The 72,089-nt window shown below is 44.7% G+C and overlaps 3 protein-coding genes across 5 annotated transcripts; 2 read left to right on the plus strand and 1 right to left on the minus strand.

The window, feature by feature from the left end:
* Window positions 1-2,371: 2,371 nt before the first annotated feature.
* LOC142663090 (NACHT, LRR and PYD domains-containing protein 3-like) lies at window positions 2,372-23,731 on the minus strand. The gene is given in 10 exon segments (XM_075841393.1): window positions 2,372-2,511; window positions 2,514-2,545; window positions 6,273-6,452; window positions 11,660-11,830; window positions 12,763-12,933; window positions 16,953-17,120; window positions 18,418-18,525; window positions 18,619-20,305; window positions 22,358-22,399; window positions 23,443-23,731. Coding segments are annotated over 10 exon segments (2,988 nt in total).
* Window positions 23,732-37,918: 14,187 nt separating this feature from the next.
* On the plus strand, window positions 37,919-60,227 carry LOC142663091 (uncharacterized). The gene is made up of 6 exons (XM_075841394.1): window positions 37,919-38,064; window positions 55,137-55,243; window positions 57,177-57,261; window positions 58,855-59,223; window positions 59,458-59,583; window positions 60,158-60,227. The coding sequence occupies exons 1-6, from the start codon at window positions 37,919-37,921 to the stop codon at window positions 60,225-60,227; spliced, it is 903 nt and encodes a 300-aa protein (XP_075697509.1).
* Window positions 60,228-67,011: 6,784 nt separating this feature from the next.
* On the plus strand, window positions 67,012-71,221 carry LOC142663423 (uncharacterized). Of its 3 annotated transcripts, none has more exons than XM_075842049.1 (5): window positions 67,012-67,184; window positions 67,297-67,372; window positions 67,964-68,119; window positions 68,205-68,568; window positions 69,953-71,221. In XM_075842049.1, the coding sequence occupies exons 2-5, from the start codon at window positions 67,298-67,300 to the stop codon at window positions 71,098-71,100; spliced, it is 1,743 nt and encodes a 580-aa protein (XP_075698164.1). In that variant the 5' UTR covers window positions 67,012-67,184; window position 67,297; the 3' UTR covers window positions 71,101-71,221. The 3 variants fall into 3 exon arrangements, with proteins under 3 accessions (XP_075698164.1, XP_075698166.1, XP_075698165.1); XM_075842051.1 differs by having other exon boundaries at window positions 68,205-68,328; XM_075842050.1 differs by having other exon boundaries at window positions 67,017-67,086.
* Window positions 71,222-72,089: the final 868 nt, after the last annotated feature.

A 72,089-nucleotide genomic window follows, 5' to 3' on the forward strand; every position in this document is an offset into this window, starting at 1 on the left:
GCGATACCAGATGTATATAGGGTTTTTTATGTTTTGCAGCGTTTGCGCAATAAAATCACTTATTTAGAAAATAATTTATTTTTTGTGTCACCATATTCTGAGAGCCGTAAGTTTTTTTTTTTTTGTTTTTTTTTTTTCAGTCAAGCTGTGTAAGGGCTTGTTTTTTGCGGGACGGGTTGTAGTTTGTATCGGTACTATTTTGGCGTACATGCGACTTTTTGATCACTTTTTATTGTATATTTTGTGAGGGGTGGTGACCAAAAAATTGTGATTCTGGCATTGTTTTTCGTTTATTTTATTTGCGGTGTTCACCGTGCGGGAAAAATAATATTATAGTGTTATAGTTGGGGTCGTTACGAACGCGGTGATACCAGATATGTGTACTTTTTTTTTTACGTGTTCATTTTTTTTCCTATAATAAAAGACTTATAAACATGAACTGCTTTTTTTCCTATTATATCACTTATAACTTTTATTTTTACACTTTTTTTAAAACATTTTTATTCTTTTTTTTTTTACTTTTTTCACTTGTCCCACTAGACTTGAAGCTCTGATCGCTGCTGGAATACATTACACTACACACGTAGTGTAATGCATTCCAACTGTCAGTGTGACGCGACAGTCACAATAACAGGAAGCCTAAGACGACCACCCTCCGGCTGGTCCTCATAGGCTTCTGTACATGGCAGCCCGGAAGCCATTGTCTGGCGTCCGGTTGCCATGGGTACCATCGCCAGCCCCCGGGATTTCACATGGGGGCTACCGATCGGCGCTAAACACCTTAATTGTGGTGTTCAAAATCGAACGCCGCAATTAAGGGGTTAACTGCCGAAATCAGCGGCGATGGGCCGCTGATCGGCAACGGGGAATGCAGGGCAAACACCCTGCACAGTTAACCGCCGCTGCGGTGTAGCGCCACGCGGCGGTTAACTGTCAAAGCGCTGACGTTATTGCACGTCAAGGTGCGCGAAGTGACTGCTCACATTGACGTGCATTAACGTCAAGGTGCGGGAAGGGGTTAATGTTTCCATAGGGCACCTTCAGCCCAACGATGGCCAATAAAGTGCCCTTTTGGCCTCCGTCGAGTTGGTATACATCATTATACTTTTTTTTTCTTTCTTTAAAGTATGGAATAATGTAGTAGCTTACGCTTTTTCCATCCTAAGGGATTCTGCAAAAAAAGTATACCACACGGTATACGTTTTTATAACATAAGAGCCTATGGGAGATGGAGGCCATTGTATGGTATCCGTCACAGGTATATGTTAAACGTATACGTCAGGGAGCTACTCCAGGCATCAGGTAAAACTCTGCCTAGAGATTCCAACTCTGGGGAAGCTCCTGACGTCACTGTCCATATATGGACAGTGATGTCAGGAGCTTCCCTAAGGCCGGAGTCCCTCGCCAGAGTGCTGCCTGATGCTCTGGCCAAGGACTCTGGCGTTGTAAGCTCCTGACATCAGGAGCTTCCCCAGGCACATTGCTTCAGGTGGTCCGAGGCGACGTTTTCCACTGTATAAAGTGGGATATGTTGCAGCCTTCTGTCGGACGTATACGTCAAAACGTATACCTCTGATGGAAGGAAAAAAACGTGATGTGAAGGGGACTTTACTCATCCCTTTGTGGTGAGTTTGTTTGTCCTGTGTTGTGTTTCGTTTTTGTGCTTCTCCCTGTGTATGTGTGTGTGTTACGCCTGTGACTTAGCAGTAGGTGGCAGTAGAGACAAGACTAGTGAGAAGCTTGATTAGGAAGGAGGAAGTGACGTTAGAAAGGAGGCCACGTGTGTTGCCATGGTAGCCTGTTCCTGGCCAGAGTAAGGTCCGGGTGTATAATAATAACAACTTATAGAGCTTGATGTCCTCTCATAATGCAGGTTACTCCCCTTACGATGGTGGTGTCCGGTATCGTCTTGCCCACTTTGGCACAGAGCTTCTGGAGGAGGACCTGTCTTAGTTCTTCCCCGATATGTAACATTTAGGCTGGGTTTATACCTGCATTTGGCTTTCCATTGTGCCACTCCATCAGAGGAGAAGAACGACGGAAATACCGGAAGCGTCGGTTGCGTTGCTCGACGGGCACCATCGGCGACCGATGGAATCCATTGAATTTAATGGGTTCTGTCGGGTTTTCGTCAGGGTGTCCGTAGTTTTACCAGAAACTTCCATATTTCGAGAGAACCACCAACTTCCCTAGGGTTCACAGGAATTTGAGAGACCTTTTTAGTCCATGATGTTCAACCACGCAAGTCCATTGTGTTAGGACTACTCGTTGTATGGCTTTTTATGTGTTAAATATATCATTGGTGTGACTACATTTTTATTAAACATGGTCACACCTTTTATTTAGGAAAACATATCACATACATACTTGCTTATAACTCAGTGTCATTGTTGAGCTTCACCTCAAATATGGTACGCTGGACCCCAAAATCAATCTGCAGAAACAGAATTTTACCTTTAGTCCTGGGGACAGGTGCACGTAGACTGTGTGTTCACTGTTTCTCATGTTTTTGTATTTGAAGGTCAGTTCAGATCTATAGAAAGAACTAAAAATTGGAAAGACATAATCTACATGGGACACATGATACTGCATGTATGAGGTTAAAAAAAAAAAAGAGTGCTAACTCAAGTTCATGTTAGAAAATGTATCTGACATTGTAGGATCTGGATTACGTCTGACTAGCGACTGCCTGTTTATATATTATCTATATTCTATATGTTTGTGTATGTCCAAGCCTATGTCTAACTAAATGATTTTATAGAAAAATACAACAATCTTTTATTAGAGACAAACAACACAGTTGATCAAGACTATTTCAAAATTACACCCATAAAAACAAAATGTACAAACAGTACATGAAATGACAGTTTTTAATCAGAAGGCAGGGCAACAATGGTGGTACTATGCATACAGATCTCAATAAATAAAGATCTGACTATATAGGTCCTCTTGTCACACTCACTCAGCACCCCCTGCCGAAGCCAGGTGCGAAACGCGCGTTGGGGTGTTGTGGCAGTAAAATATGGCTCATGGTGGGTGAAGTATGTGGTATCATAAGGTCTTTTTTGGTATGTTGATATATAATACTATTGATGCTATTGCGGTTTGACCATGGTCTTAGGATGTGTAATTTTGGCATACATGTAGTGATGCATATATAAATTTGATCTATATCTATTGATCTTTATTTATTGATATATGTGTATGCATAGTACCACCATTGTTGCCCTGCCTTCTGATTAAACACTGTCATTTCATGTACTGTTTGTACATTTTGTTTTTATGGGTGTCATTTTTAAAAAGTCTTGATCAACTGTGTTGTTGTATTTTTCTATTAAATGAATGATGTGGTCTTATTGTAGCATTCAAGGGAAGTTTTTTGGTGTTCATGCTATATATGGGTTCCCATATGCTTACTGATATATATTGATTATATGACCTTTAAATAATAGCTATTCTTTCTCGGTTTAACTTTCTAAATGAACTGGCAAATTAAGTTTAATGTTGATAAAATGTAAGGTTCTGCACTTGGGCGAGCAAACAAATTCTACAATTCTATATTAAATGGTAAAACACTGGGCAAAACTGCCACGGAAAAAGATTGGGTATGTTGGTGGACAGAAAATTTAACTTTAGCAACCAGTGCCAGGCAGCCGCTGCCAAGGCAAATGAAATTGTGGGATGCATCAAAAGAGGCCTAGATGTTCATGATAAGAACATGGCTTTACCTCTCTACAAACCATTAGTCAGACCAGACATGGACAATTTTGGGCAGCTGTGTATAAGAAGGACATGGCTGAACTAGAATGGGTGCAAAGAAGGGCGACAAAGGTAATTGAGGGAATGGGTGGATTTCGGTACCGGCTTAGGGGCGATCTAATTACAATGTACAAATATATAACTGGACAGTACAGAGATCTTTCTAATATTTCTAGGCCTGTAACAAGGACAAGGAGGCGACCTCTACGTCTAGAGGAAAAAAGGATTTACCATCATCCTAGACCGGGATTCTTTACTGTAAGAGCAGTGAGACTATGGAGCTCTCTACCACAGGATGTTGTGGTGGTTGATTCTTTGAGTTCAAAAAGAGCCTCGATGACTTTCTTGAAATATAATATTACAGGTAATGAGTACTAGATTATGGAGAGTGGACGTTGATCCCGGGATTTATTCTGATTGCCAGATTTACAGTCGGAGAGGAATTTTTCCCCTAATGAGGAAATTGGCATCAACCTCATGGATCCTCTGGCTTCCTCCTGGATTAACACGGTAGGATTATAGGTTGGACTTGATGGACCTGTGTCTTTTTCCAACCTTATCAAATATGTAACTATATAACTAATGTACTGTATGACCTGGTTTCTGTACACTTGGCTCGATCAGCCTCAGATCTGACTAGCTGCTAGTGTTCTGACTGACTGTGGATTTCTTGGCCCAACCAAAAGTGCACGTCCACATGGATCGTAAACTTATTGTTATCAACGCACACACAGGACATATCACATTGATAAGGTCTAATAGGTTATTTATAAATTAACCCATAAGAAATAGACTTTAGTAGCAAGTGATTGGCCTCAAAGTCAGCTCAACATGGAGTTGTCTTCTGTTGCATTACTTTGTCGGAGCCTGGGCCAACCATAGAAACATCTGGTTCTTTGTGGGCCAGTCCAGGCCTGACTATCAATATTCTGGGTCCTAAGTGACTCAGTATAAAACTGTTAGAAAGCAGTCATTGGCCTCTGGTCTACGTAGTCTTATTTGAAGAGTCTAGCTCTGTATCTCCATAAAGTCTCTTAGTTTGACCTTGAATGTGGCAAAACAGCCGCCATTTTTTGTGCAACGAATGATCCTAATTGACAACAACCAGCCCCAGAAATCTGTCTGGGACTCTATCTGGTGTGTTGGATGTTTTCTGTTTCTTGTCGTGAACAGTTGTTGAGATCGTACAGTAATCGTATTATTTTGTACGACCTATGATATGTAAAGAACAGGAACCAAGAAATGAAATGGGTGTTAGATCGATGTCAGATGAAACACCCACCGGAAGTGTATCATCGTGGACTTTCTAGATATGTCATGTCCGTGGCTGCGGGCTGTCAGCTCCGTTCCTCCCCTGACAGCCGCAGCCATGAGTCGGCAAGCGCTGGCCCCAGCCTCCTCCTCAGGAGAAGCCAGCGCTCGCGTCTACTCACCAATGCCGGATCCCTTAAAGGGGCAGCGCGTTCACCGGACCTCGTTTCTGACCTTTGACCTGTGAGTACTCTGGACTATAAGAGGGGTCCAGCCCCCTAGTTCTATGCCTGAGCTTTGTTGTTGTATCCCTAGTATGTCTTGCAAATGGCCCCCTAATGTTTCCTGCTCCCAGTGGTTTCCTGTTCCTGAATCTAGTGTCGTGCTTGCTGTAGCCGTGCTGTGCTGTATTCCTCGCCTGACCAGCCTCTCCACACCTGACGTCCACCTGCTGCCAAGTTCCTGCCTAGCCTGCCTCGCTACTGTCCGAGCTGCCACAGGTACCCTATACGAACTATAGACTTTGACCTGCGTCCTGTTGGCCAGCGGCCATACCGCCAAGACGGTACGGCCCAGAGGGTCCACGAACCCTTCGCGACAATATACCAAAAATAATGGGATACAGAAGAACGCGGGTTTGCAACCAGACAAACGTGTTCTCCTGGACGAAGGTCACCTCGTAAAAATGGCAACAAACCTCACGTGTTCATATGCTGGACATGGCCAGGCTGATGTAAAACAATTTTTACATACATTTTTCCTCCCACAAAAAATTTCTATCTTTTTATCGAGAAATCATTACACGTTTGTTACTATTGGCTGTTCCATCAAAGTCGACTACAAATGAGAAATCGGCGATCGTTTGGCCATTGAAATTCAGTAATGTATGGCCAACTTTACTTGTTGACTACTAATTACAGGAGAAAATAAGAACGGAAATGTTGATCAAGGAAAATCAATGCTATTTGTCATCCAAAACCCCCCAAAAAGGTCAAATTTATGTACAAGACCAGTCCACAGGATAGGTGATAAGTATTTTAACGCTGGGGGTCTCTCCGGCAGTCCCGTATGGAGCAGCATCGCACAATCATGACTGGCGCTCCGCTTAAACAGGGAACTCGGGCCCCGTTCTCTTGATCGAAAAGACAAGACCCACAGAGATCAAACACTTATCACCTTTCCTGTGGATAGGTGATAAGTTGTTGTGGTGGAAGAGCCCCTTCAGATGATATCATCTTATTTCGAATGTGTGGACAACCTACTTTTTTTTCTCCGAGACACAGGCTAGGCTGCCAAATATCTCACATAACTCTTGCACTTCAGCCTGTGATTTCCCCTCACAAATGTACATAGACACCTCCATCTTCATCAGAGTTGAGTTTGTGATAATTACAGAGTGGAGATCTTCACAGCAAGACGATTCCAGGTCACAGCTCCATAACCTGCCGAAACATGAAGGATGAACTTTAAAACAATTTTTTTTTTCCTGAACCCAGAAATTTATATTCATCAATCTACACACCATTTATTCTGTATCTCCTATATTCACTATTTTCAGACCTGCCACGGCACACACTCCTGCTCCACTGGGCTCTCAAACCGACCTTGATGAACATCCCCCTGGCTGTTGTACGCCACTACCAGCCTCATCCAGCCCCCGCGGATGTACAATTGCCTTGTTCTCCCAGAATAGCGCGGTGCCACGATGAAGTCGGGCCGAGGGCACCTTGCTGCACTGTGCATGCTTGGGGAGAACAAAGCGCCGGTGCATCCTTGAGAGATGGGGAGGCTGGTAGTGACGTAGAACCAGGACCGACCTTAGGATAGATGGCGCCCCGTGCGAAATGATCTTTCGGCGCCTCACCCCATCATAAAAAAAATGCCCCATAAAAAGAGTATAAAGCCCTGTGAAGGATGGTTTATTTGCTTATATTCTCTGTATGAAATTACATTGTGAATTATCAAGCAGGATGCCGAATTACTAAGATATGTATTATGTGAAAGTGATTATGATGTTTAAATGATTTAGTTTCGTGCAGCAGCCATCTTGTCTGGAGTTCCCATCTTGTCTGGAGTTCCCATCTTGTCTGGAGTTCCCATCTTGTCTGGAGTTCCCATCTTGGTTCTTTTGTAGTGAATAGGAAAGTCATTGTTCCTTTAATACAAGTAATGTTGATTTCGTATGTTTTATCTTTGACCTTGGTTCCCATGCGAAGATGGACAGGGAGTGAGATGGGAGGGTGGCAAGTATGCGTGAGGGAAGGTCTCCCCCCATCTCCACGAGGACATTCTGTCCAAGAGAGATAAGACACTTGTAAACATAATGTGTGAAGAATTATAATGATGTATCTGGGATGTATCTTATGGTCTGCTATTGGCTGAATAAGAATTATTGTCACATTGTCTCTGATTGGTTAACCTCAAGCCTACACCCCTTCTGAATGATAGTATTATACAGGGTGGGCCATTTATATGGATACACCTAAATAAAATGGGAATGGTTGGGGATATTAACTTCCTGTTTTGTGGCACATTAGTATATTGGAGGGGGGAAACTTTTCAAGCTGGGTGTTGACCATGGCGGCCATTTTGAAGTCGGCCATTTTGTATCCAACTTTAGTTTTTTCAATGGGAAGAGGGTCATGTGACACATCAAACTTATCGAGAATTTCACAAGAAAAACAATGGTGTGCTTGGTTTTAACGGTACTTTATTCTTTCATGAGTTATTTACAAGTTTCTGACCACTTATAAAATGTGTTCAAAGTGCTGCCCATTGTGTTGGATTGTCAATGCAACCCTCTTCTCCCACTCTTCACACACTGATAGCAACACCGCAGAAGAAATGCCTCCCGATCTGACCCCCTTAGACTTTTATCTTTGGGGTCATCTGAAGGCAATTGTCTATGCTGTGAAGATACGAGATGTGCAGCAACTGAAACTACGGATACTGGAAGCCTGTGCTAGCATTTCTTCTGCGGTGTTGCTATCAGTGTGTGAAGAGTGGGAGAAGAGGGTCGCATTGACAATCCAACACAATGGGCAGCACTTTGAACACATTTATAGAATAAAGTAACGTTAAAACCAAGCACACCATTGTTTTTCTTGTGAAATTCTCGATAAGTTTGATGTGTCACATGACCCTCTTCCCATTGAAAAAACGAAAGTTGGATACAAAATGGCCGACTTCAAAATGGCCGCCATGGTCAACACCCAGCTTGAAAAGTTTCCCCCCTCCCATATACTAATGTGCCACAAACAGGAAGTTAATATCCCCAACCATTCCCATTTTATTTAGGTGTATCCATATAAATGGCCCACCCTGTAGTTTGAGTTTGGAAATAAACCTCCAGAGGAGTATTTTGAGCAGATCAGCAGCATCTGTGTGTGTTTTCTTCTCCTCTCTCGATATATATCGGTATGAAATATCCTGATTAGGATACTGAATATTGGGGCCTGGCCTGAGAGTCTGTTAGACTCGTCTAAATTTCAGTCTAATATATTTTGAGCCATTGACTTCCACGACCGCCCCTTTAGTGCCCCCATACAGTATAATAATATTTAATATATTACAACCTCTTCAAGGACACCGTATTTTGTCCTCTAATTGTTCCCACAGTATTATGCCCCCTGTAGTACCCCTACACAGTATGTCAGCTCAGTGGCCGACATACGGTATAATGCCCCCCCCCTGGCTGCCACACACAGCCCCCCCTTGTAGATCGTGCCCCCTTGTAGATTGTGCTATAATCCCCCACCACCTCCTTGTAGATCGTTCCATACAGCCACCTCCCCCTTGTAGACCGTGCCACACAGCCCCCTGCTAGGTAGTGACACACAGCCCGCTGGTAGGTAATGCCACACAGCCCGCTGGTAGGTAGTGCCACACAGCCCCCTTGTACATAGCACCCCCTCCTTCCTAAGTCGCCGGGCCCGAGCGCTTCTGAAACAAGCAGGGGAAGGGAGCCAGCGCAGCACCCCCTTCCACCTGTTGGAGTGATGCGCCCAGTGCAATGGCACAGGTCACACACCCCTAAGGCCGGCCCTGCCTAAAACAGCCAGGGGGATGTCAAGTAAGCATAGGGAGGTGGGTTCCGAGATTGGACTGTGTGACATTGCAGGATAGCGGTACCACCCCCATCATTCATTAAAGAGTCATAAGAAAACAGCACGCGCCGTTTTAAAAGTTAATTTTATAGATTTTTCTGCATCTGCAATAACATACATGGTAACGTTTGGAAACATTTTCAGGTCATGTATTACTGCATAGTGGCGGCTTAGGGGGCTAAAATTATCTGACATGTTCCTTTTAAATATACAATGAAATGCAACAATTCCAGCTGCCCTGCAATTTTTGTCCTTATAAATATCTACTAGATAAATACAGCACCAGAACAAAGCTCAAACATCTATACAGTTTCAGAACCAAGCTCAGTACATATATACAGCACCCGAACCAAGCTCAGTACATATATACAACACTAGAACAAAGCTCCGTACATAAATACAGCACCAGAACCCAGCTCCGTACATGAATACAGCAGCAGAACCAAGCTCCGTGCATATATACAGCACCAGAACAAGCTCAGTACATAAATACAGCAGCAAAACCAAGATCAATACATAACTACAGCAGCAGAATCAAGCTCAAACCTCTATACAGTACCAGAACCAAGCTCCGTACATATATACAGCACCCGAACAAAGCTCAATACATAAATACAGCCCAAGAACCAAGCTCAGTACCATATATAGAGCACCAGAACCAAGCTCCGTACATATATACAGCACCAGCATAAATACAGCTCCATACAGAGATCACTTGCAAAGTCAGGTTAACCCCTGCCATATAAATTTGTACAGCCTGAACAATGACCAGCATATGCTTGGAGCTGCTGTTTCACAAATGCTACCACCCATCATCTCGCTTCAGATCATACAGTGACTCACAGGTAACGTATTCTCAGATTAGAGCTGTTCTCCTTCCTTTTCTTCTCCATCTGGTCCAGTCCTTCATGACGACTTCTCCCAGCCACTACTACTCTCTGCAGAGTTTGCCACTCAGATGCCTTCACTTTTCAAAAATATCTGCACCCCCCATATACTAACACAAAGTCCTCATGGTGCCACACACTGCTCCCCTAAATATAATAGCACCATACACTGAGCCCCTCAATAAAGTGACACACACTGTGCCCCTGCTTACAATCATATCACACATTTTGCACCTGGAATACAATCATATCACACACTGTGACTCTGAAAAAAAAAAGTGCAATACCCACAGTGCCCCTTGTACATAATGTCACACACAGTGCCCCCTTTCGATATTTTATAGCTGAAATAAATCAAAGGAAGAAGCGCCTCATGGTGCAGAATACCCAAGACAATGGTGAACAGGAATAAGGTGAAAGAAAAATCCTCACCTGGGATAGTTGTGCGGTGGTATCCAGGCACAACACTGTTTGAAGGCAATTAATTGATAAAGTTGCTGCTGCTGCCCAGCCAATTGGACCAAAAGGCTCCACCACGTAGTATTGTATCAGTATGAGAAAAAAAAAAAAATATTTATATTTGGGAAGTCAAATAGCGCTACTTATACGTATTAGGTCTGATGAAGGCGCCAGTCCGGCGTTGAAACGCGTTACCTCAATAAATACTTTATTATAACCTACCTATTTCCTTACCACCTTCCTGATGAAGTAGCGCTATTTGACTTCCCAAATATACATATATATTTTCATTTTATTTTTTCTCACACTGATAGGCTTTAGATATTGTCACACACAGTACGCCTTGTAGATAGTGCCACACAGTGCCCCATGTAACTATTGACTGGCACACACACACTCTATGCCCCCTGTAGAGGGTGCCACACACAAAGTCCGCTCTGTAGAATGTCACACACAGTGCCCCCTCCTGTAGCTAGTGACACACATACACCCCCACCGTGCCCCTTGTAGATAGTGCCACCTGTAGTTAGTGGCCTTTGTAGAGAGAGTGTCTCTCACACACACACAGTGCCCCCTGTAGAGGGTGTCACACACAAAGAGCTCCCTGTAGAGGGTGTGACACACAGTGCCACCTAAAACAAATAAACATTACATACTCACCTGTCCCTGCTCCCACGCTGTAATCCAGTGATGCAGGCATGGCCTCTTCTGACCAGGCCTGCTTTTTATGAACTGGACACCACGATGCCCGATCCTACGTCCCGATGTACATCTATACGTGGGAGTCAGGAAGAATAGCCGTCAGCTAGGGCAGCTTAACTGTGGGAAGTTTTTCTCTTGTGGACTAAGGTTTCTCCTTCCTAGAACACCAATTCTTGTGGGGCTAATTTCTTTTCTCATCGACTCAGGGCCCCTGTGTGGTCAAGCGGAGCTAGAGGAACCTCCCCTGTCTCTTGTAACGTGCAGATATGCGCTAAATTGAACCTATGTTTGTACAGTTGGAAGAGTGTTGTTCAATGGTGACATCAGTGTGGAAGTAGCTTCTCTCCTACTTGGGATTCAATATATAACAGCCAGGGACATGGGATAGCAAAGACATGGAATCAGAAGAAACAATTACACATTTTATTGTCAACCCGTGAATCTGTCGAATCAGTTCTCTCTTCTCTATTACATCCTTTAGAATATTACACCTACCTCAGCTCCTGCAGGGCACAGCCCGGATGTCGGAGTCCTTCACACAATAGTTTTACGCCAGAGTTCTCAATGTAATTATGTGAGAGATCCAGTTTGGTCAAAGATCGGTTGGTCATAAGAACTGAGCGAAGGTCATCACAGCTGGAGGAGGTAAGTTCACACTCGGACAATCTGTATGAAGAGGACAGAAACTGAACAAGTCATTAGATAGTAATTTATCTCCTGACCTCTGCTTGTAGTGTAGACGTCAAACTTATTCTATATACAATTCAGCTGAAGGCATTGACGTCTAGACCAGTAGTCTAGTCAAGAAGTATTTGGTTGTTTCATGGTGTGAAAAGGTATCCAGCAGTCATCTGAGGCCACTGGGGCTTCTTTAGGTTCCCCCGATGGACCAGACTTTAAGTTGAGTGTTATGAAGGTCATGGTGGGATGTACTAGAAATATAATAAAAAATCTAGACCATTATTAATTCTGGGCACACCAGTCCTTTTGACAGAAGCCACAATTGTAGAAAATTGAAGGCCAAATGCTGGACTGCCTACCTGCAATAACTCGATAGCTGATGGAGAACCTCATGAATATGAAGAGTATTAACAAAAGTTTACATTTGGTAAAAATGAATTACAATTGTCGAGTCAAACTGGGCCTTATCAAAGCCACTGAAAAAACAACTAGATTTTTATTAAAAGTCATCGATGTACCCAAAGTTCAGCAGATCTTTCTCTTTGATATCATACCAATGTTCTCCACATTTATTCACCTCTGGTATATTGAAGTGTTTCCTTGGAGAGCATCCTACTGGTAACCTTCAAACCTTTGATGGACCAAGGTTCCAGATTTCTAGTAAAAAGTATTGTCTCCTATGACCATACACACCGGAACACTAACCCTAACCCATCAACTTATCATCTGGAAACTCAAACGTCCAACCGAACGTCTTCTAGACTGTGTGCATTTCATCAAGCTGTCTTCTTACTGTCATTGTCTACTTCCACAGTCCATGTGAAACCATCTCTGGAGAAGTTCTACATGATGTCAGCATTGAAAGCTTTATTTCAGACCTCTACGGATTATTATTTCAATTATGTTACCCTCCTCACCTCAGTTCCTGCAGGGTACAGCCTGGATTTCGAAGTCCCTCACAAAGAATTTTTACTCCAGAGTCCTTCAGAAAATTACATGACAGGTCCAGTTTTTTTAGAAACTGATTGGCAATAATAGCAGAACTGAGCTGTTCACATGATGATGAAACCAGACGACAACCAGTCAAACTGCAAGGTAATCGGTTCATAGAATGTTTTGTTTTGTTTTGTTATGTTGTTATATCAAAAAAAGTTTAAAAAAATCTATGACTTTGATTTCAGATACACTACATGGACAAAAGTATTGGGACACCTCCACATTTTACCTACAGAAGCTTTTATGATGTTCCATTCTAAATCCACAGACATTAATATGGAGTTGGTCCCACCTTTTGCAGCCAAAAGATCTTCCGCTATTCTAGGAAGGCTTTGCTACAAGATTTTGGGGTGTCTGTGGCAATTTTTGCCCATTCATCCAGAAGAGCATTTGTGAGGTCAGGCACTGATGTGGGGGGAGAAGACCTGGCTCACAATCACCATTCTAGTTCATTCCAAAGGTGTTGGATGGGGTTGAGGTCAGGACTCTGTGCGACCACTCAAACTCACCCAACCATGTCTTTATGGACCTTGTGCACTGGGGTACAGTCATTCTGGAACAGAAAAGACCGAACCCCAAACAGTTCCCACAAAGTTGGAAGCGACAATTGTCTGCAATGTCTCATGTGCTGAAGCATTAAAATTTACCTTCACTGGAACTAAGTGTCCGAACCCTGAAAAACAACCCTTCGCATTACCCCCTCCCCCACCAAACTGTACAGCGGGAACAATGCAGTCAGACGGGTAACATTCTCCTGGCATTCACCAAACCGACTCGTCAATCAGACCCCCAGATAGAGAAGCGTCACCCCACAGAACACGTCACATAGAGAAGCGTCACTCCACAGAACACGTCACATAGAGAAGCGTCACTCCACAGAACACGCCAGATAGAGAAGCGTCACTCCACAGAACACGTCACATAGAGAAGCGTCACTCCACAGAACACGTCACATAGAGAAGCGTCACTCCACAGAACACGCCAGATAGAGAAGCGGCACCGCACAGAACACGTCATATAGAGAAGCGTCACTCCACAGAACACGTCACATAGAGAAGCGTCACCGCACAGAACACAACAGAGAGAAGCATCACTCCACAGAACACGTCATATAGAGAAGCGTCACTCCACAGAACACAACAGAGAGAAGCGTCACTCCACAGAACACGCCATATAGAGAAGCGTCACTCCACAGAACACGTCATATAGAGAAGCGTCACTCCACAGAACACGTCATATAGAGAAGCGTCACTCCACAGAACACGTCGCATAGAGAAGCGTCACTCCACAGAACACGTCGCATAGAGAAGCGTCACTCCACAGAACACGTCGCATAGAGAAGCGTCACTCCACAGAACACGTCGCATAGAGAAGCGTCACTCCACAGAACACGTCGCATAGAGAAGCGTCACTCCACAGAACACGTTATATAGAGAAGTGTCACTCCACGGAACACGTCATATAGAGAAGCGTCACTCCACAGAACACGTCACATAGAGAAGCGTTACTCCACAGAACACGTCACATAGAGAAACGTCACTCCACAGAACACGTCACATAGAGAAGCGTCACTCCACAGAACACGTCATATAGAGAAGCGTCACTCCACGGAACACGTCACATAGAGAAGCGTCACTCCACAGAACACGTCACATAGAGAAGCGTCACTCCACAGAACACGTCACATAGAGAAGCGTCACTCCACAGAACACGTCACATAGAGAAGCGTCACTCCACGGAACACAACAGAGAGAAGCGTCACTCCACAGAACACGCCATATAGAGAAGCGTCACTCCACAGAACACGTCATAGAGAAGCGTCACTCCACAGAACACGTCACATAGAGAAGCGTCACTCCACAGAACACGTCACATAGAGAAGCGTCACTCCACAGAACACGTCACATAGAGAAGCGCCACTCCACAGAACACGTCACATGGAGAAGCGTCACTCCACAGAACACGTCACATAGAGAAGCGTCACTCCACAGAACACATCATATAGAGAAGCGTCACTCCACAGAACACGTCATATAGAGAAGCGTCACTCCACAGAACACGTCACATAGAGAAGCGTCACTGCACAGAACACGTCATATAGAGAAGCGTCACTCCACAGAACACGTCACATAGAGAAGCGTCACTCCACAGAACACGTCACATAGAGAAGCGTCACTCCACGGAACACGCCATATAGAGAAGCGTCACTCCACGGAACACGTCACATAGAGAAGCGTCACTCCACAGAACACGTCACATAGAGAAGCGTCACTCCACAGAACACGTCACATAGAGAAGCGTCACTCCACAGAACACGTCACATAGAGAAGCGTCACTCCACAGAACACGTCACATAGAGAAGCGTCACTCCACAGAACACGTCATATAGAGAAGCGTCACTCCACAGAACACGTCACATAGAGAAGCGTCACTCCACAGAACACGTCACATAGAGAAGCGTCACTCCACAGAACACGTCATATAGAGAAGCGTCACTCCACAGAACACGTCACATAGAGAAGCGTCACTCCACAGAACACGTCACATAGAGAAGCGTCACTCCACAGAACACGTCACATAGAGAAGCGTCACTCCACAGAACACGTCACATAGAGAAGCGTCACTCCACAGAACACGTCACATAGAGAAGCGTCACTCCACAGAACACGTCACATAGAGAAGCGTCACTCCACAGAACACGTCATATAGAGAAGCGTCACTCCACAGAACACGTCATATAGAGAAGCGTCACTCCACAGAACACGTCATATAGAGAAGCGTCACTCCACAGAACACGTCGCATAGAGAAGCGTCACTCCACAGAACACGTCACATAGAGAAGCGTCACTCCACAGAACACGTCACATAGAGAAGCGTCACTCCACAGAACACGTCACATAGAGAAGCGTCACTCCACAGAACACGTCATATAGAGAAGCGTCACTCCACAGAACACGTCACATAGAGAAGCGCCACTCCACAGAACACGTCACATAGAGAAGCGTCACTCTACAGAACACGTCATATAGAGAAGCGTCATATAGAGAAGCGTCACTCCACAGAACACGTCACATAGAGAAGCGTCACTCCACAGAACACGTCATATAGAGAAGCGTCACTCCACAGAACACGTCATATAGAGAAGCGTCACTCCACAGAACACGTCATATAGAGAAGCGTCACTCCACAGAACACGTCGCATAGAGAAGCGTCACTCCACAGAACACGTCACATAGAGAAGCGTCACTCCACAGAACACGTCACATAGAGAAGCGTCACTCCACAGAACACGTCACATAGAGAAGCGTCACTCCACAGAACACGTCACATAGAGAAGCGTCACTCCACAGAACACGTCACATAGAGAAGCGTCACTCCACAGAACACATCATATAGAGAAGCGTCACTCCACAGAACACGTCACATAGAGAAGCGTCACTCCACAGAACACGTCACATAGAGAAGCGTCACTCCACAGAACACGTCACATAGAGAAGCGTCACTCCAGAGAACACGATTCCCCTGCTCCAGAGTCCAGTGGCGGCGGCTTTACACCCCTCCATTAGATGCTTGGCGATGTTCGGCTGGCATGCAACTGCTTAATACCAGAGGAGGTCTGTACTCTGTAGTTATTGAATCAGTGGAGTGTTGGTGACTTTTCTACACTTGCTCCTCAGCACTCGGCCCCCCGCTCTGTAATGTTACGTGGTCTGCACTTCGTGGCTGAGTTGCTGCAGCTCCTTCCACTTTACAATATTATCACCCACAGATGGTGGAATATCTAGGAGGGAAGAAATTTCTGGAACTGACTTGTTACACCGGTGGCGTTCTATTACAGGACCGCGCTGGAATTCAGTGATCTCTTTACAACGACCCGTTCTATCACAGATGTCTGTAAAGTGACTGCAGGGCGAGTGCCGGATGTTATACACCTGGGGGATGGGACTGAAGAAAACGCCTGAATTAAATAATTGAGGTGTGTCCCAATACTTTTGTCCTTATAGTGTATGTGACACCATTTCACGAAGGATTTAATTTAATGTACCTCCTGTGGGCACATGGGACCTTATTGCCGAGTCCCGCAGATTATTACATAATTGATAATATTCACCATAACTCCTGCAGTGTACAGCTCGGATGTCGGAGTCCATCACACAGAGGTCCCAGCCCTGGGGTAAGCAATGTTTTCCATGTTAAATACAATTTAGTCAGAGATCGGCTTCTTACGAGGGATTGGAGATCATTGCATAATGGTGTTGGCAGGAAGCTCTCATTAAACCTAAAAAACATGAAACATATAATAGTAAAAACATTATCAACGTTCACTATTCACTTCAGTATGAACATCATCTGAAATAAAAAAAGAAATATAGAGAAAGGGAAAATTCAGGTAAAAAGAAGCTAAAAATTTACAAAAATATTTTATCGGAAGTGATAAGTGGTTATTGGACCTTGAAGAACTAGGACTTGAATCCAGCACTACAGTCACATGTATGACAAATCCCAGATGATCCTCCAATATGTTAGACAGAATGTGTGATTTGGCGCCATCTCGTCCAGTGTTGTATAAACACTATAGTAACATTTTTGAGACTTGTGGCATTTTAGATTAATAAGCCCAGAATGACAGCAGGGATGGGCATCGTAGACCGAAACAGACAAGCAATTCTGCCGGTTTATTTTTATTTTTTTTACGGTATTCGCTGTGTGGGTTAGATAATGTTGTATTGTAATAGTTCAGACTTTTACGGACGTGGGGATACCAGTTATGTTAATTTTTTGCACATTGCTTTAGGGGGAATTGCATCCCACAATCAGGTCAAGAGGGGCCAACAGGGCTGCCCCCTCTTTCTGGAGGGACTGCCCCCTCTTTCTAATGGCTTAGATGCCGCGGTTGCTTTTGACCGCAGTATCTTTGGGGTTAAATAAGTGGGATGGTAGTCCTCTACGATCCTGCTCGTTGCAGTGAAGTGTCGGCTGTAACGACTAAAAAAAGTAAAAAAAAAGTTAAATACATTTTTCTTTTATGTACAAAAAATATTACAAGTTTTTAAAAAACTTTTCCCATTTTCCCCCTAAAGTATCGTAAAAAAAAATAAATATAACTGGTATCACCACATCTGTAAAAGTCCAAACTATTACAACATAACAGTGAACACTGTAAAAAATAAATTTTTTATAAAATTGCTGTTTTTTGGTCACCACAAGAAATGGAATAAAAAGTATACACACACACACACACACACACACACACACACACACACACACACACACACACACACACACACACACACACATGAACGAGAGTGGAGCAAGACAGATTTTTAATTTAAGTTCATTTTCTACTTGTGCCCTAGGCGTCTGCCTACTCTGCCTACCCCTTGTCCAAGCCCTGGTATAGATGACCACATTGGATGTATACAGGTTTCGTTTTTAAGGGTCAATTTTTTTTTTATTTTTTTTTATATAATAATGTTTCATGTTCTGATGAAGACGAAAAACCTGCCACAATAAAATTACAATTACTCTGAAGACTTTCCAATAATTTGTCATAGTAAAAAACATTTCACTTTTACCTCAGTTCTTGTATTCTACTGTGTGGATGACTCAGATGGACAAGGAAACTTATCTGCTCATCTTTATTGTTTGATTCTTCTTGTTGATGAAATGTGCACCTACTGAAACTAAAATGACGGCAAATGAAATAATGGTACCGACATTATGACCGAGTGTAAATAATAAGGAAACACCACGATTTCATGGGGATAAAAACGTACCAAAGCTTCGAAAACCTAATAAGCAAATTGAAGAATTCCTCCCGTTCCATTAAATTAAATTTATAGCTCAAAAATGTAACTGGAACATCCCAAGAACAGTGAGTTAAGCAGTAGGCCAACTCTTTGCTGTAGATATTGGACAAATACCAAGAATGTTCGAAAACTAAATCTGATGTTCGGGTCATCACTCTTTTTACAAAGTCGTCATCCCGTATCTCGTATAAGCAGTAAATTGCTTCGGTACAAAACCTGGATGGAGTGTCGCCTGTAAGCCACTGTTCCATTGCAGTTGTAACTTGTAGATTGCAGCCTAGGTTGGCTAAAGTTTCTTTTGGCCATTTTACACTCGAGAGACCAAACAAGAATCTTATGGTTAAAGTTAAATACGGATAATGTCTACATTGCTCTAATAAAGACTTCCCCTTACAGATTTCTGGAAGAAAAATATCTTCTTGGGCTTTTTCAACAAAACCATAATACAAAGCCGCAAAAAACTCCTGTACACTCAGATGGATGAAGCTGTAGAAGGTTCGGGTCTCAATTTCCCGGCAAAAGATGTTTTCATTAAGGAATATTGACTCGACTTCGGATATTTCTAGTCGATGTCTTTTAAGATCTTCTTCATCGAATAGGATTTTTTTATTCAGAACTCCTTCGTTGGCCAAAGCACACAGCTTCTTCAGGCATGGCGTTGTAGGCTGGTTCCTGCCGTGATATTTTATTAAACCCTTTAGGTAAAGCAAATAAATAGAGGTGGCGGTGTTATAATCTGTTAACGTCAAGTCTTGTTTTATTTTTGGCTTCATTACGGTACAAACAATCCAACAGATGATAGGAACCGCACACATGGTGTAGATAATCTCATTTTTCTTGACTACATTTAGCGCCTTGGCTGCTTGTCCTTCATTTTGAAAAAATCGGAAAAAATATTCTTGTCGATCTTGACCAGTAAATCCCAGAACTTCGACATAACGGGGCCGCTCTATAAAAGTCTTCAGCTTTTCCAGAGCAAATGGTCTGGTGGTGATAATCAATGATGCCTCCTTGAGAATCTGTTTCGTAAGGAGACTTTTTAGGAGAATATCTTGGTGGGTTTCCTGAAAAGGGTCGTCACAAATCTCAAAATCATCCTCCATAGACCATCTCAACTCATCAAAGCCATCAAAGATAAAAAGCAATTTTCTACAATCAGACAGAATAGACCAAACCAGGTCATGGGGACACCTCAATTTGCAGGTTTTAGATATGAGTCCAGAAATGTTCCTACCACCAGTAAGGAGGTTGAGTTCTCTACATCTCAAATGAAAGACATAATCAAAACGGTCTCCAAATAATTTTCCAGAAGCCCATTCCAGCATCATCTTCTGAGTGGTCATAGTTTTTCCAATCCCAGCAGGTCCTACTAATACCACAGTCTTGGGGATAACCCCATCTTCATCAGGACCAAAGAGATTCTGGATAGTTATCGAAGAATATTTATCAGAAGATCTGGTGTCCATAATTTCCATATGATTCCTGCCTGTAGATATTAAAGCATGTGTTCGGTCTTCTTCCTCCTGGTGACCCTTTATCAGTAGTAGGTTGGTATACCTCTTCTCAAGGTTAACCGTTTCTCCTAGACGAGCATTGTTTTCTTCTATACATTTATATTCATTTCTCACTGACTCCATGTAAAGGTCTCTCCATTCTGTATAAAAAAAATTTGGAACATTTAATTTACATTTTTTCATACAAGTTCAGATGCTAGGTCCCCTTCACGTCACGTTTATTGCGCTACTTTTCATGTATATGCCGGGAAAAGCTCCACGTTGAACGTGGCATAGACTATAATGGTAGACATTAAACAGGCGTGACATAAAGCCCTATGGAGTCCTATGTACACGTTAGCCAGGAACTTTCCCGACGTACATGCGAAAGACAGAAAGTGAACGTGGTGTGAAGGGGCCTGTGAAAGTAAATGTGGGATATGTTCGATAGCCCTGTCAGACTCGGAGCGTTAAAGAAGGCACTTGCAATTCCACAAAAATAATAAAAAAAATATACTCCCCACATTCCTTGGTCTTCCGTAGTGACGCATTCCTGCCGGCAGGTGAGATAACGTAGCTGGCCCATGTGATCGCTACAGGCAATCCCAGGCTGCAGTGGTCACATGGGACAAAACTACGTCATGACGTAGCTTTCCAATATGACCGCCGCAGCCAATGACAGGCTGCGGCAGTCATATGGGACAGCAACATCATGTAGTAAATTTGTTCCATGTGACCACTGCAGCCTGTGATTGGCTGTAGCGATCACATGGGACAGCTGCATCATATCACCTTCCAGAAGGGATGTGATGCTACGGAAGACCAGGGAAAGTGGTGAGTAAGTTATTTTTTTATTTTTATTTTTAAATCTCCTTTTTTCCCCTTATTTTTCTACAATTTGCAAAAGGCAGACCCCAAAACTTTCAGCGAATCCGAAACTTTTGGAAAATTCGGACCGAATTAGATTCGTGCAGAATTGGTTCGTTAATCTTTAGCCCCAGGAAAAATCTGTAAAGTGCCGCTAACTATCATGCATCATCTATTGTACTGGACGCTAGGGCCTGGGTACAACTGTGGTCTCTGCACCCCCTGTAGTTGCACACTAGTTTCATTAGACAGAGACTTCAAAGAGTATTCCTGTTATAAAGTTATCACCTATACATTGGATAGGTGATAACAGCTAGATCGGTTGGCTTCCTACTGGTGGGAATCCGATGATCGCCCAAGAGGCTTTTTGATCCCTTTTTAAGGAAAAAGGGATCAAAAAGCGAGCCCAGAATCTATAGTTTAACCTCCATTGTGGGCTATATGTTTGAAGGTTTTCTGAGAGATGCTATCCTGGATGCTATCTCAAGGAAAATAAACATAGAACTACATATCAGCACGGGTTTATGAGGTATCGGTCCTGTCCAACTTATCTGATCAGCTTCTATGAGGAGGTAAGTTCTAGACTGGACCAGGATGAGACCTTGGATGAGATTTTTAGGAGAATGGGGGCGAGCAGGACTTGGCTCTTTCTGTAACTCCCCTAAACCTCAATGGTGAGGGCCTCTTCCATTAAACTATATGGAGAATGTAGCGGCAAGGAATCGCTGAACAGGGGACAGAGGAGGGACCCACACCAGGGAAATGCCCTGAATGCCAAAGATTGGGTATACTCCTAATGGAGCACACTTAGATTGGGTCACAGCTAGTGGGTCAGTATTGAGCCCTGTTCTTTGTAATATATTTATATAGGACCTTGTAGAGGACTCACGGAGTTAAATGTAAATTTTTGCAGATGTAAAATGCAAGTAAGATCAAGGGATGCATCAAAAGGGGCATTGATTCATATGATGACTATGCGTTTTATTACAAATCAGACCACAGACTAAATATTGTGTGAAGTCATGGGCACCAAGGTACAAAAAGCTCTGATGCCAGTTCAAAGGTGCCGAGTCCCGTCCGTGATCCGTGGAAAGATAGGACATGTTCTAAGATAGGTCGGGTCCGATTTACCCACTGAAGTGAATGGATCCATTAAAACTATCGGGTGCCAATCGAATGCCGTGAGAAAAGGCCCAAGTGGCACCCGGTCGTGTGCAAGAGGCTTAAGGGTGTTTTTTGGGTGTCCTTTTTTTTTTATCCATTATGTAACTATATATTTTAATTGGAAAAAAAAAGTTAAAAATAACATAAATTGCTCTCCACAATATTTTTTCTTATTTACAAACCTTTCCTCACGTCTTCAGGTCTATTTGTTTCCAATAATTTCCCTGAAGAGATAAAAAAACAAAGTCCTTGCCATTAGAACGTCATGTCAACCAGGCATTTCATATAAAATGTACATTTTTGTTCTCGGTAGGTTGTTTGATGGGAGGAAACTGAGGACTTCACTCATGTTTTTTTTATCACGTCCTTATTCTAATCATGTACCTTTATTTCAGTAACGTGACCATGGGATTCAATCAGCAAATATATTGTCATTTTGTTCAATACTCAAACAGTCTCTGACTCTAAGTCCGAATTCAGACAACCGTGGGTCCGTGTGACAGCCATTAAAACAACGGCCGTCACAAGGACGCATGTATTTCAATGGGGCCGTCCACACCGCCATTGTTTTAATGGACCGTGTGAAGGGTCCGTTGGAAACTAGAACATGTTTTCTTTTCTTCCGTTTTCATGGATCTCTCGATAGACTCAAGTCTATGGGGATCCGTGAAAACGGGACCCGCACGGGTGCAACTCGGACGTGAAAAACAGCAGTTTTTCATGTCCGAGTTTGCACTCGTTCGTGTGAATCTGGCAAAAGGCTGTGTTCACACACAGAAATTTGGCACGGTTTGCAGACTGTTGCATCTCCTTTCTTTTGTGTCTACTCCTGTATGTGGCCTACAAAAACTGCAACAAAAACTGCATCAAAACCTTGCAAAGAATCCAAGGTAGGGCCTGGTCACATTGGTGTACAGCTTTCCATTGTGCTGCTCAGAGGTGAACAATAAAAAAAAAATAAGAGTGCCGGTTCCATTGAGTGATGGAGACAACAGTTGCCCGACGGAATCCATTGACTTTAATGGGTACCGTTAGGTTTCCGTCAGGGTTTCTGTGGGTTTTATCGGAAACAATATTGCAACGGGGGCCCCTAACGAAGCCTCCAACGCAGATGCGAACAGGCCCTATAGGAAGGCTATTCTTACGTAGGATCGTGGATTGTGATGAGCTTCTTACCAAAATTTTTGGAGATTTTTTTTAATATATGATATTAACGTATTAACATATTAATGTATTTGAAGAAAATGCTGCTGTTGACAGAACTTACCTTTCCGTGACATCTTAACCAGAAGTTCATCTGCTGGTCCCACAAGACTGATCATTTTAAGGACTTGGACTGTCATATTTAGAGCTCCTTCTTCCCCATAAGTCTTAATCATAAGGTTTTTCGTGACTATAGAATCTGCGTCTTCTAAAAGTCCACGTGAAATGGAGCGTTTATCCCCATACGGCAAATCGGACAATTTGTCTTTGAACTTCTTGAATTCACTTTTTATCAGATCTTCGAGAGAATGTAACAGAAGATCCCCATGTGTCCTGGTCTTCCCGTCCATCATCACGGTGGTCAATTCTAGCCGAAGACCAAAAAAAAAAAAGGCTTTGAAACAAAATTTCGGTACAACATTTATTATGGCAGATTTATTAAGACTGGTATTTCATAGGCCAGTCTTAAAAAAAAAAAGATGGTTGGAGTGGTGGGCGCCAAATGTATTAAAAGGTACACGCCTCTTAATAAATATGGCGCATTTTTGACTGCCTGAGAGTCAGAAAACGAAATCTATGCTTGATTTGAGTTGTTGTAGATTTGCACAAAAATTCCCAATTTTCTGACTTCCACCTAATAAATATATCCATGGGTAAGTCCAAACAGAGCGGCCCTGACCCGGTCGCAACGCGGCCAACAACCGTGCTGGCCCTATGTTTAGTGGCTGTCAAACAGTCTGTTAATGGCCGCGCTTTATTGTGGGTAAAATGTCCCTTTACTTGCAAAATTGTGCGGCCGTTAATTAATACTCCTATATGGCCGCACAATTTTTCCGGCAAATGGCCGTTTTACCCACAATAACGTGACGCCATTAACCGGTTTTCAGACAGCCGCACCGAACATGGTTGTTGTTCGCATCGCAACCAGGTCAGAACCGCTCCGATTGGTCTTACCCTAAATGGAGACCGCACCTGGACTTTTCTGACCGAGCCTACTTTTCAACTTTTGCCAAGTGCGGCATAAAAAGTGACCATTTTTGTGCAATTTTAGCACACGCGGTGATATTACGTAAATTTTTGGCGCAGTTTACGCCAATAACTGGAGCAAGTTCTATGATAAATGAGGGAAATTCCCCTTATTTTTTTACATTTTTTGATTATTTCTAATTTGGTAAAATTCCAAGATTGAGTTAAAGAAGACCTGTCATGTTTTGTTTTTTTAAATCACATTCCCCCCGCCTTTTTCAGTAAAAAAATATGTATTGCACCCCACCCCATGTCCCACTGCAGTCTCTGCTCCATTTGGCGCCTGATATGCTCATTTTGACCTCAAAATTAGAACATTAGGTTCCAAACGGAGCGAGCGCCATAGTAAGACAATAAAACATTTTTTATTGGAGGTGGGGATTATGGGGAGGAATGTGGTTTAAAAACAAAAACCATGACAGGTAGTCTTTAAATCAGAATTCCCTTATAGGGTAAAAAATAAAAAATAAAACCAGACAATCAAAAAAACGACAATCAAAAATTCAGCAAAAATCGGGAAGTTAAAATTAAAAAGGGCAAAAGATTGTTATTGACCACTAGAATATTGCCACATTCTTTCCACTCAGTTGGTTCTTCTTTTGTATAAGAGGAACTTCCGACTTTTGGAGTTTCGGCTTCATTTGGTGTCAATTTTATTCTTTTCTATTAGCCAATTTTTGTAACTTGCTTTCTCTGTCGTGGGTTCACAGGACGAGGCGCACACGTTCACTTTTACTTGCACTGTAATGTTTTCAATGCACGCACAGGACAGATCATCAATAAGGTCGTTCAAGTTATTTGTGAATCGACCCATAAGGGCACGTTCACATGTATCGAAAAATACCAGCCCGATTTCAGGAGAAAACAGCCTCTGAATCCAGGTGTTTTTGGAGCTGATTTTTGGAGAGGTTTTGGTGTTTGCTATTTGAACCATATTTTGATGCGTTTTTTGAGGATATTTTTCTAAGCATTTTTTGTAGTGTCAATGGAAAATCGGCTTCACAAACACCACAAATGTTTGCCTAATTTAAGTGGTTTTTGTAGTGTAATATGAGCCCTTAACCCCCCAAAATACGCCTGAAAATAAGCCATGTGAACATACACTAAGGGCTTATTCAGACGAACGTGGGGAAAACGGCCGTTTTTCACGTCCGTGTTACCCCCGCGCTGGTCCCGTTTTCAATAGACTTGAGTCTATGGAGGGATCCACGAAAACGGAAGAAAGTAAAACATGTTCTATTTTTCAACGGATCCTTCACACGGTCTAGGGAAACAACGGCCGAGTGAACGGCCCCATTGAAATACATGAGTTTGTGTGAATAAGCCCTTAGAAATAGATCCTAGTGGCAAGTGATTGGCTCCAAATGGACTTATCTTCTGCTGGACCTTCGAGGCCCTTCCTGCCGCAGCCATTTTTTTTTTCACATTTTTTCCTCCCCACCTTCCAAGACCCATCTTTTTTTTTTCCATCGACAAAGCTGTATGAGGGCTTGTTTTTTGCGGGACGAGTTGTAGTGTTTAGTGACACCATTTAATGTACCTTATAATGTACTGGGAAACTTTTGAAAAAATAATTTTATGGAACTGAAGAAAAAAACCGCAATTCCTCATAATGACACGTTAACACTATTCTAAGGGTCAATACAATTACAGCGATACAAAATTGAAATAGTTTTTTAAATGTTTTAATACTTTTACAAACTTGCTTTGTGACGCAATATTCTGAGAACCATAACTTTTATTTTTTCATCTTCGGAGCTCCCAGGACTTGGTTTTTTTTGGACATTATTTTAGAGGAATAATGGGAAAAGGTTTTTTTTTCCCCTTTACTTTTCTTTTTCTATATTGTAAAACACTTTATCAACGTGCATTATTACATTATTTTTAAGTCCCATTAGGGGACTTGAACAGGCGATCATTAGATCGCTTGCACAATGCACTGGAAATATGATGTATTGAAGTATTGTGCATTTTGCGTCGTCCTATTATTCTTATAATTATTTCTAGAGGACCAAGATGGTGGGTCCCCTCACTGCCACGAGAACGCATCGGCTCCCCGTAATGGTGTCGTGGTGGGGGCGATGAGGTAACAGAGGGGCACATTTCTGTCTAACCACTTAGATGCAGTCGATATTAACCGTGGCATCTAAACAATTGGTGTTATCCCCGATCCTGGCCGTTGGGGTGAGGTGTCAGCTGTAATATACTAGTATGTATATGAGCACGCTCCATACTCCCCCTAATTCTACTTGGTCTGGGCGATAGGACAAAGAATATTGCCACCATCAAAAAGAGTCCGTTCTCAGACCTGGAAGAGTCTTCAATGGTGGCTCCAGAGTGAAGGGTTTTCGTCTCATGAACCAGATAGTCATCACAACCGACACCTCAAGTCAAGGTTGGAGAGCTCATTATATTAACTTATGAACTCAAACAGTGTCATAATGGAGTACCTTTGGCCCCCAGAGAAAATCATTCCTGTTGCCCACCCTATAGAAATAGTGCAAGAACACTTGTGTAGTAAAATGTGGTCATATTGTTGTACAATATAGAAAAAATAATATGTTCATTAATCAAATAAAAACTTTATAAATACAAAATTAAAGGAACACTCTAGACCAAAGAGAAAAACCATGTTATGCTTAAAGTACAGGGCCTACGGAGATGCAGCATTACACAGGAATCTCTGTTTGGTGTTCTGTAAATCACTTTTGTGTTGAAATATACTTGTCTCTTTTAATATCATATTTTTTAGCATGTTTTTCCATACCGAAGAGGTTGAAAATCCATTTGAGAGCTACAGTCTAAAAGAGGGGTAAATATTAATGTTAAATTATGTGGATGTTTGGCAGATGTATCCGTGACGATGACTTCCACTGGGTGTAGGAGTATTTTGGGTTAATACCTTTTTCATAGTTAACCAGGAAATGTATGCAGTTGGTGGTTGAGAGACAAGGGGGTCGGCAATTGTTATCAGATTTGACTAGGACCATGCTGGGCCTGGGGCCTCCTAAGCTACTATGGTTGTGTTGCCCATGGTGTGTTTCGACCCCGGATCGAGATGGGATCAGTGCCAATTTTGGAAGGTACTTAGTCCATGATGCTAAGGCCTCTTAGAAGCGCAAGCGTAATGCCGTAGTCACGCATCTCTAGTTAAGGGGGTGAGACACTATAAAATGGGTATGATTCATGCCAAATTGGGTGAGCAGCAAGGACACATGTTCTTCTGACCGTATGAATTTAGAGATTGCTACATGTGAACATCCGGGTTTCAGTTAGTAGGGGGGTGTGCAGAGCCAAAATTGCCGGATTGTGCGAAAGCCGTCTAGGGCTAGAGGTAGCCAATAAACCAAGCCAGACGGGAGCCACTGAGGCCTGTGAGTGCCAAATATGCCAAGCGGGGCGAGAGCCGTAGGGGACAGGCCCGAACAAGTACAACGAGCCCTGAACATACAGTTTCGAGGAAAACCAAAATGCCTTTTTAAATTTTGGCCAAAATTCCATCCCAATATCCTTGCTTAAATGGTTTAAATATAAGTTGCCCCATAGAGGGGCAACAAATTAAGATCACCAGCCGTACTATATCATTGTTGAACCAACTGGTTCGCCATGTTACATTTACAAAGTATTTCATTTGTGCGGCAAGATAACTGTACACCGTATTCGGGACTAATAATAATAATAATCTTTATATAGCGCCAACATATTACGCAGCACTTTACAATTTAGAGGGAACATGAAACAATGTCAGACATTACATAGTGACAAAGCTAATTTACAATTCAAACAGTGTTTGTTCTGTACAATGGTCCGGCCATTTTTATACATATGCGGTGGTAACATAAAGCTGAATGAGCCGGTCACCAGCCAGTCTCCGTGTATGACGGACATGAAGAGAAGGAGTGTGAGGGAATCTTATTCTGATGACTAATGGGAGGGCCATGGAAAGGAGTCCGATTAGGGAATGTTATAGGCCAGTCTAAATAGATGTGTTTTCAGGGCACGTTTAAAACTGTGGATATTGGGAATTTATCTGATTGTCTGGGGTAGCGCATTCCAGAGGACGGGTGCAGCACGAGAAAGATCTTGGAGACGGGAGTGGGAGGTTTGGATTATAGAGGATTTTAATCTAAGGTCGTTGGCAGAACGTAGAGACCGAGTAGGGTGGTAGACAGAGATGAGGGAGGAGATGTAAGGAGGTGCAGCACTGTGGAAAGCTTTGTGGGTGAGAGTAATAAGTTTGAATTTTATTCTGAAGGGGATGGGCAACCAGTGTAGTGACTGGCAGAGGGTAGAGGCGTTGGTGTAGTGACTGGCACAGGGTAGAGGCGTTGGTGCAGTGACTGGCACAGATTAGAGGCGTTGGTGTAGCGGTTGGTCATAAATATGAGCCTGGCTGCTGCATTTAGGATAGATTGGAGAGGGGAGAGTTTGATGAGGGGAAGACCGACTAGTAATGAGTTACAGTAGTCAAGACGAGAGTGAATCAGAGCAACAATGAGAGTTTTGGCGGTTTCCTCCGTAAGAAAAGAGCGGATTCTGGAGATGTTTTTGAGGTGAAAATGAAAGGAGCGTGAAAGTGATTGAATGTGAGGAGAAAAGGAAAGATCGGAGTCAAAAATAACCCAGAGACAGCGGGCGTGCTGCTTAGGAGTTATGATAGTGATAGAGACAGCGGGCGTGCTGCTTAGGAGTGATGGTAGAGACAGCGGGCGTGCTGGCCAGGAGTGATGATAGTGCCACACACAGAGATGGAGACATCCGGTTTACGGAGGTTAGTAGATGGTGGGCACACAAGGAGCTCAGTTTTAGAAAGATTCAGTTTCAGATAGAGAGAGGACATGATGTTAGAGACAGTGGACAGACAATCACTGGTGTTCTGTATTAGAGCAGGGGTGATGTCACGGGAAGAGGTATATAATTGGGTGTCATCAGCGTAGAGATGGTACTGGAAGCCAAATCTGCTGATGGTTTGTCCAATAGGAGCTGTGTAGAGAGAAAAGAGCAGCGGACCTAGGACTGATCCCTGAGGAACCCCGATAGCAAGGGGGAGAGGAGAAGTGGAACCAGCAAATGACACACTGAACGAGCGGTCAGAGAGATAGGAGGAAAACCAAGAGAGAGCCGCGTCCTGGAGGCCAATAGAGTGGAGCATGTTAAGTAGGAGTTTGTGGTCTACAGTGTCACAGGCTGCCAAGCGATCCAGAAGAATCAGGAGGGAGGATTTACTGTCCGATTTAGCCGCCAAGAGATCATTTGAGACCTTAGTAAGGGCAGTTTCTGTGGAGTGTAGAGTGCGGAAACCAGATTGTAAGGGGTCAAGAATGGAGTTAGCAGAGAGATAGCGGATAAGGCGAGAGTAGACCAAGCGTTCCAGGAGTTTGGAGATGAAGGGCAGATTAGAGACTGGTCGGTAGTTAGCAGCGCTGGATGGGTCAAGAGTTGTTTTTTTAGTAATGGGTTTATAATGGCATGTTTAAAAGAGGAGGAAAAGATACCAGAGGAAAGAGAGAGGTTAAATATTTTAGTCAGGTGACTAGTGACAGCCGGGGAGAGGGACTGGAGGAGGTGTGAGGGGAAAGGATCACTAGGACAGGTAGTAGGACGAGAAGAAGGCAGGAGCCTAGAGACTGGAGGAGGTGTGAGGGGAGAGGGACTGGAGGAGGTGTGAGGGGATAGGATCACTAGGACAGGTAGTAGGACGAGAAAAAGAGAGGAGCCTGGAGACAGCTGGGGAGAGGGACTGGAGGAGGTGTGAGCGGATAGGATCACTAGGACAGGTAGTGGGACGAGAAGAAGAGAGGAGACTGGAGGAGGTGTGAGGGGAGAGGGACTGGAGGAGGTGTGAGGGGAGAGGGACTGGAGGAGGTGTGAGGGGAGAGGGACTGGAGGAGGTGTGAGGGGAGAGGGACTGGAGGAGGTGTGAGCGGATAGGATCACTAGGACAGGTAGTGGGACGAGAAGAAGAGAGGAGACTGGAGGAGGTGTGAGGGGAGAGGGACTGGAGGAGGTGTGAGGGGAGAGGGACTGGAGGAGGTGTGAGGGGAGAGGGACTGGAGGAGGTGTGAGGGGGTAGGATCACTAGGACAGGTAGTAGGACGAGAAGAAGAGAGGAGCCTGGAGACAGCTGGGGAGAGGGACTGGAGGAGGTGTGAGCGGATAAGATCACTAGGACAGGTAGTGGGACAAGAAGAAGAGAGCAGCCTGGAGACTGGAGGAGGTGTAAGGGGAGAGGGACTGGAGGAGGTGTGAGGGGATAGGATCACTAGGACAGGTAGTAGGACAAGAAGAAGAGAGGAGCCTGGAGACTACTTCTTCGGTTATTGGGTCAAATTCTGAAAGTGAAGAAGAAGAGTGCGAAAGGGAAGGGGGTCGATGTTACTAGGGGACTGGGAGATAATATCATGCCGGATGTTTTTAACTTTAAAATAAGTGGCCAGGTCTTCAGCACTGAGATCTGTGATTGGCGTCTGCACTTTAGGACTAAGGAGGGAGTGAAAAGTATCAAAGAGGCGTTTTGGATTATTAGATGGTGTGGAGATGAGGAGGTGACATGGACTTGTTTGGCGCGGTGAAGGGCAGAGTTGTAAGTTCTCACTATGAATTTGTAATGGAGGAAATCTGCAGCAAAATGTGATTTTCTCCAGTCGTTCAGCACATCTCAAGCACCGCTGAAGAAAGCGGGATTGAGGTGTGTGCCAGGGTTGTCGTCGTCTTTGTCGGGTGGTTCGGAGTGTAGGGGGGGCTGCTTCATCCAATGCATTTTTGAGAGTGTTATTGTAAAGTTTGGCAGCCCGATTGGGACAGGAGAAGGAAGAGATAGGGGACAATGAGGACTGTAGACTGTCTATGAGTTTCTGAGTGTTAATGGCATGTAGATTTCTGTATGTCTGATACGTAGGGATGACCTGAGAAGGCAGAGAATATTTGATAGTAAAGGAGAGAAGGTTGTGGTCAAAGAGCGGGAGAGGAGAGTTAATAAAGTCAGAAACTGAGCAGAGACGGAAGAAGACCAGGTCAAGTGAATGCCCGTCCTCATGTGTAGGAGAGTTAGTAAGTTGTGACAGACCTAGGGACGAGGTTAAAGATAGAAACTGGGAGGCATATGGGGAGATTGGGTTATCAATGGGGATGTTGAAGTCACCCATGATGAGTGGGTGTTTCAGAGGATAGAAATTGTGGAAGCCAGGCAGCAAAATGATCAAGGAATTGGCGGGGAGAGCCTGGGGGGCGGTAGACAACTGCAACTCTGAGGGGAAAAGGGTGAAAGGGTCTGAGGGTGTGGACTTCAAAAGAGGGAAATGTGAGTGAAGGGACTGGCGGAATGACCTGAAAAGTGCAGTGTGGGGAAAGATGTATACCTACTCCTCCACCCTGCCTGTTCTCAGGTCTGGTGTATACCTACTCCTCCACCCTGCCTGTTCTCAGGTCTAGTGTATACCTACTCCTCCACCCTGCCTGTTCTCAGGTCCGGGGTATACCTACTCCTCCACCCTGCCTGTTCTCAGGTCTGGTGTATACCTACTCCTCCACCCTGCCTGTTCTCAGGTCTGGGGTATACCTACTCCTCCACCCTGCCTGTTCTCAGGTCTGGTGTATATCTTCTCCTCCACCCTGCCTGTTCTCAGGTCTGGGGTATACCTACTCCTCCACCCTGCCTGTTCTCAGGTCTGGTGTATACCTACCCCTCCACCCTGCCTGTTCTCAGGTCTGGTGTATACCTACTCCTCCACCCTGCCTGTTCTCAGGTCTGGTGTATACCTACTCCTCCACCCTGCCTGTTCTCAGGTCTGGGGTATACCTACTCCTCCACCCTGTCTGTTCTCAGGTCCGGGGTATACCTACTCCTCCACCCTGCCTGTTCTCAGGTCTGGGGTATACCTACTCCTCCACCCTGCCTGTTCTCAGGTCCGGGGTATACCTACTCCTCCACCCTGCCTGTTCTCAGGTCTGGGGTATATCTACTCCTCCACCCTGCCTGTTCTCAGGTCCGGGGTATACCTACTCCTCCACCCTGCCTGTTCTCAGGTCTGGGGTATGCCTACTCCTCCACCCTGCCTGTTCTCAGGTCTGGGGTATACCTACTCCTCCACCCTGCCTGTTCTCAGGTCTGGTGTATATCTTCTCCTCCACCCTGCCTGTTCCCAGGTCTGGGGTATACCTTCTCCTCCACCCTGCTTGTTCTCAGGTCTTGGGTATACCTACTCCTCCACCCTGCCTCTTCCCAGGTCTGGGGTATACCTACTCCTCCACCCTGCCTGTTCTCAGGTCTGGGGTATACCTACTCCTCCACCCTGCCTGTTCCCAGGTCTGGGGTATACCTACTCCACCCTGCCTGTTCTCAGGTCCGGGGTATACCTACTCCTCCACCCTGCCTGTTCTCAGGTCTGGGGTATACCTACTCCTCCACCCCGCCTGTTCTCCGGTCCGGGGTATACCTACTCCTCCACCCTGCCTGTTCTCCGGTCCGGGGTATACCTACTCCTCCACCCTGCCTGTTCTCAGGTCCGGGGTATACCTACTCCTCCACCCTGCCTGTTCTCAGGTCCGGGGTATACCTACTCCTCCACCCTGCCTGTTCTCAGATCTAGTTTATACCTACTCCTCCACCCTGCCTGTTCTCAGGTCTGGGGTATACCTACTCCTCCAGCCTGCCTGTTCTCAGGTCTGGTGTATACCTACTCCTCCACCCTGCCTGTTCTCAGATCTAGTGTATACCTACTCCTCCACCCTGCCTGTTCTCAGGTCCGGGGTATACCTACTCCTCCACCCTGTCTCCTCAGGTCTGGGGTATACCTACTCCTCCACCCCGCCTGTTCTCCGGTCCGGGGTATACCTACTCCTCCACCCTGCCTGTTCTCAGGTCCGGGGTATACCTACTCCTCCACCCTGCCTGTTCTCAGGTCCGGGGTATACCTACTCCTCCACCCTGCCTGTTCTCAGGTCTGGTGTATATCTACTCCTCCACCCTGCCTGTTCTCAGGTCTGGTGTATTTCTTCTCTTCCACCCTGCCTGTTCTCAGGTCCGGGGTATACCTACTCCTCCACCCTGCCTGTTCTCAGATCTAGTTTATACCTACTCCTCCAGCCTGCCTGTTCTCAGATCTAGTTTATACCTACTCCTCCACCCTGCCTGTTCTCTGGTCTGGTGTATACCTACTCCTCCAGCCTGCCTGTTCTCAGGTCCGGGGTATACCTACTCCTCCACCCTGCCTGTTCTCAGGTCCGGGGTATACCTACTCCTCCACCCTGCCTGTTCTCAGGTCTGGTGTATACCTACTCCTCCACCCTGCCTGTTCTCAGATCTAGTGTATACCTACTCCTCCACCCTGCCTGTTCTCAGGTCTAGTGTATACCTACTCCTCCACCCTGCCTGTTCTCAGGTCCGGGGTATACCTACTCCTCCACCCTGCCTGTTCTCAGGTCTGGTGTATACCTACTCCTCCACCCTGCCTGTTCTCAGATCTAGTGTATACCTACTCCTCCACCCTGCCTGTTCTCAGGTCTAGTGTATACCTACTCCTCCACCCTGCCTGTTCTCAGGTCTAGTGTATACCTACTCCTCCACCCTGCCTGTTCTCAGGTCTGGGGTATACTTACTACTCCACCCTGCCTGTTCTCAGGTCCGGGGTATATCTACTCTTCCACCCTGCCTGTTCTCAGGTCTAGTATATACCTACTCCTCCACCCTGCCTGTTCTCTGGTCTAGTGTATACCTACTCCTCCACCCTGCCTGTTCCCAGGTCTGGGGGCATGAGAGAAGTGGAGACCACCATAAGAGAGAGCAGCAGGGGAAGCCGTGTCAGACAGGTGTAGCCATGTTTCTGTAAGAGCCAGAAGGTTTAGAGAGTTAGAAAGGAATAAGTCATGACTAAAGCTGAGTTTGTTGCACACGGACCGAGAATTCCAGAGAGCACAGTTAAGAGACAGGAGAAGACATACAGGGAATGGTAAGAAGATTTGCAGGGTTTCTATGTGTGGCAGGTAAGTGGTTGAGCTCGGCAGAAGAGAAGGGAGGACCAGGGATGGGAGAGATGTCCCCTGCAGCGAGTAGCAGGAGAATGGAGAGAGACAGCAGATGGTTCAGTGATTTATGAGACTGATTTTTATGTTGGGCAGTGGGATGGGATGGGTTAAGGTGATTGAGGAAAGTGAATAGTGCATGGGAGCTGAACATAGGTGAGGCAAGGAGAGAGGGACTGATGTGGAAGGAGAGAGGGACTGATGTGGAAGGAGAGAGGGACTGATGTGGACTGATTTTTCCCAATGCCTAAATGGGTGGTAGGATTGTAAACCAAGAGCAGATATAATGATGAGCGCGGTAGTGAACATGTTTGTTTGTATTGTGTTTGCAAACAGGTAAAATATTGCATCTAATAATTAGAATGTGTGCTAGTTTGTTTGTTTGGTTTTGCAGCTTACCTGTCACTGACCCTGTCCAACTGCCATGCATAACTGCCATGTATAACTGCCATGCATAACTGCCATGCGTAACTGCCATGTATAACTGCCATGCATAACTGCCATGCGTAACTGCCATGTATAACTGCCATGTGTAACTGCCGGGACACTTTGACAGAGATGACTTCTGCCGTCGTGCCCCCCTGCCCCGGTGCCTTCCCCTTATGCTACATCTAAATTTATAGGGGAGTAGATGCTCAGATCTAGGCCTAATTAAGCTCGTTCAGCTATTAATCAAATCAACTAGACACATGAGGTGAAAAGCTCTGCAGAGATAAACAAACAGACTAGCAGGTCTGGATGATCATAAAACTTAACGACGATCAAACACTTTGACAAAACTTAGAGATAACATTAGACTATATAGGAAGACAGGAAAGCAGCGTTATATACCATAAAATAAAAGTTTCAGTGTTTTGAAATGCCGGTACAGCAGAGATGTAGTTAATGCAGGACTGAGATTCCCCCTTTCGTTTTGGACATTAGATAAATATATAACTTATGACTAATTAATACTTCAATCATACCAAGGTATATTAGCTTAAAGGGGGTCTCTAGTCATAACAAATTGATGACCTATCCTCAGGAAAGGCCCTCAAAACCTGATCACTGGGGGTCTGAATCCCGACACCTCTGGTGATCAGCTGTTTTTAAGGGGCCACGTCGCTCTTACGAGAGCTGCTTCCCCTTCATTACTGTCACTGCTTGTACTGACACACTTGTGCCCTTGAATGGGAGAAGGCTGTAATACTGTGAACTGCCGCTACAAGTGTTTGGCAATTCATAGTACGAGCAGGTTAGGAATGAAGGGGAAGCTCGTATAAGTGCCCCTTAAAAACAGCTGATCGGTGGGGTTGCCGGGAGTTGGACCCCCACTGATCAGGTATTGTAAACATAATATAAATATGGTAGCAAAAAGTATGTAACTAAAGTAATAGTAAACTGTGTATATAGCACCACCATACACACACTGTGGGCCCCCCTTACTTTAGCAGACTGCTGATAAGCTAACCCTAGATCATGATCACCCATAAACTGACGTCTAAGATGTGGAGGCCGAGAAGGAGTGCACAGCGCCGAAGCCAGCCGTCATCACTCTTGTCAGGCTCTATCTCTCTCTACAGCGATCCACGCTGGCGTGCTCTTCTCTTAAGACTTCTGTGACCGGCTACCCCTCTGCTGTGATGTTCTGCACCCAAAAATAAAATCATGGGGGGTGGATTTTTTTTTTAAATTATGCTAAAGCAACCCTCTGGTCCTGGAACAACATTATAAATGTGATGATGGTGTATATGGAGTAATATTACCTGGTGCCCTCCAGTTGCCCCCTCTGCCATGGTACTGCCGTTTTAGGGTCCCATCTGTGGTGTCCCATAATGGCCGCAGTGCTTCTTAGGCTACGAGTCTCAAACATTCCCACTGTTCTCGGATTGGCCATAGCTGCTCGCAGTTTCATCCAATCCGTGAACAATGGGAGTGTCTTAGACTCAGTCTGAGAAGTGCTGTGGCCATTTTGAGACAGCACAGAGAGGACCCTAAAATGAGGATCCACGTCGGAGGGCACCAGGTAATATTACTCCATATACCCCATCACATTTATAATTCTGTCCTGGGACCGAAGGTTAACATCTAAAGTTGGCCATAAACATTCGATGACGTCATCCAAATCCGCCAATGATATATGGGGTCTCCTAACTCTCCCCTGATGACAGATGTTGGGTGAAAGAGGAATCAGCCATGTTGGATTTAAACATGGCCAGTGCCTTGTTCCCATGGAAGATAAGCTGCTGCCAAAGGTGTCTGGTATCAATTTATGCCCCCTGCCCATGGCAATAAATGGGGTCGGGACTTGAACAAGATAGCGGTTGACTAGCTCAGACCAGATATTGAAATTCATCTGATTGGTCTGCAAGCAGTGTATCTATATCCAGCCTACCCAATATAAAAAGTTGTGGGTCCCGGCAGGGTCATTTGTAGGATTTAATCGCTCCGTATTTATAGAACGTACATGGAATTATCACATAAAAAAAGCCTCCTTCCTGTTTATATAAGGAAATAGAAGAACTTCTACTGCAAAATTCAATCTGAGAGTAAATAATACAGGAACATTGTCTCCGGGTTCCCCGATTCCCATTGATGTTTATATGGACATCCCATGACCTGTACGATAATAATCCCAGTATACCTTCATGTAGACATAGAGATCAAGGTCCCATGACCGTATGTAATAATAATAATAATAGTCCAGACAACCAACCTGAGAAGAGTTCACCTGCTCAATCGGGAAGCCAACAATCTACGTCTCTACCTGACGGAGTCCAGGACAATGACCAGTCCCGTTACAGCTCTGGACAAGGAACCCTGCGAATTGAAGAAAGACTCAACAATCTCTGTTTACTGGACTTTGCAACAGAGCTCGTCTCAAGCGTCTTCCTCTATGATGAGTCATCACCACAATCCGAAACACTGAGATTTTATTGCAATAGCTCCGGTACAAGAAAGAGGAATGAGATGCAGTGTGGTCCTCGGGGCAGCCTAGTCTTAACAGACATTGGTGGCATCTCAGAAGGATGTGTCACCAATGTCCGATAGGTGGGCCACCGACCTCAGTGACCCCCCGCCAACCATTAGAGCGTCGATTGAAAAACGCCATGCCATTTTATGTCGTGACGGCTCCGCTTTTACAGGCAACCAAAGGCTCAGCCAATAACCAGTCTAAATAATTCTGCAGATACCAAATTTGTTTATAACTTTTGTGTTTTAGGACTTTAATTTCATAAAAATGTTTTATGAAAAAAAATAATTGGGATTATTATGTTTTTGGGTGTCCACTTATGAGTTGTAATGCAATATGGCCTCTCCACAAAACAATGTATTCTCACTGGGCCCCTACTGGAAAGCCCTGGGGCATTTGTTAGGCATTTGTTAACACTTTTACCATCCTATGGCACCAGAAATCTCGTCATTGAAGGATATTCATCAGGCTACCAGTTTTCACACAAAAAATAGCATTTGACCCAACCGCCATATTTATCACTTTTTGTGCTTGCGCCAGGATGGAGGGCCACAGGTTGGAGACCACGTCAGAACTTCAACGTCATCAACGCTGTGTCACCTTCGACATCCTGATGCTGCCCAGTTTCAGCACCTTGTATGAGCAGCGCTGGGATGATGAGGGAGTTGGAAAGGGAGAAGAGGAGCGGTGAGTATAATTTTTTTATGTTTTTATTTAACTGTCTAATATTAGGGATGGGGTGGTCTGTTCGGTGGGTGGCAAGGTAGGGGCCCAGCGCGGGTCTCTACCTTGCTATGTCCCATAGAGTAAAATCTACGTAGATTTCCACTATAATTTATTCCAGTTTTGTGGTGTAAATGATAATAAATTTGCCGGGCCTATGTGGCCATGCCCCATTTCCCAGAGGCCACGTCCCGTCACTCAGAATTGGCACAAAAAGGCCAAGTTTTTTGCCCTTTTGCAACTTTCTACACCCGAAAACTGGCGGGGAAATACCCCCTACGTTTTTTGCTATAATAAGTTGAGATCTAGCTGTGCACATATATTATGTGGCTGAGCCATACACATTTCCAAACTCCAGTACAAAAGCAGCTCTAGCAAAATCTGTGACTAACTACAACACATGAAAGAGGAAACGGGTGATCCGGATATGGATAGTTTGTTAATAGATTTTTTTCGTGTGTGGTCGTTCAGTTGTGTCCCTTAATTCCTCATTTTGTGTCTTTCTCAAACAATTGGGAATACTGCTCCTATTAAAGGGGTTGTCTAGTCTCTAATAATTGATGGCCTATCCTCAGGATAGGCCATCAATATCTGATCAGTCAGATCTCCCAGGACCCCTGCAGACCATCTGTTTTAAAGGAACCGCATTGCTTGTATGAGCGCTGCTTCCCCATCATTCCTTATCTGCTCATAATGTGAATCGCCAACACACTTGTTCGCAGTATTACCGCCGTCTCCCATTGAAGTGAATACTACAAGTGTGTCGACGATTCACCGTACGAGCAGATAAGGAGTGAAGGGGAAGCAGTGCTCGTACGAGCTGCGGCCCCTTCAAAACCGATGATCGGGGCATGTCCTGGGAGTTGGACCCCGACCGATCAGAGATTAATTGCCTATCCTGAAAATGCGACACATTTTTTAAGAGGCTTTCGTCTCTTGATAAATGTGTTGGAGTTTACTCCAACTTTTCTTTCTATTATGACTGGCATATGAAACTGAATTCTTATTAAATTGCCCCCTTAGTACTTTCCTAACGCCTCATGCACACGATAGTGTGCGCCGTCCGAGTCCCAACAGTGATCCGAGGAAAGATAGGACATGTTCGGCCTTTCCTCGGATCAGAGACTCGAACCATTTTTCACGGACCCGATTGACCCGCTAAAGTGAATGGGTCCGTGAAGACTTTCAGGTGTCACTCGGATGCCGTCAAAAACAGCCCGAGTGGCACATTGGTCGTGGGCAATAGACCTAAGGGTCTATTCACACTCGGCAGATTTGTTGCAGAAATTTCTGTGACGGTCCCATTCATCTATATGGGGCTTGCAGATATCAATACGCTTCCTGACATAACAAATCTATTCAAATGAATGGATCAGATTTTCAGCCTCAAAAATTTCTGCAATAAATCTGCTGCATGTGAATATAGCGCTAAAAGAGCTATTGCATTGTTAGTCAATTCTTACCAGGGGTTAAATTCCTGCCGATTTACTCTAATTTTAGCTGGGGAAGGACTAATGGGTGGGCTTATCAAAGTGGGTGTGGCTTAACATATGTGTGTCCTACTGCAGACAGGAAAGTGAGGTCGTGCTGCAGCCAGTTTTCTTACAGCCAGACACACGATTGTGAGGACATGTAGAAGGTACATGGCCGATCTCCTGGAACACGTAGAGTAGAATTCTTATATATCTCAGTATGAATTGAACTATGAGACAAAATAGGACCAAAAGGAGAGGAGCAGATTAAGGTAAGAATTGCTGGTATATGTTTTTTATTTTTTGTGTGAACTTTCTATGTATGTAAGTGTTCCTTTAATTGTGAGAAACAACAGAGATTTAAAGGGGTTGTCCAGTCATAAGAAATTGATGGCCTATCCTCAGCTGTTTTGAAGGGGCCGCATCGCTCGTACGAGCGCTGCTTCCCCTTCATTCCTTACCTGCTCGTACTGTGAATCTCTGACACACCACATGGCTTACACCTTCTGTAAAAAGGGCAATACATGACAAAAAAAGGGCATTTGAAAAATACAAATCTGAGGGTACAGCTGTAGCCTTTGTAAAATATAAAGAGCTTAATCAAATCTGTAAAAAGGTAATAAAATCAGCAAAAATACAAAATGAATCGCAGGTGGCCAAGGATAGTAAAACAAATCCCCAAAAATTCTTCAAGCATATAAATGAAAAAAAGACAAGGTCTGAACATGTAGGACCCCTAGATAGTGGTAATGGGGAGTTGGTCACAGGGGATCAAGAGAAGGCAGAGTTACTAAATGGGTTCTTCCGCTCTGTATATACAACAGAAGAAAGAGCAGCTGATGTAGCCGGTGCCAGTGCTGTTAATATATCAGTTGATATACTGAATTGGATGAACGTAGATATGGTGCAAGCTAAATTAAATAAAATAAACGTACACAAGTCGCCGGGACCAGATGGGTTACACCCTAGAGTTCTTAAAGAGCTTAGTTCAGTTATTTTTGTCCCCCTCTTCATAATATTTAGAGATTCTCTAGTGACTGGTATAGTGCCAAGGGACTGGCGCAGGGCAAATGTGGTGCCTATTTTCAAAAAGCGCTCTAGGTCTTCCCCGGGTAATTATAGACCAGTAAGCTTAACCTCCATTGTGGGGAAAATGTTTGAGGGGCTATTGAGGGACTATATACAGGATTATGTGACAAAAAAATAGTATTATAAGTGACAGCCAGCACGGTTTTACTAAGGACAGAAGCTGTCAAACCAACCTGATTTGTTTTTATGAAGATGTGAGCAGAAGCCTAGACAGAAGGGCCGCTGTGGATATAGTGTTTTTGGACTTTGCAAAGGCATTTGACTCTGTCCCTCTCAGACGCCTAATGGGTACATTAAGGACTATAGGTTTAGAAAGTAGAGTTTGTAATTGGATTGAGAATTGGCTCAAGGACCGTATCCAGAGAGTTGTGGTCAATGATTCCTTCTCTGAATGGTCACCGGTTATAAGTGGTGACCCCAGGGTTCAGTGCTGGGACCACTATTATTCAACTTATTTATTAATGATATAGAGGATGGGATTAATAGCACTATTTCTATTTTTGCAGATGACACCAAGCTATGTAATATAGTTCAGTCTATGGAAGATGTTCGTGAATTGTAAGCGGATTTAAACAAACTAAGTGTTTGGGCGTCCAGTTGGCAAATGAAGTTTAATGTAGATAAATGTAAAGTTATGCATCTGGGTACCAACAACCTGCATGCATCATATGTCCTAGGGGGCGCTACACTGGCGTAGTCACTTATTGAGAAGGATCTGGGTGTAATAATCTGCAGGCATCATATGTCCTAGGGGGCGCTACACTCGGGGAGTCACTTGTTGAGAAAGATCTGGGTGTAATAATCTGCAGCATCATATGTCCTAGGGGGCGCTACACTCGGGGAGTCACTTGTTGAGAAGGATCTGGGTGTACTTGTAAATTATAAACTAAGTAACAGCATGCAATGTCAATCAGCTGCTTCAAAGGCCAGCAAGATATTGTCGTGTATTATAGAGGCCTGGACTCGCGGGACAGGGATGTAATATTACCACTGTACAAAGCATTAGTGAGGCCTCATCTAGAATATGCAGTTCAGTTCTGGTCTCCAATTCATAGAAAGAATGAAAAATACAAAGAAGAGCAACGAAGCTAATAAGGGGCGCGGAGAATCTAAGTTATGAGGAAAGATTAAAAGAACTAAACCTATTTAGCCTTGGAAAAAAAGACGACTAAGGGGGGACATGATTAACTTATATAAATATATGAATGGCACATACAAAAAATATGGTGAAATCCTGTTCCATGTAAAACCCCCTCAAAAAACAAGGGGGCACTCCTTCCGTCTGGAGAAAGAAAGGTTCAAGCTGCAGAGGCGACAAGCCTTCTTTACTGTGAGAACGGTGAATCTATGGAATAGTCACCGCAGGAGCCGTCACAGCAGGGACAGGAGATGCTGCAAAAAAGGGTTAGATCATTTCCTAGAACAAAAAAAATATTAGCTCCTATGTGTAGAAATGTTGTACTTCCCCTTTCCCATCACTTGGTTGAACTTGATGGACATGTGTCTTTTTTCAACCGTACAAACTATGTAACTTGTAGTGGTGGTTCACAGTATTACAGCCTTTACCGATTCAAGTGAATACTGTGAAATGCCGCTACAAGTGTGTCGGCGATTCCCAGTACGAGCTGTGACAGTAATGAAGGGGAAGCAGCATTCTTGGTCCCTTCAAAACAGCTGATCGGTGGGGGTGCCGGTCGCTGGACCCCCACCGATTTATATATTGATAGCCTATCCTGAGGATAGGCCATCAACTTCTTATGACTGGACAACCCCTTTTGTGCATAGCTGGAAATATTGAAATAATACTTGACAGAGTGCTGGGCGACAGAGCAGCCTCTATATGCTCCCCACTCTTTCTTCGTCTCGGTCAAAACTGTCTACTCAAAGTTCTAGATATGGGGTCTTCCACTACTCCAAGCTGAATTTCTTGTGATGGTACCATCTCCTACTCTTCCTCCTCCATCCCTTCCCCATGGATGAGATCATACTCCTCTTCTAGTCCCTCCTAGAGGCCCCTAATTTTGGTTCCCTAACAGCACGATGGCATGGAGTCGGACTAGGAGTGTTGCCCATTCTTGGTTTCTTTCTACATTCATATTTTACTTTCCTGGAGCGGTTTCTGCGTCAAAATCAGCACCAAATAACTCTGTGTGAACTCCTGCTGTCAGTGTTGTGAGGGTTGGCATATGCCTCATCTATGTTGTCCATAGTAGAATTTTTTCTTAAAAGTTGACACCCAATTTCTGGATTTTTTCCAAAAAGTTGTTTCATGCTTTCATGACTTTTTTTTTTTCGTATTCCTGCCAGGTCACGACTGGCAGAACAAGTCTCCTAGGGCAGGTCTGAACACATCACAGCACGAGGTGTCTCCTGCACAGCCTGATTGAGCACAGGTGCCAGCTGATATATTGTGGCACTGTGCCACCCCATCACTGTACTGACGATACAATATTGTTCCAATTTATATTCCACCTGCATCAATATGGTTTAGAAAATTGAGATAACTTCAAACTGGACCAGGCAGACCAAAAATTTGCCAAATTTATCTCAGTGAAACTTTCTGATTTTTTTACGCCAACTTCGCTAACTTACTTTGACCCAGTATTTTGCACCAAAATTGTGGCGCACCCTATTAATATATCTTGTGCATTTTATGACTCCACTTTTTTCTCGACACTTTTTAAAACTGTCTAAAGACGCATAAAAAATGTCTAAAACACATCATAAATCTGGTGTGGGGCACGGGAGTCAAATTTTAGTCGTAACTTGAGCCAGAATTCTGGCGCCATTGGCTAAATAAATCTATTCCGTTGTGCGGGAGGCTTATATTCAATCAGGATTATGGGTCTCAGTAGCTGTGGCTGCACGGAGATCACTCACTTATACTCATAGTTATATAGCGACTAATTAATACTGCAGTGACTGATTAATACCTCCGCACCATGTGCAAATATTACCAACACAGAGTGGTGTTTATAACCACTGAGTAATACCACATTACTTAATATTACCACCTTATAACGGTTAGGTAAATACAGTACTGATTAGGCGTACTGTGGCTTACAGTTGACGTCTTCTCTGATTGTAGTCGTTCACTTAAGGCCCATTTACAGATATACGTCAGACGAAAGGTCAAAACGTATCCCACTATATGACATACAGAAGAATACGTTGCCTGGGGACCGGCCCAGGGAAAACTCCTGAAGTCACAGTCCATATATATACAGTGACGTCAGAAGCTTTCTTCGTGCCGGAGTCCCGGGGCAGAGCATCTACTAGCACTTTGCCCGGGGACACCGGCACTGCTCCTGATGCCACTGTTTATATATGGAAAGTGACGTCAGGAGCTTTGCAAAGCCGGAGTCCCCGGCCAGAGTGTTGGCAGCGCTCTTGTTAAGGACTCCGGCCCTGGAGAATACCTTGACATCACTGTGCATATATGGACAGTGACGTCGGGAGTTTTGCAAAGCCGGAGTCTTCGGCTAGAGCATCGGCAGCGCTCTTGTCGAGGATTCCGGCTCCGGAGGAGCCCCTGAGTTATATACTAAACGTACACCTGTGACAGGTGCCATACAGTGAAGTCCGTCACTCATAGGCTCCCATGTTCTTCCCATAGGGGATCATAATGGTTAAAGCCCAGACAGTACATGGGCCATTTGGGTTTGGCGTCTTTACATAATCGCCTCTCCACGGGTCTTTATATCCGTCAGTCATGATTACACCCTGATGATAAATATAGAAACGAGAGGCCGACACTTTCATGAAGTCATAGATGGAAACTAAAATATCAAAATGTGAGATAGAAATCTAGGAGGTAAAATTGCATGAGAACCGGGAAGCATTTTATTACCCAATATCCCGGATTGACTGGTCCAACTACTATGTCCCTACACATTATCTTGTACCATATTACAAGTTGTTAATTCTCTCAAGTCCCGACTTGTCTTCGTTACATAATTATTAGGGACAACAATTCCCTGGAACTAACTTATGTCTGGGTAAAGGGGAAGAGCTGGGGATATAGGAGGTGCGCTCCTTATACTGCCGGTCCGCAGCTGAGGAGTTCACTCATATTAGAGGGGTCCTCCGGTTTCAGCAAATTAATGTTATTTGTAATACAATTAAAAGTTCTACAATTTTCAAATTTGCTTTCTGTATTCCTCGTGGTTTTGTAGGTCTCTGCTTGTTGTCATTCAGTAGGAGCATTCATTGTTTACTTACAGGTGCTGGGATTGTTACATGGTCATGTGATGGACATACAGGTGCTGAGATCGTTACAGGGTGATGTGATGGACACACAGGTGCTGGGATTGTTACATGGTCATGTGATGGACACACAGGTGCTGGGATCGTTACAGGGTCATGTGATGGACACACAGGTGCTGGGATTGTTACAGGGTCATGTGATGGACACACAGGTGCTGGGGTCGTTACAGAGTCATGTGATGGACACAGGTGCTGGGATTATTACATGGTCATGTGATGGACACACAGGTGCTGAGATCGTTACAGTGTCATGTGATGGACACACAGGTGCTGGGGTCGTTACAGGGTCATGTGATGGACACACAGGTGCTGGGGTGGTTACAGGGTCATGTGATGGACATACAGGTGCTGAGATCGTTACAGGGTGATGTGATGGACACACAGGTGCTGGGATCGTTACATGGTCATGTGATGGACACACAGGTGCTGGGATCGTTACAGGGTCATGTGGTGGACACACAGGTGCTGGGATCGTTACAGGGTGATGTGATGGACACACAGGTGCTGGGATTGTTACATGGTCATGTGATGGACACACAGGTGCTGGGATCGTTACAGGGTCATGTGATGGACACACAGGTGCTGGGATTGTTACAGGGTCATGTGATGGACACACAGGTGCTGGGGTCGTTACAGAGTCATGTGATGGACACAGGTGCTGGGATTATTACATGGTCATGTGATGGACACACAGGTGCTGAGATCGTTACAGTGTCATGTGATGGACACACAGGTGCTGGGGTCGTTACAGGGTCATGTGATGGACACACAGGTGCTGGGGTGGTTACAGGGTCATGTGATGGACACACAGGTGCTGGGATCGTTACAGGGTCATGTGATGGACACACAGATGCTGGGATCGTTACAGGGTCATGTGATGGACACCAAGGTGCTGGGTTCGTTACAGGGTCATGTGATGGACACAGGTGCTGGGATCGTTACAGGGTCATGTGATGGACACCAAGGTGCTGGGTTCGTTACAGGGTCATGTGATGGACACATGGGTGCTGGGATCGTTACAGGGTCATGTGATGGACACACAGGTGCTGGGATCGTTACAGGGTCATGTGATGGACACACAGGTGCTGGGATTGTTACAGGGTCATGTGATGGACACACAGGTGCTGGGATCGTTACAGGGTCATGTGGTGGACACACAGGTGCTGGGATCGTTACAGGGTGATGTGATGGACACACAGGTGCTGGGATTGTTACATGGTCATGTGATGGACACATGGGTGCTGGGATCGTTACAGGGTCATGTGATGGACACACAGGTGCTGGGATCGTTACAGGGTCATGTGATGGACACACAGGTGCTGGGGTCGTTACAGAGTCATGTGATGGACACAGGTGCTGGGATTATTACATGGTCATGTGATGGACACACAGGTGCTGAGATCGTTACAGTGTCATGTGATGGACACACAGGTGCTGGGGTCGTTACAGGGTCATGTGATGGACACGCAGGTGCTGGGATCGTTACAGGGTCATGTGGTGGACACACAGGTGCTGGGATCGTTACAGGGTGATGTGATGGACACACAGGTGCTGGGATTGTTACATGGTCATGTGATGGACACACAGGTGCTGGGATCGTTACAGGGTCATGTGATGGACACACAGGTGCTGGGATTGTTACAGGGTCATGTGATGGACACACAGGTGCTGGGGTCGTTACAGAGTCATGTGATGGACACAGGTGCTGGGATTATTACATGGTCATGTGATGGACACACAGGTGCTGAGATCGTTACAGTGTCATGTGATGGACACACAGGTGCTGGGGTCGTTACAGGGTCATGTGATGGACACACAGGTGCTGGGGTGGTTACAGGGTCATGTGATGGACACACAGGTGCTGGGATCGTTACAGGGTCATGTGATGGACACACAGATGCTGGGATCGTTACAGGGTCATGTGATGGACACCAAGGTGCTGGGTTCGTTACAGGGTCATGTGATGGACACAGGTGCTGGGATCGTTACAGGGTCATGTGATGGACACCAAGGTGCTGGGTTCGTTACAGGGTCATGTGATGGACACATGGGTGCTGGGATCGTTACAGGGTCATGTGATGGACACACAGGTGCTGGGATCGTTACAGGGTCATGTGATGGACACACAGGTGCTGGGATTGTTACAGGGTCATGTGATGGACACACAGGTGCTGGGATCGTTACAGGGTCATGTGGTGGACACACAGGTGCTGGGATCGTTACAGGGTGATGTGATGGACACACAGGTGCTGGGATTGTTACATGGTCATGTGATGGACACATGGGTGCTGGGATCGTTACAGGGTCATGTGATGGACACACAGGTGCTGGGATCGTTACAGGGTCATGTGATGGACACACAGGTGCTGGGGTCGTTACAGAGTCATGTGATGGACACAGGTGCTGGGATTATTACATGGTCATGTGATGGACACACAGGTGCTGAGATCGTTACAGTGTCATGTGATGGACACACAGGTGCTGGGGTCGTTACAGGGTCATGTGATGGACACGCAGGTGCTGGGATCGTTACAGGGTCATGTGGTGGACACACAGGTGCTGGGATCGTTACAGGGTGATGTGATGGACACACAGGTGCTGGGATTGTTACATGGTCATGTGATGGACACATGGGTGCTGGGATCGTTACAGGGTCATGTGATGGACACACAGGTGCTGGGATCGTTACAGGGTCATGTGATGGACACACAGGTGCTGGGGTCGTTACAGAGTCATGTGATGGACACACAGGTGCTGGGGTGGTTACAGGGTCATGTGATGGACACACAGATGCTGGGATCGTTACAGGGTCATGTGATGGACACCAAGGTGCTGGGTTCGTTACAGGGTCATGTGATGGACACAGGTGCTGGGATTGTTACATGGTCATGTGATGGACACATAGGTGCTGGGGTGGTTACAGGGCCATGTGATGGACACACAGGTGCTGGGATTGTTACAGGGTCATGTGATGAACACAGGTGCTGGGGTCGTCACAGGGTTATGTGATGGACACACAGGTGATGGGATTGTTACATGGTCGTGTGATGGACACACAGGTGCTGGGATCGTTACAGGGTCATGTGATGGACACACAGGTTCTGGAATCGTTACAGGGTCATGTGATGGACACACAGGTGCTGAGATCGTTACAGGGTCATGTGATGGACACACAGGTGCTGGGATCGTTACAGAGTGATGTGATGGACACACAGGTGCTGGGATCGTTACAGGGTCATGTAATAGACACACAGGTGCTGGGATTGTTACATGGTCAAGTGATGGATGCACAGGTGCTGGAATCGTTACAGGGTCATGTGATGGACACACAGGTGCTGAGGTCGTTACAGGGTCATGTGATGGACACACAGGTGCTGGGATCGTTACAGGGTCATGTGATGGACACACAGGTGCTGGGATTGTTACATGGTCGTGATGGACACACAGGTGCTGGGATCGTTTCAGGTTCATGTGATGGACGCACAGGTGCTGGGATTGTTACAGGGTCATGTGATGGATGCACAGGTGCTGGGAGCGTTACAGAATTGTAAAACACTGACTTAGTCTTCTACTGAAAAAGATTCGGGGATAATGGTGGACAGTAAATTTAACTTTAGCAACCAGTGCCAGGCAGCTGCTGCCAAGGCAAATACAATAATGGGATGCTTTAAAAGAGGAATAGATGCTCATGACAAGAACATCATTTTACCTCTATACAAATCATTAGTCAGACCACATATGGAATATTGTGTCGAATTTTGGGCACCTGTGTATAAGAAGGACATGGCTGGATAAAAAATTTGGCGCATGTTTAGACATTTGTCTAACTTTATGCCACCTCTTAGTTGGCTTAATTTAGACAAACTTTTTGGGGACAAAATTGTGCCAATGTGCTGCACAAATTTTGTCCCCCAAAAGTTTTCACGTTTTTAAGTCTCTCCCCTGTACCACTAGACCACCCCCTTGTTAGGGAAGATTAGATCATTTGAAATTTGAGGCAGAATTCCGGCGCATATTGACTAGTAAATCTGCCTCTATGTATGAAGGAAATTATTTTTTTCACGAAAATAAAGGTTTGAAATATAACATCATTGACTTCTCCTGCTTCTTTTGTAGCAGAGCCCCAGACATTGCAATTATAATGCCTCCATAGTGCCTCCATACAATATAATACCCCATAGTGCCCCCACACAGTATGCCTCCATAGTGCCCCCAGCACCTGGGTCCATCACATGACCCTGTAACGACCCCAGCACTTGTGTGTCCATCACATGACCCTGTAACGATCCCAGCACCTGTGTGTCCATCACATGACCCTGTAACGATCCCAGCACCTGTGTGTCCATCACATGACCCTGTAACGATCCCAGCACCTGTGTGTCCATCACATGACCCTGTAACGATCCCAGCACCTGTGTGTCCATCACATGACCATGTAACCACCCCAGCACCTGTGTGTCCATCACATGACCCTGTAACGATCCCAGCACCTGTGTGTCCATCACATGACACTGTAACGATCCCAGCACCTGTGTGTCCATCACATGACCCTGTAACGACCCCAGCACCTGTGTGTCCATCACATGACCATGTAACGACCCCAGCACCTGTGTGTCCATCACATGACCATGTAACAATCCCAGCACCTGTGTGTCCATCACATGACCCTGTAACGACCCCAGCACCTGTGTGTCCATCACATGACTTCTCCTGCTTCTTTTTGTAGCAGAGCCCCAGACATTGCAATTATGTCAAATGACTACTCCCCCTTTAACAGCTCCAACCTTTTGGGTATATTTAGACTGTGTACAAACCACGCTACATTTTGCCCGGATTTCATTGTTGTAACGGTAATAAACTGCGATTTGACCGCACCATCTGACCTTACCCTTAGGTCCCCTGTACACGCTGCAGATTTTGTTGCAGAAATTTTGGTGACGGAAAAAATCTGTTCCACATCTATTGCATGTGCTTTAGGGTGCAGTTACACGCACCCAGAGTACTTGCCCACACAGTATCATGCCCCCATAGTCCCCCCCCCCATAGAGTATCCTGATTTCATAGCGCCCCCACACAGTATAATGCCCTCACATAGTATCATGCCCCCATAGACCCCATACAGTATTCTGCCTTCATAATGCCCCCACGCAATATATAATGCCCCCATAGTGCCTCCTTACACACACACACACACACACACACACACACACACACACACACACACACTATGATATCCCCATAGTGCCCCCACAAACAAAATAATGCCCCAGCATGCCTCCCCACACTGTATAATACTCCCTTAGTGCCTCCACACATTATAATGCCTCCATAGTGCCCCCATACAATATAATGCCCCATAGTGCCCACACACAGTATAATACCCCTATAGTGACCCCACACACAGTATGCTTCCATAGTGCCTCCCTACACAGTATAGTGCCCCCACACAGTATAATGCCCCTATAGTGCCCCCACACAGTATAATGCCCCGATCGTGCCCTTCTACACAGTATAATGCCCCATAGTTCCCCCACACAGTATAATGCCCCTATAGTGCCCCCACACAGTATAATGCCCCGATCGTGCCCTTCTACACAGTATAATGCCCCATAGTTCCCCCACACAGTATAATGCCCTCATAGTGCCTCCCTACACAGTATAATGCCCCTATAGTGCCCCCAGAGTATAATGCCCCCGATCGTGCCTCCCTACACAGTATAATGCCCCTATAGTGCCCCCAGAGTATAATGCCCCGATCGTGCCTCCCTACACAGTATAATGCCCCTATAGTGCCCCCACACAGTATAATGCCCCGATTGTGCCTCCCTACACAGTATAATGCCCCTATAGTGCCCCCACACAGTATAATGCCCTCACAGTGCCTCCCTACACAGTATAATGCCCCTATAGTGCCCCCAGAGTATAATGTCCCGATCGTGCCTCCCTACACTGTATAATTCCCCTATAGTGCCCCACACAGTATAATTCCCCTATAGTGCCCCCACAGTATAATGCCCCGATCGTGCCTCCCTACACAGTATAATTCCCCTATAGTGCCCCCACAGTATAATGCCCCGATCGTGCCTCCCTACACAGTATAATGCCCCTATAGCGCCCCACACAGTATAATGCCCTCATAGTGCCTCCCTACACAGTATAATGCCCCTATAGTGCCCCCACACAGTATAATGCCCCGATTGTGCCTCCCTACACAGTATAATGCCCCGATTGTGCCTCCACACAGTATAATGCCCTCATAGTGCCTCCCTACGCAGTATAATGCCCCTATAGTGCCCCCACACAGTATAATGCCCCGATTGTGCCTCCCTACACAGTATAATGCCCCGATTGTGCCTCCACACAGTATAATGCCCTCATAGTGCCTCCCTACACAGTATAATGCCCCTATAGTGCCCCCAGAGTATAATGCCCCGATCGTGCCTCCCTACACAGTATAATGCCCCTATAGTGCCCACACAGAGTATAATGCCCCGATCGTGCCTCCCTACACAGTATAATGCCCTCATAACTGCCCCCACACAGTATAATGCCCCGATCGTGCCTCCCTACACAGTATAATGCCCTCATAACTGCCCCCACACAGTATAATGCCCCGATCGTGCCTCCCTACACAGTATAATGCCCCTATAGTGCCCCCACACAGTATAATGCCCCTATAGTGCCCCTCACACAGTATAATGCACCTATAGTGCCCCTCACACAGTATTAGGCCTTATATTGCCCTAATACTCACATAGCCCTATATCTCCCGATGAATGGAAGAAATCCCTCTGCAGGTCTCTTCCGCCTTATTCACATAGTGAAGTTTTGATGCAGTTTTTAAAGTCACAACCAGGAGTGGATCATAAAGGGAAAGGAAGTATATAGAAAAGAGTTTACTTATTCTCCTTAATCCACTCCTAGTTGATGCCTCAAACACTACATTAAAAAACTGCACCAAAACTGTACTGTGTGAATATACCCTAAGAAAAACAGAAATTGTAAATCTGCTTCCAGGAATAATAAACAATGAGAGGTTTGGATCACAGCCCAAAATGCTCCACCTGATTGTTGCTCATGACCCACTTAGATCTCTCCCTCCTATCAGCCAAGATTTCGACTATATTATATCTGCTCTTCCCTACTCCTCCTCCGTCTTTGGCCAAGACTTTGACACATCCACACCGCAAACCTCAGTCGTCTCCTTTCCCTGTGGAGATTCAGGTAAGACGAGATTGCTCTCACCTCTCGCTGTTGGAATGTAATCTTCTACATTAAGGCTGGACTAACGCGTTGCGACAATTCGCTTTTTTTCGCTGCAATTTTTGAAAAATCACAACATGATATGGGATTCTTCGCGCACGTTATGCAAAAATTCCGCAGAGTATTACGGTAGCAGCAAAGTGGATGAGATTTGAACAAATCTTATCCTGAAGCTGCGAAAAAATAATCTGCAGAAAACACACGTGGAAATTGTTCTGCAATGCAAATATCTGAACGTCTGCTCATTCATTCCACTTTCTGCTCTGGGCTCATTCACATCTGCGTTTCGGTTTCCGTTCTGCTTTATCATAGGAGCAGAACAATGAGAATATCGGAATCTCTGGAACCGTTCCATGACAGAAAGCAATGGCACCCTGGCAGAACCCATTGACTTTCATGGGTCCAGTTGGGTCTCCATCACGGCGTTCATCATTATGCCGGACATAATAGGTGCAGTGGGTCCTTCCTGGTGCAAGACCATGCCCGGCCTCATCTGGCCTGAGTGTGTAGGCAGTTCATGGATGACGGAGGCATTGATGCCAATAACTAGTCCTCACCTTCCCCAGACCTAAATCCAGTTCAGAACCTCTGGGACATTAACAATCAGTGTATCTGATGCCGCCATGTAGCGCCACAGACTGTCCAGGGGCCCCCTGATGCCAGCAGTCTGATCAGGGGCACGCCCAGACATTGTCAGGAACGTGGGGGCCATACACTCTACTGACTCAAATTCTGAGTTGAGATGAAATTCACTCACATTGGATCCACCTGTGATTTCACTTTTTTTACATTGATTTTCGGGGGATTTGTAATTGGTTGATGATTTAGGTTTTCATTGACTGTTGATGGGTTATTTTGTTCTCAAAGAATTACACAATTTATATTGGTAAAGATTTTCAACTTAAAACTTTCGTTCATCGAGGTCCGATGTGTGATTTAAGTCTTTTCTTAATTTTTTTGGAGCAGTGTATATACCAGAAGACAATATAAAAGTTAACACATTATGTTAGTTATCTAACTATGATCTATCTATCTATCTATATTGAGATTTATATATATATATGAATCCAAAAAACAGGAAGCACACCATAGTTGAAGTGTAAAAAAGAGGATACTTTATTGCCCCATGTGCCCCATTTGCACATGGGGCAATAAAGTACCCTCTTTTTTACACGTCAACTACAGTGTGCTGCCTGTTTTTTGGATTCCTGTATAGCTCGGAGCTTGATCTGCTCCCTAGCACCCACATCTTTTCCGGTGCTGCTGGACATTCTGTTTTGCTATATACTAGTTGCAAAATGACTAGAAAATATAGTCAAGACATTGACAAGATTAGAAATAATGATTTTTATTTGAAATTATAATTTTCTCTTTCAAACTTTGCTTTCCTCAAAGAATGCTCCATTTGCAGCAATTCCAGCATTGCAGACCTTTGGCATTCGAGCTGTTAATTTGCTGAGGTAATCGGGAGAAATTTCACCCCATGCTTCCAGAAGCCCCTCCCACAAGTTGGATTGGCTTGATGGGCACTTCTTGTGTACCATACGGTCAAGCTGCTCCCACAACAGCTCTATGGGGTTGAGATCTGGTGACTGCGCTGGCCACTCCATTACAGATAGAATACCAGCTGCCTGCTTCTTCCCTAAATAGTTCTTGCATAATTTGGAGGTGTGCTTTGTGTCATTGTCCTGTTGTAGGATGAAATTGGCTCCAATCAAGCGCTGTCCACAGGGTATGGCATGGCGTTGCAAAATGGAGTGATAGCCTTCCTTATTCAAAATCCCTTTTACCTTGTACAAATCTCCCACTTTACCAGCACCAAAGCAACCCCAGACCATCACATGACCTCCACCATGCTTGACAGATGGCGTCAGGCACTCTTCCAGCATCTTTCCAGTTGTTCTACGTCTCACAAATGTTCTTCTGTGTGATCCAAACACCTCAAACTTCGATTCGTCTGTCCATAACACTTTTTTCCAATCTTCCTCTGTCCAATGTCTGTGTGCTTTTGCCCATATTAATCTTTTCCTTTTATTAGCCAGTCTCAGATATGGCTTTTTCTTTGCCACTCTGCCCTGAAGGCCAGCATCCCGGAGTCGCCTCTTCACTGTAGACGTTGACACTGGCGTTTTGCGTGTACTATTTAATGAAGCTGCCAGTTGAGGACCTGTGAGGCGTCTATTTCTCAAACTAGAGACTCTAATGTACTTGTCTTGTTGCTCAGTTGTGCAGCGGGGCCTCCCACTTCTCTTTCTACTCTGGTTAGAGCCTGTTTGTGCTGTCCTCTGAAGGGAGTAGTACACACCGTTGTAGGAAATCTTCAGTTTCTTGGCAATTTCTCGCATGGAATAGCCTTCATTTCTAAGAACAAGAATAGACTGTCGAGTTTCACATGAAAGCTCTCTTTTTCTAGCCATTTTGAGAGTTTAATCGAACCCACAAATGTAATGCTCCAGATTCTCAACTAGCTCAAAGGAAGTTCAGTTTTATAGCTCCTCTAAACAGCAAAACTGTTTACAGCGGTGCTAACATAATTGTACAAGGGTTTTCAAGTGTTTTCTAATCATCCATTAGCCTTCTAACACAGTTAGCAAACACAATGTTAGAACACTGGAGTGATGGTTGCTGGAAATGGGCCTCTATACACCTATGTAGATATTGCATTAATAACCAGTCGTTTGCAGCTAGAATAGTCATTTAGCACATTAACAATGTATAGAGTGTATTTCTGATTAATTTAATGTTATCTTCATTGAAAAAAACTGTGCTTTTCTTTAAAAAATAAGGATATTTCTAAGTGACCCTAAACTTTTGAACGGTAGTGTGTGTGTGTATATATATATATATATATATATATATATATATATATATATATATATATATATATATATATATACACACAATATGATGGAGATATAAAACCCATTATTTTCTATTATCACACAGGTTCCAATACCTAAATATGTGGAAAATGTTATATTTTGTTACTGTCATTGGAGTCTTCCTCCAAGCCATCAATGGTCAGGACTGGGACATTGAGAAAATGGAACAATGTAAGTATTCTATTATTATTTAGTAGCTGTAACTATTATAATCTCTGCTCAATGTGTTCTGTAATGTGAAGAAAAATATGATGTACTCTCAATTACTGTCATGTTATCCAAAAAAAGTGTAGCAGGAAAGAGCTAAATGTATAATAGTAGAAGCCATGAATGTGTAATATATATATATCGATCGATCGATCGATATGAGAAGTAGGTGCTGTTATTGTTTGAGGAAAGTCGAATAACATATGTAAAAAAATATTTGGCAGACATAGGGTGTAGACTAGAAGAGATGAGTGAATTTCCCGATTTCTGGATTTAAACCATCAAATTGATTCGGCCTGGATAATTTTGCACGAATCTACGGGAATTTTAAAGATCTTTACAGCCGCTGAAGAAGTTGGCAGTTCTAAGTTTGCACACGCTATAGTCTAGAATGTCCTACCAGTGAGGGCTGAGGAGTCACGTCATCCCGGCTCTTTACACCCCACCTTCTTCCTTGCAACCCCTTTTTCCATTTGACGTTCGCTCGCTCAAAATCATCTAGGCATGTGCAGTGAGCGGATGAAGCTGTAGACGGAACACCGCTCTTCACTGCGCATGCCCGGAGTATACCAGTGAACGGCATAAGCGTAGAATTTCGGCTCAGCGACTTGACGTCAAACGACAACAGAGGTGACAAGCAAGTAAGAATGGGCATGTAAAGAGCCGGGATGCCGTGACTCCTCAGGAACTGCCCAGACTGGTATCACATCTACATATAGCGTAAGCAAACGTAGAACTTGATTTTAGCAAACATACTAAAGCGGAAGATTTCATCAGCGATGTGTCTGTATTTAGGTGGGCCACCATTTTTGCCGTGACTCGTTCACCAGGAAACCCAAAAGTTTTGGATTCCCCCGAATCCGAAATGTGAAATTCGAACCGAATTTAATTTGTGAAGGATTGATTTGTTTGTCTCGAATAGGAAAAATTGCATCAAAATTTTGCAAGTTAATAATTTGTAGATTGGGTAGTTTCGGAGAGTTGATGAGAAGGCGTAAAGATTTGGGTGGGTATTAGGAAGGTAGCAATGAAAACAGGGTGGAGATCATGGTTGACAATGAGTATGTACTTATCAGTGGGTGGATAATTATATAAAACTTATATAAAACTGGGAGGGTGGATGTGGGGAATATATGATTAAGGCGTGTTGAGATGTTAAGCTGGGTAAAAGTAATAACTCAAACTTTCATCATACTATGCCAACACTGATAGCTTGTTAATGTTGGTGCGGAATTAGACAGGAATTATCTAGGAAATCCTTTATAAAACCAGCTGAACACCATCTAGAGAGAATCATTTAGTGGCATGAAAATTGTAGCCGTATCCATGACTGCTCGACGTTTCTAAGATTCAGTTTTCTTCTCTACTACTAAAAGTAGGCCGGTTCTTAAAAGTATGGTCTGAAATTAGAAAAATTAATTTGCTATTGTTCAACAAACAGCGCCACCCTTGACCATAGGCAGACTTTGGTATTGCAGAACAGCCCCATTCACTTAAAGGGGTTGTTCGGCCATGGGACCATTTTTCATACTGGTGGGTCTCCTACACCTGCTTCCGGTTCAGAGTGTCCGAGCGCTGCTATACAATGTACGGAGCCATCTGCTTCCGTCACCAAACACTGCATCGGACCAGCTGATCGGTGCGGGGTTCGGTTGTCGGACCCCCACCGATCATATACTGATGAACTATCCTGTGGATAGGTCATCCGTATAAAAAAACAGTCCCGTGGCTTGACAACCCCTATAAGTAAGGCTGATCTGCGATTCCTTACAAAGCCCATGGACAAGGATGGCGTGGCTCTATAAATTTCAACCCGTTTAAGTGATAAATTAAAAATTTGGCTGATAAGATCTGCATAAGTTATGAACCTTGTCTTGTATAAATGTTCTTCGTATAGGTCCATGTGCAAATGACATCATAGAAGGCTTCGAAGACTCTGTGGCTAAAAATGCTATTGATGTTGGCAATGGGCAGAAACTAAGGTAGGTGTGAAGTCTTTATCCTATAAGTCAAGTCAAAATTATAGGCAATTTATTTAAAAAGTTGCATTCGGCAAAATTACTACCCCTCACATTAATCTTCGTTGTATAGTTACTTAGGCTAAAAAAAGACACACATTCACGTAGAACAACTTTCAGATCCATTATACATCATTCAATGATTTATTTTATAACCTTCAACGCCATTTGTCATTAGATGAGCATTTTGCACTTTTTGAATTTCTGCCATTACTTCCTCTTGGCGTAGGGCATTCTATAGTTTGACTACTCTAACTGTAAAGAACCCTTTCCTCTATTGATGTCTGAATCACCTTTCCACCACATGTAAGTAAAGTGCTCTAGTCTTTTTGTACAGTTTTTGGAAAACAGAGCAATCACTCTTTACTTTGCCGGCAACGTCCATTTCTCAAATAACTTTTTCTGGGTTGAAGCTCGGCTGGCTTAGAACCATAATCTGTAGAGATGTGTGCAGCGTTTGCAAGGAAACCCCTGTATACATATTCCTGTTGTGACTGAAGTCGCCCATACGTGGTTAATTTTATCAACTCCCCAAAATTTTTATCAGCTCCAAAAATTAGGACCCATTTCCTTCATAGAATTAACATGGACTATAAATTGAGAAAACTAGATATATAATCCCAATATCTCCCGAAAGAAAATACGCAGGTTCTTCAGCCATCATTTCTAAATTTCGACTGGTAAGAGTTGTCAAAATATGAAAAAATCTGTTCCTTCCCCGTTGTCTCTAGTACTATCCCCTACGCTATGGATCCAAAATTCAATGATTCATATAATCTCTGGAACGATATGTCCTATCTTTCCACAGATTGGAGAGTCGGGTCCGTTTTCACTGACCCTATTCACCCACTAAAGTAAGTGGGTCCGTGAAAACTATAGGGTGCCATTCGGATGCCGTGAAAAATGGCTTAAGTGGCACCCGGTCGTGGGCAACTGGAATTACCTAATGCAGAGACATCCTCTCCATCGGAATGGAATCTGTCTGTTTTTTGGGCAATCGCACTTGGAATTTCATCCACCACTCTCACCTAACCAAGTTCTGTGATTCTTTCCTCTCCAAATTTGCTAAAAGGAATCTCGAATGTTATGTATGAATGACTAAAACGATCCCTCAATTGCTTTTTCAACTATATCTTGAGTTATTACTTGTCAAATTATAAATTATTTTCTCAGAATCCGATAGGAAATGTACCCTGAATCACTCTAATGGATTCTCTCGATACGCCCATTTGCAACAAAATTCCAGGGGGTACAAAACACCAGAACTCTTGGGCTTATTCAGACGAACTCGGGGAAACTCAGACGTGAAATTTAGTAGATTGGAGGAGCTCTCTCACTGGGAAACCCCTTCTTAAAACAGCTGATCGGCGGGGATCCCGGGAGTCGAATCCCGACCATCCATTTTTACGGACTGGACAACCCCTGCAAGCCTTTAAGAGGGGGGGGGGGGGACTGACATATTTATAATACCCAACAAAAAGAGAAAAAATGATACATCTTGGTCTTTGTTATGACGTATTTCACTTATCTTTGGCACTCTTCCATTATATGTTACAGATTAAGATTATGGCACTTAAATCATGATGATTGCACGGCCGACGTTCTGGATAAGTCTCCACAGCCAGGGCGTATAGAAATCAGCATGGTGTATCGTGGAAGCGTAGAGCTCAAAGAACAGGGCGAGAGTGAAGACCAATACAGAAGTGACGATGATGACGAGCAGCAAGGAAGAGTAGATGTTGGACAATCGCAAGGTGATATTGATTTTGGACCACCGCAAGAAGAGGACAATGGACAACAACAAGAACCTGAAGATATTGGGTTACTGCAAGGTGTAGATATTGGACAACTTCTAGGAGGTGTATATATTGAGCAATTGTTGAATATTAGACAAGAGGAAGAAGAGTTGGATATTGGTCAGGAGCAGTAAGTCAAATTTTATTTCTTTATATTTGATTACTCCAAGTTTGACAGTAGAGTCTAAATTATATATATAATTTTTTGGTTTCTTTTTGGATGGTGGGGACATTTTTGGCTTTGGTCCTGGTCTACGGTATAAAGTAGCGCTGAAATGCTCGTATTCAAGTAAAAAAGTAAAAAGTTCAAAGTTTAATAATATTTTTAATTTTAAAGTTCTGAATAATATTTATGGTTCCTCAGGTCAGAAGTGTCCAATGACTCATCTATAGGGAATGGAGGTGATAAGAAGGACTACTCAGCCGATTTTTCTTTTACAGTGGATGTGAATACTGGAAAACTTTCTGAGTCTACAGGCCCTATTGCAAGGTGAGTGTGAATTTACGAGACTCAAACAAAAAGTGTGAAAAACATGGACTACGTAGTTTTGGTACTTAAATGGACGGATATGCCCACCAAATAATTGGGAACCATAGCTAGGATTTGCATTGAACGATTTGCTTGCCAGGTCTATCACTACAGATCATTAAAAAAAAAAGTAACTCTTGGAAGTGGGTGTGAGATTGAATACATATCACCCATGAAATGGGGCCGGCCATGGGTGAATATAGAAGAGACTAGGTACTCTTCCTATTCCATCTTCTAAATTAGTCTAATTGGCCAGGAAGTTATGTGGGCTGAACCCGCTCCATACTAAGCGGCCGTGGCTTTATGTTACTGCCGACACTTCACTGTAACTAACATGATCCCACTAGTTTAACCTCTATTGACTGCGGCATCTAAGTGTTTAGAGTAGGATGACCCCTCCGACCTCATATCACCCCCCCCCCCACGATGAAAGAGACCAGACATAAATTTTCATGAAGTATCCTTGCAATTGATGACCAACGTTTCGAACATCAATCTCCATCTCGATTCATTTTTTACAAAAATTTTCTTTTAGGGTAGAAAGAAGGAAGCGGGAGATCATGCCCTTTGAGACGGTCATAATCAAGATAGCGATTAAGTTGTAAGTACTGAATTTTTTGGGGTTTAAGATTTTGGTATATGGTGTGCGTAAAAATTTGGAAACATACACTTTCAAAGAAAAAAACCACCACATTGTATAACTCCAGTAAGATCCATATTCTCTTCCATTGGCAAGTAGATTGATTTGGTTTAATTTTCATGTTCTAGTGAGCAGAAGTCGGATTCTGATGTTGGCACAAGAAACAAACAGATTAAATCTCTGGTAATGTATAATTTTATAGACAAATTATAACATAAGGTTATATATGCATTGTGTATTATTCAGCTAAATTGGGATGTACATTTTCAATAACATATGCCGTGCAAACACGGAAGGCTCCTCACAATGTGAATATACTTGACGTATTAACTATAATGGTCATCTATGTGGTTGCCGTGATAAAGCGGAGACAAAATGGCACGGATCCTAGAATTATGCCACCAATGTCTGTAATGAGACAACCCTTTAGATAGCCAATAACTGTCAACTTGTCTATATAATTGGTGGAGTTGCCTGTAATTCATTACTTTATTATCAATTGTCTTACTTTTAGCAACCGTTACATTTTTTTGAATTTTTTGTGGAATGGCCATGGGTCCTACAAGCACCCCATGTAGACCCCATACAGTTCTCTGTTTTAAAACAAAATGAATTAATTAAAAGAGGTCATTACAATCCAGTTATCCCTAGCTACAGGTATGACCATCATACCTGACCAGCCATGTTGGATATTTCAAGTCGATACACCAGCATTATTGTAGTTCCTACGAAAAAGATTTGTATTTCCATAAATACCTTTTCTAGGGGAAATTATTATACAACATTTATAGAGCTTGTCATAGTTTACTAGATTTAGTTGTAAATGTAATGGTTGACAATGGATAAAATAACTTTTTCCTTTTTCTATCTTTTTCTAGTTAAGTAAGGGACTTGAGGATTACTGGTTGGCGATGGCCTTTTGCTTACGTAAGACTCATTCACAAATGTTATATTTTCTGGATAATGCAAATGATTAACCACTTGTCGGCATTTGACGTACACTTACATCATAGCGATCAAGGGGAAGTTTGGAGCAGGCTCAGGGGCTGAGCCTGCTCCATGCTAAGCGGGTGTCGGCTGTATGTTACAGTCGACATTTCACTGCAACAAGCGGGATCTCGTTAGTTTAACCTCTTAGATGGTGCAGTCAATAGCGACCGTGGCATCTAAGCCGCAAGAACGAAGGAGGGGCCCACCCTGATGTCTTATGGCTCCCCCCATGACCCCATTACTGATCGTTATCATGGCAGCCTGCAGCTATATTGGGTGATACCTGGCCTCATAAATGTCCAACACTTCCTCTCTATATAAGCTGGTGCCATCTCACCGCACTAGCTTTCCTCCACACTCACCTTTTAAGGATGATATTTATGATCACCATCTCATGTCTATGGAAACCCGGTCCTCAGAGTGCTGCTTCTGTAACGGGCATAGGGGTCTGTCTACCCAAAAGCGGAAACCACCTGTTCCAATTACTTTCTCTCCCACCTGTGATTACGTAATCCAATATGTCATTTAGGTGATGGGGTTTCGTTCAATTTTGCCACTTGATGGTCCAAACATTTTGGTCTTTCTCTTCCAGTTGATGTTGAAGAATGAGCCAACTAAAATCAAGTTTTCTGTAAATAACTGGATGGAACGCATAATCCAAGATTCAAGAGCTGAAAAAAAAAAGTCGGAGCCTAAACGCAAATCCGTCCCGATTCGCTTCTCTGTTCCCCCCATATCAATCATCAGACATTATAAAGGGACTTTGTGTTCACTGAGTATAACGTGAAATAAATCAATGGTTTTACATCTGTCTCCGAGGTTTTGTGTGAAGATCCTCCTCATCCATTGACTTGTCGATCACTAGAGATGAGTGATGATTGGTGAATCAAAGATCATTGGTGTATTGTGGGTAATCCGATTTAAAAAAATGTAAGTAAATAATCTCCCCTCCCGGCGTTCTATGGCCGGACACTTAAATGAAATAGACAGATCGATGTGACGTCGTTCCGAAATTATGCAAATGCCTATTATCATAAAAATGTATTGTGATCATAATGGTAAGATAAGGAAATTATGGAGCTACGTATCGAACAGTAACCAAAAATGTTTACTGGTCTTGTCTGAGTTAAGGCCCTGGCTGGGGATCGAAGAAACGAAACTCTATTTCCCGCCTGCGTAAAAGGTCCCAGCTATTATCAATTGTCGGATGATTATACCCTCTATCAACACCTTAAATAAAAGACAAGACGCTATACTTTTCTTTATAAAAGGGATTGTCCAGACATTTTTATTGATGGCCTACCCTTAGAATAGGTCATCAATATTGGATCGGTAAGGGACTGACCCCCGCCGATCAGCTGACTTTAGAGGCTCCGGCGTGTTTACAAGGTACAGCGCCGTACACATCCGTAGCGGCTGTGCACCCACTTGAGTGGGACCGGAACTGAAATTCCAGGCACAGCCTCTATGGATGTGTACGGCGCTGTGCCTGTAATCTGGAGGAAGGCTGCGGTGATAACACACTGTGGCAACACACTGTGGCCCAATCAGTTGATCAGTGGGGGTGCCGGGAGTAGTATTGATCGGATATTATGGTCTATACTAAGGATAGGTCATCAAGTTAACTTAAAAATTAGAAACATAAGGCTCAGCCATCTCAGCTCAAGTCAATAACCAATCAATGGAAATTATATCATAATGGATCCTATCAACCCAGCCCCAAAGCTTGGTGACGCATCCCTCTAAGAAGCACGCGACAAAATACAATCCATGAGTCGGAGGAAGGGGTTTTCAGTTCTTCTGCTTCCGGAAAACAGACACGCGGTACCACAGAACAGGCGTATTTCTAGCAGATTTTCCCGTCATTCGGTTCTTCACCAATCAGGATCAGCTATTCGTCTTGAGGACATCTTTCCAGAACCTTCCACGGAAGGCTTGCTCTACCACGGTACATTTAACCCTAAATTGTGAAACATCTGTACCTGATTGTTGTGAGGACCAACTATGCAGGAATTTCTCTCCAGAATTTCTGTACGGAAATTTCTCAGTGTTTTTACAAGGGAAATTTACATGCTGGAGATTGAGAATAAGCACCGCAGGTCAGTTTCCGCGAATTGCTTCCACACTGTGTTCAAATCTCATTCACTTTGCTGCTACTTTATTACACTGCGGAAACTGTGCAGTATTTACGCTACATTAAAGGGTAACTAAACTTTCAGAAAACTTCTGACATGTCATAGTGACATGTCAGAAGGTTTGATTGGTGGGGGTCCGAGCACTGAGAACCCCACCGATCTCTAAAACGGGGGAGCGCAAAGCTGCATGGTTTCTGATCGGCTTTTCTCAGAAAGCCGAGGTAATGGTGTACGGACGCAATACAAAGTCTATGAGCCCGTACACCAATTGTTCGGCTTTCCGAAAAAAGGCGATCAGAAATTAAGCAGTTCAGTGCTCACCCGAGTTATTCTGCATCTTCGTTATAGCGATTGGTGGGGGTCTCAGTGCTCGGACCCCCACAGATCAAATCTTCTGACATGTCAGAAGTTTTCTGAAAGTTTAGTTACCCTTTCACCTGCGGATTTTTATTGTCAAGCATTGATTATATTAAACTTTATGTGCACGTTGGATTTATAGCGGTTTTTACTGCGGATCTGCTGCATAAACGCCGTACAAAACACAACTGGAGTATTTAAGTGCAGAAGTTCGGCTCCGGTCACGGTATAGCAGACGGCTCCGGTCACGGTATAGCAGACGGCCCCGGTCACTGTATATCAGACGGCCCCGGTCACGGTATAGCAGACGGCTCCGGTCACGGTATATTAGGCGGCTCCGGTCACGGTATATGAGACGGCTCCGGTCACGGTATATCAGACGGCTCCGGTCACGGTATATCAGACGGCTCCGGTCACGGTATATCAGACGGCTCCGGTCACGGTATATCAGACGGCTCCGGTCACGGTATATCAGGCGGCTCCGGTCACGGTATATCAGGCGGCTCCGGTCACGGTATATCAGGCGGATCCGGTCACGGTATATCAGGCGGATCCGGTCACGGTATAGCAGACGGCCCCGGTCACGGTATAGCAGACGGCCCCGGTCACGGTATAGCAGACGGCCCCGGTCACGGTATAGCAGACGGCCCCGGTCACGGTATAGCAGACGGCCCCGGTCACGGTATAGCAGACGGCCCCGGTCACGGTATAGCAGACGGCCCCGGTCACGGTATAGCAGACGGCCCCCGGTCACGGTATAGCAGACGGCCCCCGGTCACGGTATATCAGACGGCCCCGGTCACGGTATAGCAGACGGCTCCGGTCACGGTATATGAGACGGCTCCGGTCACGGTATATGAGACGGCTCCGGTCACGGTATATCAGACGGCTCCGGTCACGGTATATCAGACGGCTCCGGTCACGGTATATCAGACGGCTCCGGTCACGGTATATCAGGCGGCTCCGGTCACGGTATATCAGGCGGCTCCGGTCACGGTATATCAGGCGGATCCGGTCACGGTATATCAGGCGGATCCGGTCACGGTATAGCAGACGGCCCCGGTCACGGTATAGCAGACGGCCCCGGTCACGGTATAGCAGACGGCCCCGGTCACGGTATAGCAGACGGCCCCGGTCACGGTATAGCAGACGGCCCCGGTCACGGTATAGCAGACGGCCCCGGTATAGCAGACGGCCCCGGTCACGGTATAGCAGACGGCCCCCGGTCACGGTATAGCAGACGGCTCCGGTCACGGTATAGCAGACGGCCCCGGTCACGGTATAGCAGACGGCCCCGGTCACGGTATAGCAGACGGCCCCGGTATAGCAGACGGCCCCGGTCACGGTATAGCAGACGGCCCCCGGTCACGGTATAGCAGACGGCTCCGGTATAGCAGACGGCTCTGGTCACGGTATAGCAGACGGCCCCGGTCACGGTATATTAGACGGCCCCGGTCACGGTATAGCAGACGGCTCCGGTCACGGTATATTAGACGGCCCCGGTCACTGTATAGCAGACGGCTCCGGTCACGGTATATTAGACGGCCCCGGTCACTGTATAGCAGACGGCTCCGGTCACGGAATAGCAGACGGCTCCGGTCACGGTATAGCAGACGGCTCCGGTCACGGAATAGCAGACGGCTCCGGTCACGGAATAGCAGACGGCTCCGGTCACGGTATAGCAGACGGCTCCGGTCACGGTATAGCAGACGGCTCCGGTCACGGTATAGCAGACGGCTCCGGTCACGGTATAGCAGACGGCTCCGGTCACGGTATAGCAGACGGCTCGATTCTGTGCTGCAGCTCTGCTCCTATTCAAGTGACGAGGAACACGGCCGCTATGCAGTGTACAGAGCCATCGGCTTCCAACACCGGCCACAGCATAACATCCTGTGCCCGGAGGCAGCCGGAACAGCTGCTGGGTGCGGGGTCCGGGTCTCAGACCCCCACTGATCATATACTGATGACCTATCCTGTAGATAGATGATCAGTATGAAAAACTGCCCCGTGCAAGGACAACCCCTTTAATGATTCGGCACAGAATACATCAATAAATCCGTAGAATGTCAAATTATGTTGCAGAATTTCTCCATGGAGTTCAATAGGGAAGTCGAATTCCGCATCTCATGCCAATTGTTGCTGGAAATTCCGCAGGTTAGAATTTTTTTCTTTTTTTTCTTTCAAAGTTTGAAAAAACGTAGTCTATACTCATGGATTCTGGTGTTCCCATAGCAACACGTCCCTGCTAATCCGGCTAATCTGTGATCAGCCAGCGTCTTGTGATGATGTTTCGGCAGCAGTCACGTGATAAAACCTCATCACAGGAGGCTGGCTGTACGGAAAGCAGCCGAGGGAGCAGGGACGCGCTGCCATAGCGGCGCCATGAGAGGGGGATATAGGCTTTTTTTCAGTCAGCTGTTTTCCGTTGCAGTCATTTTGGCTAAATATCCGCATCAAATGAAGTGCCGGCAGACTTGAGGGATTGTCCGCCCTAAATTGACAGAAAAATAAAAAAGTTCTGGCTCTCAGAATATGGCGACACAAAACATTTTTTTTTAGCAAATAGTCTTATTTTTTTAAAAGTGGTAAAACATACCATATAAATTTGGTATCGCCGTAATCGCATGAACCTGTAGAATGAGGTGAATGTTGTTTTTACCACCTGACTGACGCCGTAAAAACAAAACCCCCCTAAAAAATTGAGTAATCGCTGTTTTTTACCCATTTCACCCCACAAATACTTTTTTCCTAGCTTCCTAATACATTGTGCGGTACAATAAATGGTGCCATGAAAAACTACAAGCTGTCCCGCAAAAATCAAGCCCTCATACGGCTATATCGACAAAGAAAAAAAAAGTTATGGCTTTTGAAGGCGGGGAGGAAAAAACGAAAATGGAGAAAATCAAATTGTCCTGGTCTTTAAGAGGTTAAAATTTAAAAAAAAAAACGAAAAAGTTCTTCCAGGGCAACATTGGGGAAATGTATCAACTTTTCGACAAATCTACTGAAATGTTTATATTAATGCATAAACACACGTCACTAACACACAGAATTTCTGGCTTGTGCATAGTTACGAGATGTCCTTAGTGCTGCGTCCTCTTCTCTCCATGATCTCATGTCATATCTGGTCTACTAGAAGATGGCGGCGCCGCCGGCTGACCCACGTTGCTTTGGGGACATTCCTACCTGAACGTACGCCCCCTTGTGAGTGTAACTGCTGCTCCTCGATTGGTAGATTGTGGTCACATGACGCTCCAATCAGGAAGCCTGCACGTTGTACTGCGCTGTGCGGGCGGAGTGAGTCGCTGTGACTTCCGGGGGATTTTGTGCTGCAGTGGAGAGGTAGTCACCGCTGAATAGAACGTTTTATCACAGCACTGTTGTTATGTCACCTCTGTACTTCAGGACTGCACAGTAAGGAGCGCGTTATTCCCGCTGAGGTTAGTTGTGTGACCTGTGTACATTGGTAACTGTAATAACGTCAGTAATAAACGTCCCCTTTAATGTTTCTGTTCATAATTTAAGCTTTAATATGTTTAATATCTCATGCAGAATGATGGCCAAAGGCAACATGACTGACACCATCCTCAGCCTCACCCTGGAGATCATCTACCTTCTGACTGGAGAGGTGAGGGATTCTGGGAAATAAGTCATATGACCAGAGTTCGGGGCGGCGTCATATGCATCTTATGGCACCTTTCTGACTTGATTGGCCAAGAGGCACCATGTGATCGCAGCTGCAACTTCTCCTAGCTGTGACCGTGTGATGCCTCTCAGCCAATCAGGCTGCTTAGCATATTTCACATGCTTTAGAATGACTCGGCGGCTCATTCGTTCCCGCCTGGGCGCTATTCTCATGATCAGTCCCTGTGGTCGGACCCCGACCAATCAGCAAGTGATGGCACATCCTAGCAAAATGCGTTGAAAAACACTTTAACCCCTTTGTGACCACCGGTGCGCCTTTTTTACGGCGGTCATAAATGGGCCTTATTCTAGGGGCAGAAAAGGGTATTTTATCGTTTCTACCTTCCCGGTTGCCCTGTATGCAATGCCTCCATTGGTTCCAGCGATCTTATGATTGCCGGGTGACAAGTCACATGACTGCCGTGTCTAACCAGATCTAGCACAACCCCAACAGTGGTCCCTTCTTAGGACTTTTTTCCAGTATCTGGGGCTGCTATGACCTATAAGTAATAAGATGCAACCTTTCAACATGTAGGATTACACTCCGGTGAAGAAGACGTCTGATGAAAGTAGAAGAAGAAGAACCCCGACCCCCATCACGGCGCCTCCACCTCACCCACTCACACATGAGAGGAACAATGAGAAGATCCTGGACCTCACCCACAAGATCATTGAGCTGCTGACGGGGGAGGTGAGCGCTGCCGGGAATGCTGGGACATTATATAATAACACAAGGTATAATGTGTCGGGATGATGACTGTATCATTGTGTGTCAGGTGCCTATAAGATGTCAGGATGTCGCCATCTATTTCTCCATGGAGGAGTGGGAGTATCTAGAAGACCACAAGGATCTGTACAAGGAGGTCATGATGGAGGAAAACCGGAACCGAACATCACCGGGTAAGAAGGATCTCTACAAGGAAGTCATGATGGAGGACCAACGGGACCGCACATCACCGGGTAAGAAGGATCTGTACAAGGACATCATGATGGAGGACCACCGGAACCGCACATCACCGGGTAAGAAGGATCTCTACAAGGAAGTCATGATGGAGGACCACCGGGACCGCACATCTCCGGGTAAGAGGGATCTGTACAAGGATGCCATGATGGAGGACCACCAGAACCGCACATCACCGGGTAAGTTCTGATCTTCGGTGTTGTTTCTGTAGACGTCTTAGATTCACAACGTACGATATCCATTAGTAAGGGACACAGGATCAGCGTGCACATGGTTTTTCAGACACCGAGATTAATAAAGAAGCTGTATACACAAAACGGTAGTGCACCCTTAGGCCCGTAATTATGGCCCGCGATTGCGGCTGTGCTCCATTACAAAGTATGGGAGCACGGCCTGTAAAACACGAAAAATAGGACGTTCCATAATTCCCGGCACAGACATCCATCCGTAGCGCTACGGAAAGGTGTCCGCGGCCAATAGAACTGAACGGGTCTGTATTTGCGGACCATATTACGGACCGCAATTCCGGAGAATTTTTTACGGTCATGTGCATCTGGCCTTTATGTGTAATCAGCAATGGAGCGGGGGCACTACAGCGGGTGAGTTTCTGCTGGTTTATTATGTTATGCCATCTCGTGTCCTGCTGCTGATTGTAAAAAGTCCTGAATCACACCCTTCATTTTTTCTTTTAGATGGATACGAGCAATAAAAAATGCAATTCAAAATTACCTAGATAAAATATAATTCTTAAAGGGCCAGCACTAAATTGTGTAAGTCATCCAACGATCACTGGTTCAAGTCTCCTAGGGGGACTAATAAAAAAATGTACCAAAAAAATATTAAAAGTTAAAAAAAAACATTTCCCTCCTAAAGCAATTTAAAAAAAATTAACATAATTGGTATCGCCACGTCCGTAAAAGTCTGAACTATCACAATATATCGTTATTTAGTCCATACAGCAAATAAAAAATAAATCGCCAGAATCGTTCATCTCCCCCAAAAAAAATTAATAAAAAGTCATCAATAAATTGCATGTACCCCAAAATGGTACCAATAAAACTACAGCTCGTCACGCAAAAGATAAGCCCTCGCACCGCTCAATCGACAGAAAAATAGTTTTGCCTCCTCGAATACGGCGACACGAAACATTTTTTTATTTTTAACAATTCGTTTTTTCCCTGTAAAAGTAGTAAAACATAAAAAAAACATGTCTGGTATCGCTGTAATCGTATTGACCCGCAGAATAAAGCTAACATGTTGTTTAAAGCGCACGGTGAACGCCGTAAAAACAAAACCCCAAAAAAACATTGAGGAATAGCGGACTTTTTTTCCCATTCCAACCCACAAATAATTTTTTCCAGTTTCCCAGTATATGGTACAATAAATGGTGCCATGAAAAACTACAACTCGTCCCGCAAAAAACAAGCCCTTTATATGGCTATATAGACGGAAAAATAAAAAAAAGTTATGGCTTTCGGAAGGTGGGGAGGAAAAAACTAAAGGGAAATTTAAAAAAATGGTGATTACGAACCCCAAATCAATAAGTTATTTTATATTTTTTAGGTGTTCCTCTCCATGACAAAAATGTATCTGAAGATCCGATCCCTATCTCGACTTACCGTCATGATCAAAAAAGTTCTATTGAAACAAAATCCCTGACCGAATGTGAAGGGTGCGAAGAGGGGAGGACCCCCAAGATGGAAGTCCCTGTACCGTCAGGTCCACCTACAGAGAAGAACTTCAAGGACCATGATTGTGATACACATAAGGACAAACGTATGTCATGGGATGGTGGAAACCTTTCTTCATCCACCCATCATCCATCTTCTTGTATTAAAGAGGAACCCGTCTCGGGCGAAGATGGAAGTTCAACCAAAACAAGTAGCTTTAACCCTTGTGGTCATGTACAGTATCCGAATCCTAACATTAGGGAGAAGCTTGTGTCATGTGACGGTGGAAGGCTTCCGGAGTCGGACTTTTACGTACCTGTGGACATTTGTCAAGAGAGTAGCCTCGATATGTATACACCAGTAGACCAGCTATATACAGACATGGGGATCCTAGACTATGATAACTGGGATATCGGCTCCGAGAACGTCCATCGCTCGTCATTGATGAACTTTACCGAACATGGGGAGGTCTTTGGGAGTAGATCCGTTTTTTCTATGAGCCAGAGGACTTCTGTAGGAGATAAGTCAACAGGTTGTCCCGACTTGTGGAAATCAGTTGCCGGTAACTCCAGTATGGCTGTCCAACAGAAGGAGCACCCTGGGTCAAGGCCAGTTAGTTATGATCGAGATATAAGGTTTACAAAAACGTTGGACTTTTTCCGGCAACCTAGATTTAAGCCAAGAGAGAATCAGTTTTTCTGTTTCGAATGTGGAAAATATTTCTCAACTAAACCTCATCTCATCCGACATCAGAGGATCCACACTGGAGAAAAACCATTCTCTTGTTCTGAATGCGGCAAGAGCTTCAACCAGAAGTCGATCCTTGTGACACACCAACGGACCCACACTGGGGAGAAACCCTTCATATGTTCCATTTGCGGGAAAAGTTTCATAAAAAGTTCCAACCTTGTTTCACATCAGGGGGTCCACGGAGGAGAGAATCCATACTACTGTGCCGAATGCGGTAAATCCTTCATGAAAAGTTCCTCGCTCTTTGCCCACCAAAGGAGTCATCGGACAAGAAAATTCTCTTTTTTCTAAGGAAATGTCGGGGTTTGGACACCCCTCTTCCATCGACTGATTTGTTAAGATAATTTTTGGGATTGAATATAATACACTGCATTAAAAGTATTGTGATGGATAACGCACTACCTATAGGAAACACGGAGTGAGGTTTATGGTGTTGTGATGGATCCATTCTCCTTTAGTGGTCATTGATCAGTCCCTCTTGGATGTAGTATTACGTCCTAAATGCAGAGTTCTTACCGCAATAGGACCCAATAGTAGCTGGCACGGGTACAGGAGCTGTGCCCATTCCATCAGCAGCGGGTTCCCCTTTAAAGGGGTTGTGCCAAGATAAACATCGCCAATCCACGGGGTTGGTGATAGATGTCTGATCGCTGGTGGCCCCACCCAATCGCTAGAACAAGGGTCCATAGCCCCCGTTTCTTCCTACTGCACCCCTAGGAGGAGCTTGAATGGAGCAGCAATCACCTCAATCAGTTCATTGGTGGCCTCCCATAACTTAGAGCCCTGTCATCATCTCATTAGAGGGAGGCCCGATATATGAGTTGTCTAAACCTTTTATTATGACCAGGGAACCTTAAATTGTCTCAAAGCTGAACCCAAAAGGAGAGGAGGTTAAAATGATGAGGTCACTCGCCTTCCTACCTCCAGGCCAGAGCTTCTATCCCTTTGTCAGAAAGACGCCATGCCTTTACCAGAATCCTTTATACCATCACCTCCCAAGTATAACGATCGGAAAGAGGGACAACTCATGCGGGACGCAAAGCCCCCCATATTGTATCGTTCCCCCAGAGTGCCCTCTGCAGAGTTTTATACCCTGTAGTGCCCCACACAATGTCATGCCCCATACAGTATTATGCTCCCCACACATCATGCCCCCAAAGTGCCCACACACAGTCTCATTCCCCCATAGTGCCCCACACAGCATCAAGCCCCATAGTGCCTCCACACAGTATAATTCCCCGTATAGTGCCCCCACACAGTATAATTCCCCGTATAGTGCC

The sequence above is a fragment of the Rhinoderma darwinii genome, chromosome 11, assembly GCF_050947455.1.
Source record: "Rhinoderma darwinii isolate aRhiDar2 chromosome 11, aRhiDar2.hap1, whole genome shotgun sequence".
Lineage (NCBI taxonomy): Eukaryota > Metazoa > Chordata > Amphibia > Anura > Rhinodermatidae > Rhinoderma > Rhinoderma darwinii.

Excerpts from the sequence above, each read along its gene's own strand:
- LOC142663091 (XM_075841394.1), top strand. The coding sequence starts at position 37,919 with ATGGAGGGCCACAGGTTGGAGACCACGTCAGAACTTCAACGTCATCAA. Across the intron at positions 59,224-59,457 it reads TTGGATATTGGTCAGGAGCA|GTCAGAAGTGTCCAATGACT; the intron begins GTAAGTCAAATT and ends ATGGTTCCTCAG. Across the intron at positions 59,584-60,157 it reads TCTACAGGCCCTATTGCAAG|GGTAGAAAGAAGGAAGCGGG; the intron begins GTGAGTGTGAAT and ends ATTTTCTTTTAG.
- LOC142663423 (XM_075842049.1), top strand. The coding sequence starts at position 67,298 with ATGATGGCCAAAGGCAACATGACTGACACCATCCTCAGCCTCACCCTG. Across the intron at positions 68,120-68,204 it reads TTGAGCTGCTGACGGGGGAG|GTGCCTATAAGATGTCAGGA; the intron begins GTGAGCGCTGCC and ends ATTGTGTGTCAG. Across the intron at positions 68,569-69,952 it reads CCAGAACCGCACATCACCGG|GTGTTCCTCTCCATGACAAA; the intron begins GTAAGTTCTGAT and ends TATATTTTTTAG.